Genomic DNA, 66,483 nt, shown 5'->3' with positions numbered 1-66,483 from the left:
GAAATCAGAGAAACTGGCTTCCTTGAAGATAGAAAGAAAAGTGATAGACCTCCTAAGCTAACAAAAGATGACAATAAATAATTAAAAACCCTATCTTTAAGAAATACAAAAAAAGCATCAACCGAGCTGGCAAAAGACATTAACACAGCAAATGGGAAAAATGTCAGCTCTTCTTTTATTCGACGACACCTACTTAAATGGGGATTAAGATGGTGTGTTGTAATTCGAAAACCATTGTTACGGTGTAGCAATAAATAAAAACGACTTAAATATGCAAAACAACACAAAGATTGGGCCCAGGAAATGTTTAATCGGGTTCTGTACACCGATGAGTCCAAATTCGAAATTTTTGGAACGAAAGGATGCCAATATGTTTGAAGGAGAATTAAAGAAGCCTATCAGCCCGAGTGTTTAAACCCTACTATTAAACACAGAGGAGGCTCTTTACAAGTTTGAGGCTGTTTATCTTCATTTGGAGTAGGTGATTTGATCAAAATAGGGGGGCGATTTACCGGGGTACGTTATGTGGATATCCTAAGGCACCATGCTGTATCATCCGGAATGAGACTAATAGGTCATAATTTTATTCTGCAGCAGGACAATGACCCAAAACCTTGTTCCCGAATGGCAAAAAATGATTTAAATGAAATGGCAGAGGAAGGAGTACTGGAATTGATGACCTGGCCTCCCAGAGTCCAGTTTTGAATATAATTGAGCGTATTTGGGATTACCTGGACGGAAAGAAGGTTGAACATGCTCCGCGAAATGTTGAAGAATGTTTTGAAGTACTTCAAAGAGAATGGCACAACATACCCCAGGATTTTATAACTAACTTGTATGAATCTATTCCCTGGCGAATATTGACTGGGATTGAGGCAGAAGGAGGACATAGTAAATATTAAGAGTTTTTTATGAAGTTTGACTTTAAAAAGTTTGTAATTGTTCCATATTTTTTGTGAAACTCGTGTGTTTTAATAAGTTTATAATTTAGAACTACAAACTTAAATATTAGAGAAGGATTCTCCGGGATTTTTTGAAAAAATGTAAGTGGTCTAAAACTTATTCACAGTACTGTATATATATATATATATATATATATATATATATATATATATATATATATATATATATATATATATATATATATATATATATATATATATATATATATATATATATATATATATATATACATATATATATAACAAAAAACAAGCTAATAGAATATTATGTAATGTGCGTAACTGTTAAAAAACAGATTACTAAAATTCTAGTGTTGTTATCGACTTCGACTAAAACGACTAAAAGTCGGCTAGTCGAAAGTCAAAATTAGTCGACTTTGAAAAACTGAATAGTTGATTTAATCGACTATGGGTTTCCTACTAATCGACTAAAAGTCGATTTTGCCGGGTAAATATCCTAACATCCTTATTTCTATTTTTTCACTTGATCTAATTTTATTAACCTTTAATTTTGTTATGATGCTGACCAATTAGTAAAGAGATATCTTTATTAGTAGTTTAGCTTAAAAAGATAAATTATTTATAAAGATAGATCCATGCGTTAGAATATTATTCATAACGGTTTTTTTAAGTCTGCCAAAATATCTGAACATTAAACCTAATTTGCTGTATCACATAAACTTAACTCTATGCTAACTGTATGCTGCACAACTTCATTAATACGTTTCCTTTTTCTCATTATAGTAACCAGTTGTTGCTTTTTAAAACAAAATGTTAAGTAATGTGTTATGGTACTCAGTTAGGGATACAAAAAAGATAAGAAGTTTAATAAATCTGTCACCCCAAAAAAGGTTTAGCCGACCCAAATTGTCTCCACCTCGCTACGCCACTGTTTTTTTTTTAAATTAAACTGTTTATTAGTTTTTTTTTTTTAATTGTTGTGAAAGATGATACAGAGAGAATTTAAAAAATTAACTTTTTTAAATTTCTCTTTGTTTAAATTCAAATGAAATTACAAGTAGTATTCTAGTCCGGTCAAAATAGTCAAAAAAATAGTGGTTGGTTTGCAATAATTCGCATAGAGCTGAAAATCGGTACATTCGTTGGGGACATTATTAAAAATAAAATATAAAAAGTCCCCACCGATTCCACATCTGCAAAAAAAGTTATCAAGGAAAAAGGTAAAAACTTTTTTCGTTTTGCTAGCGCCATTTACTACCTACAAAAAAAAAAGTTTTAGCGGCTTTTCTCTGATCTTGGATTAGAACAACAAAATATTGCTAAGTTATAGGGGGTTTAATTTTTTGTTTAGCCGTTCTAAAATAAATTACATTTAATTAAAATTAGGTTTTTATTATTGTGATATGTTTAAAAAAAATATTTACGACTATTAATTTAGCACGTTTTTTATTTATTAAATTTTTTTTAATGTAATTTTTTTGTAAAGCCATTTTTATGAACCCTGGTATGAAAAATAATTAACTAATATTCTTTTTTAAGATTTTTAAAACAAAATTTTTTTTTAGAACTATGCTTTAAACGCTAAAAGTGTTTCATTACGTTACGAGCTCGTAGAAACCGGGGGGTCAGCAGGGGCATTTGCCCTTCCCAATAATTTTTCAAATAAATAGCTTTAAAGTTAATTATTAGAAAAAAGTAAGCGATAACAAATTAAGAAATAAAAGAAAAAAAAAAGGATAGAAAAGACCTAATTTGTTATCCGTATTTTTGGCGTAAGTTCCTTTGGCAAAAAAAATTTGGACCAACTACTATTTGACCTACCCAAAGTATTGCCTCCCCCTCTCACTAATATAATTTTTGTTACTACGGGCCTGCGTTATACCAAATTAAGTTTGTCTTTAACGATATTTCGTCTGGCTTTTGCAGTTAAAACCTTTGGTTATTTCTCATAACGACTTGTACTACTTAATACTTTTTTACAACTGTCGCAATTATCTTTAACCCAACATCATGATGTCAAGAGGGGTGATTTTTGAATAAAACGACAACTGTCGCAATTATCTTTTATTTGTAGTAAACTTTTAACAACAGTTGTTGTTAAAAGTTTACTTTTAACAACAATGAATATAATTTATTTGCTTTGTATGAATATGATTTATTTGCTGCTGAAGGGTAGGTACCATAATAGTTTATTCGATGATTTGAATGATTTGATAGAATAAATATTTAGGTACAATGAAAATAGTGATGATTGTCAGTTTTTATTGGAAGAGTTTAAAGGTATTTGCAAAAATCCAGATTTATATAACAGAACAATTAGCGATTGAAATCAAGTATAATAATAAAATTATTATGACTGAAAAACCGGGCAGATTAACTTTCATTTGTTTTTTTGACAATCATTGTGAAATTCTTAACCAAGCTTAATATAAAAAAAAAAGCCAAAATAGAGAGAAAGAACAATTTCAAATCTTAAAAGCTGCATCAGCAATCATTCGAAAGGATATATAATTATTAGTCTTTGATAATACCAATTATTCCTCACCTAGCCGAATGTTTCAAGATGTTACCAGCGATATTCCTGAGTCATCGAATTTTTTTTTGGAGCAAGTAGTTTTTAGAAATAAACGATTATAAAATTAGTGTGTACAGGTTTCAGCCACAGTATTATATTTGCTGTTAGGTCTAGGTTTTTAAAGTCAAACTTACAATGAGGTCTCTCAGTATTTTTTCATAGACGGTTTGGTTCAAAATACCTTACACAAATCTTTTCCTCTTTTGGTTTATGCACCCTACAACGACACTGTCATGTATGAGGAATCATCAATTCTCCATCATCCACATTTTCTTACCAATCTTACCACCACAAACTGGCACATTTATTTAATATGTTGCAGATAACGCTGATATGAATGTAAAGACTTTAGACGGTAATAACATGCTTCACATAAAGGGTATCATTCAATCTGTTACCCCGAAAATTTCATTTACATAAGAAGATCAAATACCGCAAATAGATCTTGTTATGAATGATAAGATAGTTGCAGATCTTAATATTACCGTTAAAAATATCATAAACAACATAATTTTAGATAACGATATCGAAAGTGGTTAAGATAAAACAATATAAGAAGGATTTCTTTATCAGTTCAATGAAAAACTAAAAGAATTTGAAAAAAGAAGACCTACATGCAAAACTATAGATGCAATATTTTAATATGGTGTGGATTGCAAAGAAGTTTATAAGAGCTGAACGCATGGTAGATTGGTAAGCTTATTTGAATAGCATCTTCTTGCTCATTATAGAGCTCCAAAAAAAAGTTGTTTTTATAGACAAGTATAGGTATAAAAGTTTTGTAAAAAATACACAGAACAATAAAAGAGTGCAACTACCTTGTATTCTTCCAACATCTGCCTCTGCAGGTCAACACTTATATCGAGTACACTATCAAGTTCAAGTATGGATAGGCAATCAACTGGACCCAGCAGACTGGGGTTGGAAAGTAGTAGGTGGGAGTGGGTCAATTCAAGCTTTACTCTCTCTTGCTCCGGAAATTCTTCTCAACACCATCTTTTACAATTGCAAAAAGGGTTGTAGTGTAAAATGTAGCTACAAAGAATTCGGCTTATTGTGTTCACCAGAATGTATTAATTGTCGAAGCCAGTCTTGCTCCAATTTCAAATCAATTGCAACAAATGAAGATTTTGATGATATTATTGATCAGACAGTTGATATATCTTTTTCACATTTCCAGCAAGAAAAAGTAGAAGAAGATGAAGTAGAGGAAGAAGAAGAAGAAGAAGAAGAAGAAGAAGAAGAAGAAGAAGAAGAAGAAGAAGAAGAAGAAGAAGAAGAAGAAGAAGAAGAAGAAGAAGAAGAAGAAGAAGAAGAAGAAGAAGAAGAAGAAGAAGAAGAAGAAGAAGAAGAAGAAGAAGAAGAAGAAGAAGAAGAAGAAGAAGAAGAAGAAGAAGAAGAAGAAGAAGAAGAAGAAGAAGAAGAAGAAGAAGAAGAAGAAGAAGAAGAAGAAGAAGAAGAAGAAGAAGAAGAAGAAGAAGAAGAAGAAGAAGAAGAAGAAGAAGAAGAAGAAGAAGAAGAAGAAGAAGAAGAAGAAGAAGAAGAAAGAAAAAGCGAAGAAGATATGATATACTAATATATATATATATAATAGTATATAGTAATAATACTAATATGCAATATATAAGACTTGTACCAGAAAAAATCTGCGCGTACATTTTAAAGGATATTTATTTAACTATTGTATTTTGATATTGAATGTTATATATATTTTGAAAGTACATATCTTAATATTCTTTGTGAAATTTTGAAAGCTTATGAAGTTTTAGAAAGTTTACAAACTTTCACAAACTTCACAAACTTTAAAAAGTTTGTGAAGTTTTGTACCTGAGAACGCACGCATTTTGCGTTTTACACTCGACATCAGCTTTTGCACAGTATTTGGCTGGACGTTCTTGGTAGCTCTAATCCATTTATTTTTAAAGCCTTTAATGTTTTTGGCTTCTTTTACATTGAACCTTAGTTTTCTTTTAACAAGAGCCCAATATCTTTCAATTGGACGTAGTTCGGGACAATTTGGTGGATTGCAGTGTTTTTCAACTAAATCTACTTTATGTTCTCTAAGCCAGTTTAAAGTTATCCCACAGTAGTGGCATGATTCTGATGGGACAAAATAACAGGTTACCCGTGTGTGTTCTTAAAAACGGCAAAAGACGTTTCTTGAGGCATTCTTTTATGTATATTTTGGTGTTAATTGTTCCCGTAGTCACAAAACAAGAGCTTCTTTCACCACATTCACAACTTGCTTGCCAAACAAAGAATTTTTTAGCAAACTTTTGCATTCCAATACATTTATAATTGGAATTCAATTTCTTGCAGTTAATTGCTGAATATTATTGGTGTCCTGGAAGAGATCGAAAATGTGCAGCACAATAAGTTTCATCGTTAATAATCAAACAAGATTTTTATGCAAATAATTTTTTATAAAGCAGCTTTGAATAACAAATTACAACATTTTCTTGCTTTTCTTCACGACGAGGAATTTTCTTCTTTTTATAAGATTAATAGGCACAATTTCTCTTATATAGTGGAAGCACTTGTCTTAAATTTATTCGCTAAAGTTCGAACAGAAATCTCCGGTTTTCTGTCAAAGGCATCTTTCAGTTTTTACCAATATCTCGTCTAACAAAACATTTTTTATTTCCACTTCCTGATTTCCTTTTGATTGTACCAGTGTCCTTAAATCGTTTCACAACGCTCTGCACTGTTCTCAAAGCAATCTGCAACTCTTAAGAAATTGTTTTGTTTGATACACCAGGATTTTCAACAAGAAAATGCAAAATTTTTTCTCGCTTCTTATCTTGATTTGATGACATTTCAATTAAAACAAATTGTTTTGATAAAAGAGTTGTTTAAATTTTGAATAACACTAATACAATGACATTTTAAAATAATTAGTTATTTAAAATGATGCACGTTTTCCGTAAACACCACGTCAGAACACGCGCAGATTTTTTCTGGTACATGTCTTAAAACATAATATACAGTTATTTTGAATAAAACTTCTTCAACTTTAAGATATGCAATATCTCAGGAATCGTGGTTCTTATAAAAAGACAATTTTTGTAGATAATTTCATCTAAAACTTTTGCTTGATCAATTTTTTTTTTGATAAAATTTACCGTTTACCGGAAAGATATGCAAAACCATTTCATTCAACTTTTGACCTTGAATAACTTTTTTGCAGATGCAGGATCGGAAGAGACTTTTGATATTTTATTTGTAATAATGTCCCCAAGGTCTGTACTAATTTTCAGCTCTATGCGAATTAATGTAAACTGAAATGTCTATTTTGACCGGACTATTCTTATATTTAATTAAATTCAATACATTTTGTGATGATCGGTACACAATATTTCACCATGAACATTATAAACGATTGGTTTAACTCCCTTAAGACATTATTAAAGATTGGTATAGCTTTATTTGGACTATTAATAATAATGATTGGTACACAAATAAATCCCTTCGGAGAATATTTCTGCACGAAGGAATTCTCCTACGAACGCACTTAAAAGCCGTGCGATTAAACTTAAGAGAGACGAAACGACAGAGTACGATGAAGAGATTTGAAGCTATTACTTTGACTTAATTTTAATATAAATTTTATTTACATTTATTCTCTTTTTATGGTAGAATAATAATTTTCAAAAGTCTGGAATTATTTTGTAAAAAGCAATGACTCTACAATAACCACTTGTAAATATAAAGATGCATTAACAAACGAAATTTGCAACAAAGAGCTAAAGTACAATAAAAATACCAGCTCAATGGCAAATCATTTGTATAGTAACCATCGTATTAATATTAAAGAGTCTAAACTTCCAAGTACAACAACTGGTCATCTATCTATCAAAGCTGCATTTGCAAACTCTTACTCATATTGTTCAAGCTTGCAGAAATATAGAGATTTAGAAGAATCTATGTGTAACTTTATTCTTCTAACAGGCCAGCAGCTGTCGATTGTTGACAACAAGCATTTTATCAAAATGCTAGATTCGTTTGATAGCAAGTACAAATTGCCGATTAGAAAAAGGTTTTCGTATGAAATAGTGCTGCTAAAATTTGAATCATTTAAAATAAAGGTTATGCATCTATTAAATGAAGCTGAATTTTGCCATCTAACAACAGATGGGTGGACATCACAAGCCTCGCATTCATACATCGGCCCCACTATACATTTTGTTGATCAAAATTTTTGTTTGAATTCTAAATGAATGGAAAATAAACGATAAAACACTTTCAACAAATAGTGACAATGCTGTGAATAAAAATGTTTAAAAGATCTGAATAAATTGTACGTACCTTGTTTTTATCACATGTTAAATTTAATTGTTAAAGATGTTCTTGTAAAAGAGAATGAGCAATCAACTGAAGAAAATGATTGCGCTTTCATAATTTTAAAGAAATGTAGGAAACTGTTTGGCTTATTTAAACATAGTAATAAACTTTCTGCTCAGCTAGTTAGTTGTGTTGAATTAAATAATATGAAAATTGATAATCCGGAAGATAAATGTTCAATTAACAAATTAAAACAAGACGTACCTACTCGGTACGTCTTGTTTTACGTACCTACTGAAGTTCGACCTTTTTAATGCTGCAATCAGTTTTTAAACATAGCGACTCAATCAAAGACGTTTTAATCAAACCAGAGAACAAAGATAATAAAGAATTGTTGTTAAAAAGCTTGGAACTGGAAATCATTGGCGATCTAATTGATTTATTATAACCAATACATGATTTTACAAAAATTTTGAGCGGATCACAATATTTCACTTGTTTAATTATATTACCAGCCGTTTATAAATTAACTGATTATTTTGCTAACTTTAAAAGTGAATCAAATAATCGTATAATTATAAATCTTGCCATTAAACTTAAAGACATTTTTAATCGAAGATGTGAAGATTTTTTCAAAATCGAAAAGTTATACGCAGCTACATATTTAGATCCTCGATTTCGTACTTTTAAATTTATATCAAAACAGCAAAAAAGAAAAATACTGTTATGTGATGAAACAGTGTCGTCAAAAGATTTGTTATCAGTGGACGACAAAATCATCAATTATCTAAATATGAATATAAAAGAAAATTTATGTCCCTTTGCATTTTATAAAAATAATTTATAGCAATTTCTCGTTTTGTCAAAGGTAGCGAAGATGCTTTATTGCATAACTGCTTCATCAACGCCTTCAGAAGAGTTATTTTCAAGTGCTGCCGAAATCATCACAGAACGGCGAAATAGACTTAAACCAGGTTTAGCTGAAAAATGTATCTTGTTGAGCCAAGACATAAAAAATGTCAACGTTTGTTTTTTTTTTCTTCTTTACTTTGTAATTGTAATTTCCGTTTTATTTTGTTTGTTAATTCATCCAGTAGGTTAGAAGAATTAAAATCGAACAAAAAAATGCTCTTGCTCGAGCAACAATAAAGTATACAATTATATTAAAATTAGTTACCAAATATTTCGGCTAAATCGACTTTTAGTCGACTTAGTCAATTTTAAAAATGTATTAGTCGATTTTGGTCGACTTTAGAAAATACAAAAATTGATTAAGTCAACAGTCAAATAATTTCAAAGTCGTAACAACAATGAATTTTTAAAATTCATATAAGAGACCTCGTCTACGAAACATAGTTTTTACGCAAAATTTTTTGAAGTGAACGGACATGTTTTTGTAAACTAAATTGAAATGGCTAGTTTACTGCTTCTCAAAACAAAGACCTATTAGATATTGCGTTGGATAACTATGTTCAGTTAAAATTGTGGAACGATCAATTTTACGTAAACGAAGATTACAGCGAAAGAACTTTAGAATTGCGAAAACAGTTATTTAAAGAAGCAAAAGATTTGAGAGCCAAAGGTAAATATGCTAAAGTTGTATATGATAAACTTGTAACGCGCGACTTTTAAGAAATTCTTTTATCTTAGAGTTGTCGATTTTATCTTTATTATCATTTTTTCTTAATTTTTATTGTTTTTAAATACTAAAATGGATTCAAATAACTTTAAGAAATTTCGGTATTTTTCAATTCAATGATTTTATATTTAACAAATAGTCCGATCCGGATCAAAGTTATTTTAGTGAAACAGATTCTTTACAAAGCAACTGCAGCTATTTTTATAATTTTGAAATAAAAGAATTTCTCGAGCGTGATAAATTTAATACAATTCATATAAATACAAAAGGCTTAAAAAAAAATTTTAAAAATCTTTGCAAATAGTTTTGAGTAAAATTTAACTATTTTTAGTGTAATATGCCTAACTGAAACTTGGTGTAGTTCTGATGACTCAATTTTAGATAATAATTATAAAATACCGGACTATATTTTGATTTCATTAGGGCGGAAAACAATTAAACGCGGCGGTGGTTTAATTATTTATGTAAAAGAAAACCTACAGTATTATATTAGGCATGACATGAGTATTTCTGACGTCAATAAAGAGGTTTTAACAATTGAGATACTGATCAATAAAACTAAAAACATTGTTATTAGCTGTTGTTATCGCCCACCTACTGGTGATATTAAAACATTTAGTACATTTTTACATGATTTTGTTATAAATAAAAGCGACCACGAAATAAATTACTTTACATATTAGGTGATCTGAATTTAAATTGCTTTGAGTATCACGTCGAAAAAGACATTAATGGGTTTTATACCGGCCTATTTTAAAATGGAGCAGTTCCTCTAATAAAAAAATCAACTAGAAGTACTCAAACAACAACTTCCTTATTTGATAACATTATAACCAACAATATTTTTAATAATTCGCTTAAAATAAGCATTTTTAAAAGTAACATATCTGATCATTTCCCTATTTTCTTTTCAATAGATATTTTTACGAAAATTTTATATAACGAATTTTTCATGATAAAAACCTAGAATCTTTTAAATTGGGACATTATTAACTCTTCTGAAGACATTAATTTAATATTCAAATCTTTTTTTTAAATTTTTTATGAAGTTTATGACATCAATTTTCTGGAAGTAGAAATAAATTACAAACATAAACAAATTAAATCGCTATAGATCACTAAGGGTATTCTATAATCTTCTAAAATTAAACAAAAACTTTATATTAAATATTTAAAATCAAAAACAACTGAGAGCAATGCCATTTATAAAAATTACGTAAGACTATTTGAACGCCTAACGAAAAATTTGAAAACTTTAAACTACACTAATTGTCTTAAAATATATAAATTAAACTCAAAACGCACTTGGCAACTAATAAACGAAATTACTGGTAACACTAAAAAAATGTCTCAACTTTTGCCCTCAGTAAAGTAGATTATTTTTTTCTTGATCGAATATTAATTGCTTCCGAATATAATGATTATTTTGTATCTTTAGGACCAAACCTAGTCGAAAAAATTCCAAACCCTAAAAAATTAAAAAACGCAACATATAACCCTCTAAATTCGTATCTAAATTTTTTTGATTTGTCTTTTGAAGAGTTTAAAAGTGCTTTTAAATTGTTAAAGTCAAATAAAGCAGTTGGTCCAGATGATGTCAGTGGGAATGTTATTATAAACTGTTTTGACGATTTAAAAGACATGTTTTTCCGAATTTTTAAATGCTCTATTAATGAGGGAGTTTTTCCTGATGATTTAAAAATTGGAAAAACTATTCCTATATTTAAAGAAGGAGAAAAAACTAATATAAAACAGTATCGTCCAATTTCTATCCTCTCTGTTTTTTCTAAAATTTTAGAAAGAATTTTGTACAACAGAATATAAAATCACCTTTTATCAAATAAATTATTATATAACATGCAATATGGATTTTAAAAAATAATTCCACACAGCATGCTATTATTCGGCTTACAAGAAGTATATCAGACTCATTTAACAATTCAAAATATACTTTGGGAATATTTATTGGTTTAGCGAAAGCGTTTGATACCATTGATCATAAAATTCTTGCTGAAAAATTTAAAATATTATGGTATAACAGGCAATCGTTTAAAATGGTTGAAAGTTATTTAACTAATTGTAAACAATTTGTTTACGCCAGTGAAATATTTTCATCAAATTTGTTAAATATTACAAGTGGAGTTCCTCAAGGATCCATATTAGGACCTCTTCTTTTCCTTATTTATATTAATGATCTATACAAAGTCTCGGATTTAATAACAATTATGTTTGCTGATGACACTAGCTTATTTATGTTACACAAAAGCATATCGTTCTACTCTATTTCATTTCGTGAACATTGAGTTAATCAAAGTATCTGACTGGTTTAAGACTAACAAATTAAATCGTAACATTGTTAAAACAAAAAGGGATTCTTTTCCATCCTCTTAACAAAAAACATAATTTGCCAATTATCATGCTTCATCTTGTTATTGACAATATGCAAATTAAACAAGTTACATTAACCAACTTTCTAGGTGTTTGTATAGATGAAAATCTTACATGGAAAAATCACAATAAAAACTTATCAAGTAAAATTTCAAAACGTGTAGAAGTATTGTACAAAGCAAGAAATGTTTTAAATAAACTTACTTGAGTGCAATTATATCACTCATTTATTTATTGTCACATAAACTATGCAAACATTGCTTGGGGTAGTACAAATAAAAATAAACTTAAACCTCTTCATTGTCAACAAAAGTATATAGCACGTCTTATATATTTTAAACACCGTTAACTCATGCCAAGCCTTTATTATTTTGAAATGAAAGTTTTTAATATATATGAGCCTAATATTTTTAATAATCTTTGTTTTATGTTTAATTGTAAAACCAATTCATCCCCGATTTCTTTCCACAATTTGTATTCATTAAAAGATAAAAATAAATACATTTTACGCAATGATAATTTTATTAAGCAGCCCATATTTCAAACAAATCTTTTTAAATTTTGCATTGATCATCGCCGAACATTCTTACGAAATGAAACAATTTTAAAAAATTTTACTGAGGATTTTATTCATCAAAGTAACTATCTTTTAAACGAAAGCTTAAAGAACTCATTTTTACAATCGAAGCAAAACAAGAACATTGTAAAATGCTTGCACATGACGAAATAAAAAAGAGAAGAAGTAGAAGAAGAAAAAAAGAAGAAGAAAATGAGAGAAAAACGTAAAAAGCAATGTAAGTATGGTAGGGCATCCAATACCGGACCAAAAATGGAATACCGGTTTTTCGGTATTAGGTTAAGTGAAAACCGAAATACCGGTATTAATACCGGTATTATTACAATTACTAAAAAAAAAATTAAGTAAAACCCAAAGCAACAATTAAACGGTTCCAAAACTTCATTTTTTAAGTTAAAATAGTATATATGATTAATTAATTTGAAACAAAAAACATAAAAAAGTTATTTATTATTAAAATAGGCCCGCAAAAAACATAAATTATTTAAAGTTTTGTCATTTAAAGATGATCGAATTTTCGTACATAACATTCCCGATGAAGAGAAAGCCCGTCCAGCTTCTACGCTCGTTGGGGAAATAGTTAAAATATAATCGTAGACCAATGTCAAGTTCGTACCACGTGTACCGTCTTCCTCAAATATAAAAAGTTCTTTTCGTACCATTTTAGTCAAATCGTAATATTTCGTCCTGTTTTAGGTACTGTTTTCATTTTCATCTCATTATTTATAGCGATGTCTAGCTGCTCCTTTAATGTCAAGCTCAAAGGTTCGTCTTCGCACATTGTGGTATCTTCGTCATCATCTGTTTCTGTAGGGAATGCTGTAGTTTCAGTTTGTACGGATGAGAGCCGCTGGATAAGATACACAATTAAATTTTCCAAAGCAGTTTTAGTTAGCCGATCAAATACGATATCTGAACCAAAATTATTTTGGGCTTGATCTCTTTTATGAAGATATTGTATGAAATAAGATAAATTTGTGCGTCTTTCTTTTATTCTTTTAATTAAGGAGGTCTTCATATTGTTACTTAATGGTCCTACGCCTAAATTTTGCAGCATAAATGCCAAGGTAGTATCAGCTGATAGTAGATTATCGTCTCTCCGACCTAAAGCCTCTACAGCAAATTTCACTGGTAACAACATAGAAACTGATGATAATATTAATTCTAATTCAGATTCCGTAAAATTAATACTCGTGTTTAAGTCAATCAGGGCTTTTTGAATAGAATTTTTTAGTTTATAAAAATGCTCTAGCATAAAAAGTAAGCTGTTCCATCTGATCTTATTATCTAATATTAATGACAGGTTATTACCCTGTTCAGTTTTTACATAAACTTGAAGGGTTTCATTTTTTGTTGGTGATCGTCTGAACAGCTTTACAACTTTTCTAACTTTGCTTATCAATGGAGCCAAATTATTTGCAAGTTCATTTGAATTTGGTGAGCTCTGAAAAATCTTTAGTCCGTCTAAATGGTCTTCATTATAATCATCGGAAATCTCACCAGTACTATCTTCATCAGATTCAAAATAATCATCTGTCGATTCCACAACTGTTATTTTATGCAAGGCGTCAACCACAGCCAAATGGATTCCATGGGTTAGACAAAGTTGTTGGTCGATGGACATTAATCGGCCGACTTTCTTCATAACCGAAGTACCATCTGTGGTAATACATACAATATCGCAATCAATTTTTAAGTTGTGTTCTTTCAGTATGTTTTCAATTAACTTAACACAAATTTCTGCTGGGAAATGTACATTAACTCTTGCGAAACCCAAATTCCAAAATCTATTTCGAGAATGAACATTAATGTTCAAATAACGTCTATTTTTTACCAAAGTCCACTCGTCAAACGTAAGACTAAATCGATTTCCTTGACGTTGAAGTTCAGATAATTCTTCTATTATTGAATTTCGAATTTTAGTACTATATTTCATAACTATTTGGCGAATGGATTCAGATGACTTTGGCGCATCAAAACCTCGAGCTACCAGCGATTTTCTTAGCTCATTAAATGTTATAAAAACTCTGAATGGCAAGCCATCGGTGGCCGTCATTTTAGCTAAAACATTTGACAGTGTATCTTCGTCTTCGTTTTTCGTATAAAAAGTTGTAATTTTATTTCTGGGTCTAACGAGTTGCAAATCAGGCGTCGTCGAAACACCAGCAGTAGATGGTGAAGTTGAAACTTCAACTTGATAACGCTTCAATAAATTTATTTGGTGAGAAGTCCTTAAATGTGTATGGAGTCCACTAGTCGAGCCACTACAGCTCTTCATTTCTCTAGCACATTTTTTACATTTTGCTGCAGCTCCAGACTTTTTGCGCAAAAAGTAATTCCACGCAGAGTTTTTGTCTTGAAGTCCTTTTTTAAAATCTTCAAATACTTTTGGTTTATCAGCCATGGCAGCACGTTTTTGAATACTATAATTTGCAAAATATGAAAAATAATATTGAAATACAAAATAAATAAATATTAAAAATTTATAAAAATGAAGATAAAGATATGAACTTATATGAACTTAATATAATTATATGAATTACATATTGAATTATATGAACTTTTCATATAATTATATTTTATTTTGTTAAATGTGTTATACTTTAAACTGACTGCGAATCATAAACAAAATATAATATAAACTACACATATATATATACACATCATTTCGCAATAGCAATTCCAAGCAGTCTTAAAAAGCGTCATTACTTTCAAAATCGTTTTCTATTTTGACTATAAATATGACTATTTGAAAACTATAAGTCATTACTTTCAAAATCATTTTCTATTTTGAGAAGTCGTTATTTTAAGCACGTGCAAACCAGTGATTACGAAATATCAAATATCAGACAAGATTTAAAACATGAAAAAAAATATAACATCTCTATATTATATGAATAAAAAAACATAACTAAATCTGTAATAGAGATGTAGTTATGTCTTTATATTATATAGAGATGTTTTTAGGTTTTTTTATCTTGCCTATAAATACGTGTGTGTTAAATATTTATTCTTTTTAAATTTATTCTTTGTCTTTATTTGTTGTTGTTATATTTGCAAATATATATAAAACAAATAAAATGAAGCACAACACAACAAAGTTACAAAAAACAAAGTGAAAAATTTTTTTGTTATCCAATTTTATAACCAAAGTTTTTTTCTGTGATATTTTCATGCTTATAACTCTCTAAAAATGTCTGTGTCAAAACACGCACAAAGTCTAATGGAACAGTTTAAGTGCGATGAAAAAAATAATTGAAATACCGGTATATACCGGTATTGAGAACTCGATATCGGTAATAGAAAAATGGCCGGAAAACTGGGATTCCGGTTTTCAGTATACCGGTATCGGATGCCCTAAAGTATGGTAAAAGTACCTAAAAAAATCCTTCTAATATTATAAATATTTGTGAAAATTTTGTTTTCTATTTTTACAAATTTGTTCAAAATAAATTTTCATCTGTTGAATCTTACTCATGCAAAACTTATTTAGACTAACTTGCTCTTTGTGTGACTAATTTGACTTTTTCTGTTTCATTTTTTGATCTGTCTAACCATTACTATTATATTTTGTTTCACACTGCAATGGTCTCATATATGGCCTGGGTTTATACTTACATATTAATTCATCTATTCGTCGTAAAATCAGATTTGAATCATCTGACCATTCTTTCATGTGCTTCACTTGATAATCTTTCTCCGTGTTATTTATCATTCTCCTTCTTCTCAAAACTGCACACTTTTTGATGTTCATTGTGATCAAGTTGACTAAGCCATTTCTTACTACCCCTTTGCCAATACTAATAAAATTGCCTCCAACGTAATCTACTGGATTCAGGCAGGCGGGCAAGTTTTCAATTCTTCTCAGCGGTTTCATGCATTATTTCACAATTTTTACTTGTGCTACTATTTCTAATTGAAATCATTTCTTTCATCTTTTTTTAGAAGAAAAACTTTCTTGAGAACAAATATCTTTTTACTCAAGAAATGCAAAAAGATATTGTCTATGGCTTGGTCAAATTATTCTCAGTTTACTAAATCTTGTATTTTAACATTGGGATTAACAATGAGAAATATAACATTCTACCTGTAATGCATGGGTTGGGTCTTTTTATTGCTCTAATGGATCCGGCAGAACTATTTGCAAAGAACTTTTTTTTGATTTAACTTTTGACTAATGATCGCTTCTTCTTCTAATATTAGAGAAACAGATCAATCCATTGTTAGACATCCAAATTACTCCAGCTTCCATTGCTAAAGTTCAAATCCTTCTAAAGCTTGTGGTCCAGACAATATTTCTGTAATAGTCTTATAAAATTTTTCTTGTGTTTTTTCTTTAATACTCTCAAAACTATTTATCAGGTGTTTAACTGAATATTGTTTTTCTTCTTGCTGGAAAAACTATTTTATGCCTTCTTAGATCTTTCACAACTGACTTCTTATGGAAACTAGGGCTTCTCATTTCCCGTAAAAATTCGATTCCGGGAAATCCCGGGACTATATAGCAAGCAAGAATTTATCTAACTAGATTGGAAAAAAATGTGTAAATTAAAACAAATACACAAAAAATGCGTTTTTGATACTGGGTCAAATCATTATATTTCAACCAATTTAAAGAAAACTTTGTGTGCACCATCTCTGGTTTTCCTTATTTTTACATATTGTTATGTGCATCATGTAAATAGACTAAATTTGAAATTTCAGACTTCCAAGTACAACGGTTCAGAAATTATAGCCTTACAAACATGACACAGTGGCCCCCCTCGATTTACAAATGGTCAAAACAGACTACTTTAGAGCTGTGTAACTTTTTTCTCACTTTCAACAAGTGTCTCATTTTTTCTAGAACTATTTTCTGAATAGTTCTCTCTTTAAAAAATTGGTTTTTATTAATTTGTGTTAAATTAGAAAAAAATTATGACCTCCTCAACTTTGGAAAAAATCATAAAATTGCTAAAATATGCCAAAATGAAACTAACTGTAGCATTATTCTATTCATCCAGAAGTCTTTACAGATAAGTTTTCTGATTAGCTACTACTGTCTGCAATAAACTGACAAAACATATGCAGATTGTTGCAGTTTAAAACTTAAATATATCTAAAAGCAAAATGTCCACTCGCCTAAAAAGTCCAATTTTCAGCCATTTTGAGATGCTTGTAAATTTTTCTAACACTTTGTTTTGATCTAAGATTAACAGCATATAAGACCATTAGACCCAACTACCTGAAAATGCAAACATTATAAACTTTTCAAATCTACACCAAAAATGCCAGCATTTTTAAATTACCCTATTTTTCAATCATCAACGGTTGTATTTGTCACTAGAAACCAGTGCCCCTCTAATCTGCCACCTAGTCTATGTAAAGGATGCAACTAATTATAAGTCATTTCTTAATAAAAGGAAAGATATGGTTGGTTGTCCTCTCCTTGATCTGGTCTTTATAGTAGATAGGAGCACAAATAAAGGGGGTAGTAACTTTTTAGAGACCTTCATTTTGGTTCAAATAAAGGTCTCTAAATTAATTTAGATATTTAGGTACTTAATATCTAAATATCTAAAATAATTTCAAAATGAAACCATTATTTCTTTAAATTCTATTTTATTATAGGTAGTCAGTGGTGTTTATGTGGTCTGGACCACTCCCCCCCCCCCACTCACTAAGGTGAGGGGGAGGGGGTTTGGGGTGGCACCAATCAAAAGAGGAAGAAGGGCAACCAACTTACAAAGATATAAGCATATATTTTCTAGCATGAAATATACATAATTCATTTTCTAATGAATATACAGTTAAGGCCATTAGATCTTTATTGCATTTTTTCATGTTTTTACCATAAGATTCAAATTTTTATAGTAACTATCAAAAATGTGTCCGAGATTTTACAGCAAATATACAATGTAGTGGTCTTAAAAGGGAATTAATAAAATTTAATTAAATTACTTAAAGTTAGTTGAATTTGATTGATGCCACCCCCTCCCCCTCACCTTAGTGAGTGGGGGGGGGGTATTATTTTTAACAAGGAAAAGATAAAAAAGTTAAATAAAACAAAACAAGTATAAACTTCATTAACATTAATTTTTATAAATATTAGTTTTCAAAATAATTTAAAAACATATATAAATTGTCAATAACGCCATCACTTAACGATGACCAAACTTTCGTAATAAAAAGACTAGCCACCAAAAAAGTTTTTTCCGACTCAATTGATGTCGGTGGGATATCGTATCAAATACTTTTGATGAAAATGTCTAAAGGAAGTTTAATCTTTTAAATGAATCTGTAATACATTAAGTTATTAAAGTCGTTTGATGATAAGTTTATTTTGATGCAGTACTTTTGTGATGTTTGTTAGATAACTTGCGAAGTTCCTCAAGGATCTTTACAAAGGCATTGATTTTTTCTCACATACATAAGCAACCTCTTTGAAGCACCCGATTTAATGACTATTATATTTGCTAACGACATGAAATTTTTATTTTAATATTATAATGACATAACAACACTATTTTCTTGTACGGCAATTAATAAAAATTTCCGAAGAGTTAAAATTAATTCAAAACTTTTCCTAATATTGAAAAAACAAAATGGTCTCTTTTTCATCCGCACTCTAAAAAACATTTATTTCTAATTGAATTGCTTCTTCTTTTTATAGAGACATTTAAATTAAAAGAGTAAATGTTACATATTGGATGTTTCTATTGATTAAAATCCCACATGGAAAAAAGCATACTGAAAACTTGTCTAGCAAAAGTTCCAAAAGTATGAGAATACTATTCAAAAAGCAAGAACCATACAGGCTAGCATAATTTAATTGTTTCACCCATTCATTAATTGCTACATAAATTATGCAAATGTGGCTTGGAGTAGTGTTAATAAAAGTTTATTGGAGCCTCTCAACTTATTGTTTTTAATGTTTAACTTAATTGCTTTACTGTTTTATACTTAAATTGGTAGTACTTTTGCCGGAATAAAAAAAAAGGCATTTTATATCCCTATAGTTAAAATATAGCAATTTGTTTTTAAATCCAACAAAACAAAATAAAATCTTGGAGAGATGTAATAAGATCCTTGCCGAAAAAAACGTAACAAACCTTTAGCTAAAGAAAGCAAAAGATAAAGTTCAAAGCAGTAGAGATTGTCTAAAACTTTGATATTTGTACCTAGTATTAGGTATGTTACATGAAACTTATATGAGATTATAAGAAATATATTCTTGATGTATGGACTTTTAAAAAAAACTGTGGTTAAAAGTTAGTTTTTTGTGACTTAAGTTGTTATTAAATCTTTAGATTTATGTAAGATTGGGCTACAAGTGTATGTTTTCCTCTAGCCGCGCTTACGGTAAAACCAAGTCTTAAAAACTTCTATTAGGGCCCCAGATTTTGAGTAAAAGTAAGTGATGGAAAAAATTTCAACAATTAAATAAATATAAAGCTAAATTATAACGCATCTCACGTTGCGTTCACGTTGGGTTGGAAATTTCTGAAAAAATTCCGAAAACTTTCAAAAATTTTTTATAGCAATAAACTTTATGGTTATTATATAGTTTTATAAAATTCATTTCTTTGTTTCAAAAATATGTGTTTTATCATCTTAGTATTTAGGTATTCTTTAAATTTTTCAACGAAAAATTTAAATAATAAAGACCCACAAGCAAAAAATGCACATCTTTTAGTCAAATTTTTATTGTCAATTTAAGAATCGCTCATTCTTTTAAAAAAACAATAAAACGTCAAAGTTGTTATCTGTTACTTTTACTTACATTACTTTTGTAAAAGATCAAAAGCAGATGTTTTCCGCGTTAGCTTGTCTTTTGAGCTTGTGTATAATATATATCTAGATTTTATTTCTCTTAACTACGATGTAAAATATTCACAACAAATACAAAGAATAAAGAAACGGTTAAAAAAAAAAATTTAAGAAACGGTACTTTTTATGGGTTTACCCTCACCGCCCCCCCCCCCTTCGCCCTTTTATTAAATATATTGAAGTGAGACTTTTTTATTTTTTTTTATTTTTGATGTCTTAAGAAGTCCTTACGGTCTTATCATTGAACATCGTGGAAGCACATTTAAAAATAAGTTTACGCCCCCTTCCTTACCGATGTTGTAAAGCTTGCCCAAAGGTTCAAACGTTGAACTAAGGATCTCTAGTTTCTGAGGTAAGCGCACTAACCACTGCGCTACGGTTTAGATGCACTTATTTAAACATAACGATGGATTTATGATCTCATTTTGCAATACGCTTTTTTGAGCACCCTCAACCTCCCTAAAAGTACCTACGCTTTTAACCTATTTATCTAAAAATTTATGATATTTTTTTTTATTTAGAGTCTCCTTTCATATATTATCAACCCACTGCCCTCCTATCTCATATACGCCATCTGCAGAACCCCTTCTTCCCCTCCGAGCGTATGTACTTTATGGACGATGCCTAACGTCTTTAAATCAAGGAAAAATTGTAAAATACTGCAAATATTTATATCAAATCTTTTTATATATAATTTTACAGTTTTCAGTAATTTGTCGGTCAATTTAATAAATATTGACAAATACGGCAATGAACGTCAATATGCATAGCAAATAACAAGATGAAACAGTTTTAGAAAATTTTGAAGACAAATGATCATAGTTGCTAATTATAATTATAATAAAAGAACTTTAAAAAAAATACCAAAAAAAGTATTTTTCAAAGGGGCTTTCTAAAATTTGTATGATCTGCTTCATAATACTTTACCATAAAATTGTCCATAATAATTACCTAAAAAAGACATAAAGTTTTACCCATCAATTATAAAATAAATTAGCATTTTTTTGAAAATTTCCAAAATTCCGGAAGTTTTCCGAAAATCCTAATTCTAAAAAATGATAAACATTCCAATATTCATTATAATTTAAAAGCTTAAAAAATTTTAAGAACTTTCTCCAAATAATAATAGCAAATAATACCTTTCAATAAAATTAATACCTCAATACTTTAATAACTCAACGTAGTTAAGACAAATTAATAAAACTTAAATCGAAGTTTTTTTAGAAAAAAATCTTAGCTTTGAGAATCTGTAACTAAGGTCTTAAATAAAATGAAATAAATGTAAATTTGTTTTTGTAAAATACAACTTCTTCTGTAACATTCTACAATAACATATTTTTTATATAACATATTTCTCGGTGCCAACTTTACGAAAAAGAAAATGTTATGAAAAGTATTTAAAAATTTAAAAAGATGCTAACAATTATTGTTAACATCTTTTTAATTTTATTAAATTTCTAATCATATTTCAGTCAACCTAACAATATCAATTTCAGATCATATGACACCGTTTGTTTGCATTCCTAGTACACCTTTCAAAAGAACAAAACTTATAACAACTAAACGATCATTTAAGTGTTTCAATGCTAATAAATATGTTCAGGATATTTCTAAAATTGATTAGAAGTTTCATATTAAAAATTGTGATAATGCCAATGAATCTATGAACTTCTTTTTAAAAACACTAATACAATTCTTGATCGTTGTGCCCCGTACACAAAAATGACCAAAAACTAAATTATACTCAAATCTAAACCTTGGATCACTAATGGAGTTCTAAAGTCAATTACAATTAAAAATAATCTCGACAAAAAATATATAAAATCTAAAAACCCTAACACAAAAAGTGATAGGGTTTTTAAAAAAATTCTGTAAGGTTTAAAAAAATTTAAACTGTACAGGAATAAAAATAGCAACTTATCAAGAATTTCTAAAAAGTTGTAATATATCTCATTTTTTAACAAAGACCTCAACAATACAAAAAATACACAGAAAAGAGTAAAAGAAACTATTAAGATCAAACCCTTCTCACCAATTAAATCTTACACTGTCAAATCTAATGGTAACGCTATCTCAGACAGTATGGCTGTTGCTAACATTTTCAACAACTATAAAACAATACAATAACCACCCAAAAGTAAAATGATTTCTTCTAAAAGTATCTTCTCTGGCTATTTAAAAAATCATAATTCTTTCTTTCTTAATCCAGTGACTGAAAATGAGGTGTTTGAATTAATAAAAAAATAGTTTACAAAATGATAAAAGTTTTGGTCCAAATAGTATCCCCACACACCTTCTTAAACTTACTTTTCATATTATAAGCAAGCCTCTCTGTACCATATTGAATAATTCTTTTAATAAAGGCCTTTTTTCAGATGTTTTTAAGATAGTAAAAGTTGTTACTATACACAAAGGAGTTCTCTTATGGACCACACAAATTATTGACCGATTTCTCTAACATGAGCAAAATATTTGAAAAAACCATGCACAACAGACTTTTTAAACATATAGCTTTCTTGGCAAAACTCAATGTCTTTAGAAACACCAGTATGGATTTCGTAACAAATACTCCATAACTCATGCATTTATTAAAATAACTGAAACTATTAGAAAATCTCTTGAAAATAAACTTTTTGTATGTGGAGGAAATCTTGACTTAGAGAAAGCCTTTAACTCTGTTGTTCAATCCATTCTCCTAAGTAAATTGGAACTCTATTGTGTTTAAGGTGTTACTCTCCAATGGTTTTCTATTATATCTTCTTAATCGATTGCAATTTGTATCCAATTTGATGCCAAATCTTTGCCAATAAAATGCTCCACAGGTTTACCCCAAGGTTCCGCGTTAGGACCATTGGTTTTTCTTATTTTTATAAATGATCTTAATCTCTCTCTAAAATTTTCAACAGCATAGCATTTTGCTGACGACACCAACTTACTCATAAAAAATAAATCTTTAAAAAAAAATTAACAAACATACTAATCATGATTTATCCAATCTATATCAGATAAATCATGATTAGTTTGTTTGTTTGTTAGAGAGCAGTGATTACTACTCTCTAACAAACTAAGTCTTAATACCAACAAAACTGAGCTCATTATTTTAAGTCAATCTAAAATGTATAAAAACCTAAACTTTAGACTAAGTGGTCAAAAAAAGCTTTCCCGTAGTTTCATCAGAACATCTTGGAATCAAAATTGACTAAAATTTACCTTTTCTTCTCATCTTAAAAACTTAGCAGTGAAACTGTGTAGATCAAATGGGATGCTAGCCAAAATTCGTCAGTATGTCAGTTACAAAATTTTACTCAATATATACCATGCAACTTTTGAATCACATCCAGATATGCTTGTCAGGTTTGGAGACAAAGCAAGTCTCATGTTTTTTAAAGTTTATTTAACCTACAAAACAAAAGTAATATACTTTCAACAATATCATCCTAGTTCCGAATCCTTTACTTTCTATAAAAAAAAAACTAAAATTGTGTGAATTCGTTTATTTATTAAATTGTCTTTTTGTCTGGAATCATAAACAATTTAACCTCCCTCCGGCATCCTCCAAATTTTCACCACTAAAAGTTCTTGTTATTATCTTTGATCTTTTAGTAACTTTAAATTATCTATCCCAAATTGCTGTATGGTAAAATACAGTTTTAATTCTATACCAAACCAAATCGTAAATAATTTGCCTCTTTGTTTTCAATCACTCAACTGTAATTCACAAATTAAAACTTTTTGACTTTTTATTAGAAAAATACGGTATTTAAAATGCTAGGTTCATCACAGATTATTATTGCCTTTTTATTCAACAAAATTTATACTTTATATTCAAAACTTCTATTTTATAAAATAGTTCTTTCAATCGCCATTAAACAAAGAGCATTTAAACGACCGTTTAACATTGAGGAACGGTCATTCTTAACATTAAAGTCATTCTTAACTCTTGCACTTTTTTGCAAAAACTGATACTACTTATTTATACGGATTACTTGTAAACATCATTGTGCTGAAATATTATTATCATTTGCCGTGAACGTGGAAAAACTGGACAGTATCATCATGGAGGCTTTTTGCAAAACCTTTGAATTTTTAGGCTGAGAAAACTTATTCGATGACGCTGACACTTTAAATAGATTTTATGTTCTCACTGTAAACATGGCACTCAAAGTCAGTAGTTTGATTCTTGGCGACGGACAAGTAATTTCCCAAATTGTTAACTTTGTCTTATTATATTTGCTTACTTCTGCAAAGCGTAGATACTTGTTTTCATAGTGCATGAGAATCTGCATTTTCTCTTTGAAGAAATAAGTCATTTTTATACAGAAACAAATCTGGGGGAAATTTATGTGTGTGTCAGGTGGTGGGACACTTCCAAAGAATGTTATTTTCAACTTATAGTTGCTTTTTTCTAAGGTATATAGTCGGCTAGTCGGCGTTTGACGCGTTTCAATCAGCAGCTTTTAAATTTTGAAGACTTTTATTTTTTTAGAAAGCAGTTTTTATAAATTCACCTCTTCACCCACTATTTTATTCCTAAAATCCCCAGAAACTCGTTGCAGGTGTTGTTTTTGCTACCTAAGTTTTTAGCGCCAACTGGCATCAATTCCTGCCAACTCCAGATAAATGTATGTAATTTTAGCAGGACCAAATAATCATTACAGTACGCAACTCTTAGCGAAATAAAAAAATTTTGCATTATTTTTACCAGAGGGCTTCCCATAAAAAAACTTTTTTTTTAGAAATTAAAATCATTTTAAAACTATTTCATAACATTGCTTATATAACATTTATATATCATCTAAAATTAACATGTTGACCCAGGTAAAATTTTATATAAATTTAGCATGTTTTGCTTAAATCTTTTTAATCATGTTATCACTGTATTCGTTTCATATTAGGTTAAATATATACCTCTTAATTAGATGCTAAACATATAGTTTATAATACCGAGAGAAAAAACAACAATTATAAATAAGAAATATCTTGTTTCAAGAATTATCTTTAAAATAAAATCAAGCATGAATATTGCGAGCTAACTTTTTTTTACATGACTTGTTTCGTGGTGCTAGATCTCGATCATAAAACCTTATAAAATAAGATATTCTCATATAAACAAAGTGTCTGACTAAACTTTCTTCTAAATGAAAGACATGATTAACATGTTTATCATAAAGAAATGTAAAACTGCAATCGTTTTTTATTACTTTAATAATTTGCTGTATAATATTTTTTTTAGTTAATGAAAGATTCATTTGCGTTATAAAAACAATTTCCATTTTGTGAAGTAGGTTTTGTAAAAAAAATCAGTATTAAATAAGTTACTTTTGCAGGGTGTCACACTTGAAAGAACTTGAACTCATTTGAAAGACTTGAATTTTTTTTTCTTTACATTCTTGATATACTAGTTATTTAATAAATTTGATTTTTTTAATAACTAATTATCTATCATTATCCTTTGGAAATCTAAAAAAAGATAATATCTATTATTAAATAATATATTAAATTATTTGAAATAATATGGAAATAATTTAATTTCAACATTCTTTCTACGCTGCTAATAGGTGAGCAAAAGACTAGAAAAACCAACTTGGTTCTTGAAAAGCAAAATCCAATAATATTTTAATATTTAATATATTTAGTAGGCTATAACTTGTTTAATGAATTTATAAATTTGTTTATAATATGGTCCCACAAGACATCCCATAATCCAATGTACGGCCAATTTCACATAATTTTATTAAATTTTAAAACATCAAAAACCAAAATCCTCTTAAACAACAAATCTAGGTTAATATCAAGCAGAAACCCTGGAGTGTAAAAGCTTACGTATTTGTGTGGGGGTGTTTATATTGGCATAGAACAACAAACTAATAGAATGAATGGCAATTAGCATGCTTCTGGAGCAACTGAACATTGTAAAGAATGCCATGGAATATTCGACTGGCTGCACCCAAAAACGCTTATCTATAAATGGCAACTTTCATGAGAGGAAAATAAGGGAATCGCTTGAAATTAATTATACGTAAACATCTCAGGATGTTAAACAATTCCCGGTATTACTGAACAAGAATAACGTAAGTAAAAGTTGCTTCAAATAGTTGGAGACTACCATTTAAGACAATCATAAAAAAACAATCCAATTTTTTATTGACGTTGTCTTTGAAATGACATCTTTATGGTTTTTATTATTTTATTTTGTAACGGTTTTTAAATTAGCATTTTACGTCTGATTACGGTCTATACAAATTAGACCGAAATATCGTATAAAAGAAAAATTAGTTAGTACAATGCTGTTTTTGATGTTTTATTATTATAACTTTACGTACTGCAAGAAATGTCGCTAAAACACATAAATATATGGGTTTTTAGCTGAGTTGGCAGGCATTGACTGGCTTAAGCAACGAGCCCCGAGCTAACGAAAAGAACTCACGTTTTAAGAGCGTGACGTTTCCGTTTAAAATTTTTTTAGTAACGTAAGGCATTATGGGATTGATATTCGCGTAAATATTAGGCCGGGTAGATATTCGCGTAGCATTAGGCCGGGTGAATAAAAAAAAAGCAATTGCTTTTACTCTTTACGCTTTTGTTCTGTTGTTTTTGTTCTTTTGTTTTGTTCTTTACGCTTTTGTTCAATTGTTCTGCTTTACTTGAATAAAAATTTGAGGAAACAATCTTAAATTTTTATTCGCGTAAAGCCAAGCAACTTACTGTTCAGCTCTACGCAATTAAAAGTTGGAAGAAAACTTTTGATGTTTTATTCGCGTAAAGCTGACCAATTACTGAGTTAAGCATTTTTTTTTTTTTGTTCACCCAGCCTTATAAAATTTCTTAAAAACGCAAGTGGTTGTGGTATTGATATTCAGACAACAGAACTACTTGACGTCATCAAAACAGCTATTAAAAGATTTTTTTTCAAATTTTTTTATCAAACGTAACAAAAGTAAAACTAAAATAAAAAATGTGAAAAAATTTAAGACATAAATATATTACAAAAAGCCTGACATTTTAAAACTTCTGTCTGCCGGACAGAGGACAAAAGGACCGAAAAGTAGGACATGTACTTTTTTTGTTGGTCGTCTGAAAATAGATTTCTAAATAGATAAAAGCCTCCGCCTTCTTCGTAGGGAGTGAAGGTGATTTCAAAATTCGATAATATATGAAAACACCCTATTGTGTAAATTATGTTTTTTTTTTTTTTTTTCTCGCCAATCAGAAATTCATTCTTTAATTTTCTAGTCAAAGATGGACATTCATTGTTTAACCTATTTAAATTTAAATTTTGCGTAAAGTTGCTCATTTAATGCTGGCCTACAAGAGCAACCGACTAAAACAAATTCTCTAACGTAAACTTATTTTAAATTAGCTACAGGTTGATTGCACCACATCCTTTGGGGTTGTTTTAAATTATCTCTTATGATACCTGCGATATGTTTATTTATTTTGTGATCTTTTTTTAAGTGTTGTAACATCAATGTTGTATTAGTTTTGTATATTTGCACATTTCAAAAATTCTAAAAAGTTTTAAAATTTTATTTCATTAAAGTTTAAGAAAAGCGTTTAAGTTAAACGCTTTATGTTAATCATGCCATCTACAATATAGATATAGTATAAGAATTATCAGACATGAAAATTTAAACAGATTGAATCTGTGTATATATATATATAGAATATATATAGAATCTAAATATATATAGAATCTGAGATTCTATATATATTTTTATATCAGTTAATTTTCATTAAAATATTTTACTCTAAAGTATTGAATAATAAATCTATAAATGCCTAATAAATCTATAAAAAATTGTTTAACTCTTTTTATTATTAAATTAAGAAAATTAAATATTTCTATAATTATTAATAAAATGTTTAATATTTTTTGAAATGTTGTTTAGCATATTTAGCATGGCTCCCATTACTAAAATACATGCCCGTGAAATACTAGATAGTAGAGGGAATCCCACAGTTGAAGTTGACCTGACAACATCATTAGGTATATTTTCTATATATTCTATGTAATAGTATTGTATTTTCTATATTTTCTTTATATTCTATATATAAGTCTGTACACAACTGCTTATATGTGTGGCTGTGTTTATTTCTGTGAAGTTAGATTAGCACTATATTAATATTTTGACTGTATTAGTATTATTAAAATATTGACTGTAGTCCAGACAGCTGCCTAGACTTTAATATATTAGAGTACTGAAATGAGTATTTAATGTGTGATTTGTCTAGTTAAGGGTGTTTAGGAACAACAAGTTGATTTAGACTTTTAATAATCAGATGTAATGGAACAAAGTAAACTCTTTTTTTCTTCTTCACTTTAGCTTTTTAACTTGTGATATAAGCAAGCAAGATCTCTTCACAGGAATAATTAAAAATAACTTTTATGAAAACAATTTTGTTAGAAATAATAATTTAAAAGTTTACAAGTTGTTTTAGTTTCTTGATAATTGTATTAAATATGTCCTTCTGATAAATTTATATTAAATTCAAAACTTTCTTATGACTGATGAAGTATTTAGGTTGTCTTTAGATAAAAAGCAGTAAAAATAATAATCACCAGTTATAATATAACAAACATTAAAAAAATAATTCATAACTTAAAAATACACTTTAAAAAAGCTGATTCTAAGAAAAAGCTAAAATAATGTTATAAAATAATGTTTCACTTATTACTTGTGTCAATTTATATAAAATATTATTATTGAAATGCAATAATAAATTGAAAAATAATATAAAAATGAAAAATATTTATTAAAATGTAAATAAATAATGACAAAGAACTTTTTTTTATTTAGTTATATTAAATATAAATAGTTGAATTGCATTAATATAGCAGTAAAGGAACCCAATACTAATCATCCTGATAAATCTTTATGTGGTTAAAAGTTTTAAGAAACTCTAGTGAACAGGTTTTGTCTGATATTAATGTATATTGTGTCATAAGTTTAGCAATAGCAACCCAACACACATATTAAAGATTCTCTAGTAAATCTTGTGTCATAACACTAGAGATATTTGTAAAACTTGTTAAATTTCAAGAAACATTTCTTAGCATGCAAAAGTAAAATGCTAAAAAAAGTGCTAAAATGCTAAAAAAAATTTAGGTTAGTGTAAAAAGTCTTAATTTTCATGCCAATATACTTTAATTTTTTTCAAGATTATGGAGAGAGTTTTTTATGAACATATAAATAAAATGTTACATAAAAAATGATTCTTTAAGGCAAAAACAATGTGCTTTTGTCATAAACAAAAACTGTATTGGAAATATCCCTAAAATTTGAGACATAATCATGGAATTTTGTTTACCAAGGTCATTTATTTGCTATAGTTTTCACAGATTTGCAAAAGCCTTTGACAAAGTTCATCATAATTAACTTGTTTATGTAATAAAAATTTTGAAGTTTAAAGAGTGCTGCTCAACTGTATTGTTGCTTACTAAACAACAGAATATACAGTATGAAATTTTGAACAAAAAAAGTAAGTTGATTCCCCCTGACCCACACAGACACAAACACTATTCTTACCTGGTACAATAATGTACAATTTACCTGGTCTGAACAAGCATCTTGAGCTTTAAATTAAAAAGATTTTAAAAATATTGCAACTCCTTTAAAAATAGGATTGTAACTAAATGGAAAGCCCTTTTCACGAAACTTAGTTGATTTACTAAACTTAACCAAAAAAGTAGAATAATGTAATTTAATACAGACCTTGATTCCCTTATTTGAGATTAGTTTTTTTCTTTTTTGTTTAGCACAAAAGTTATTTGTGCAGCAATTAAGTATAGATATGTATTTAAATAATAAAAATCTTATCTTCAATAATAAAACTTGTGGAATTAGTATTAGTTTATCAACTGAACTTGTTTTTATGTAATTTACTTTTTAACATTTTAGTGGAGAAAATTGTTAAAAAAATACTATAAAACCTATTTTTTCAAATTTGTAACATTTTTTGGACCTTCTGTTTCTCTCCTATCAAGTGATTCAAAAAATGCTTAGCTTTCTTATTTTATTAAACTCTTTAGGTACTTTTCGTGCAGCTGTGCCTTCAGGTGCTAGTACTGGAATACATGAAGCACTAGAATTGCGTGATAAAGATCCAAAGCGATATCTAGGAAAAGGTGTCACTAAAGCAGTGGAAAATGTAAATGAGATAATTGCTCCATATTTAATTTCAAAGGTAAATTTTATTAAGTTATTTTTATTTATTTCCTTATTTTTTTTTGTTAATTTATCTCCACAAGGCCAAGAAGGCCGCTATGATCGAGGAGGCTACTTTATTTGTGGTTATAACCCTCTCTCAACTCTATAACTCTTAAACACAAATCTTGAAAAAACAAAGCCACTACACAGAGAAATAGTAAGTGACCGGGGCCCTGGCTAAAAATTAGACTTTTTTTCAGCCCCGGCTAAACTATGAGATTTAGCAGGAGTTGATAGCCAGGGCTAGAAAAAAATTTTTTAATACTTTATATATTATAATTTTATGCTTACATTTACTATTTATTAAATATTGACATATATTTATATATTTTCAAACTCTAATTTAATTCCAACAAGATTGCAAGCAACCACTATTAAGTTATGAGTTACTTTAAAATAGAGAATAAGTAAAAATACTAGGAAATGGTTAACTGAAGACTTGAAAAGTTGTAGGTTGTATATAAAAGAAAAACATGAAGGTGGCTAATAGTTATAAGGTTTTTTTTGATGTGCAAGGAAAAAAACTGGATTAATAAAAGCTTTTATAGCATGAAGGGACAGATACAGTAAAAGGATACAACTTGTTGAATAAGAAATAAGAAAGAATGAGTTTTGGTTTATCATAATAGAGATGATAGCTTGTTTGAGCATTGACCATGAATGTATTTGTAGAAGAAAGAAAGAAATACAACCTTATAACAATGGAAAAGTGGCTCAAGCTTGGCAGATAAAGCAGGTCTAATTTATTATTATTATTTTTTTTAAGTTAATTCACCTCCCCAAGCCTGAAAACGCCACTACGAGGAGGCTACTTAATTGTGGTTATAACCCTCTCTCAACTATATAACTCCAAAACATGAACCTTGACAACCAAGGCCACTGTGCAGAGAAACATGTTGAGCGTGGTACTACCAGAGACATTGTGGGGATCAAACTCAGTACCTCTCGCCTATGACGTGTGCGCTCTACCACTACACCGCTACGGCATTACATTTACAATGTGCTTTTAGACTTTGTCTGAGAGTAAGAGGGTTGTTATTCATCAATATAGGAATATCAACATTGTTTCAATTTTTTTTTTCAGTTAATAAGTTTTGTTGTCTAACAAAAATTGCAGATATCAAGTCCAGAATTTTTATCCATAAGCCACAGCAAACCTTAGGCTGTTACAGAATAGAGATCAGATTAAAAATCAGCTGCTTGTTCTAAGCAATCAAAAAGTGAAGGTTTTTTGTCAAGACAAGAGTATCAAGTTGAGTCGTCAACAAATAGAGCCACTTTAGATGTTAAATTTTCATGAAAATTGAAATTGTAGATAAGAAACAATACAGGAGCAAAGATTTAAGGGTACCTTAAGGTATCTTGCAGTATCCTTCATCATCAGACAGGACCTTTTTACGTTAGCTTTTTGGAATAATAAAAGGACATTTGTTCTTAAGAGAGATCTTCTTGTAAAAAATATGAAAAAAATTATTAATAAAGCAACTGCTCAAGTTGGTGAAAAATATGGAGTAGAATGAGGTTTGACTTAAAATTGAAGAGGAATAAAATCTTCCAAACTTTTAGTGCAGAAGGAATAAAAGCTTCTGAGGTGCAATTTATGCATACATATTATGGACATAAATATATATGTTTGCTATTTATTTAGGTGCTGGCATACAATATCCTTTCATATTTATATAAACTTTTGTATTTATATGATGTAGTATTTGCCGAAAGAGAAGATGATGATGATAATGATGATTATAAAGATCATGTTGATCATAATGTTTATAAATGCATATATATACAAAATATAACATAAATTTCGAATAAAAAAATTATACTTTAAGATGTATAAATGTTTATGCACCCTTGGTCACAAACCCAGCCCCGCCTATACTTTATCAAACCTGGCCCCAGTCAAATATCATCCCTGGTCATTCACTATGGAGAAACAAGTTGAGCGCTGTACTACCAGGGATCTGGTGGGGATTGAACTCAGAACTCCTTGCTTATTTGGCTAAAATGTTTAGTCTTATTACAGCATTAATTTTGTCTTCTTACAGTATTTTTTTAATATATCATTTATCCACTTGTTTTCGTATTATTGCATTATTTTTTCAATATTGTAGTGAGTCTTTAAAAGTAGTCTTTTCATTTTTTTTGAATCAAGACACTGTGATGCTATTTCATATTCTACAAAAAATTTATCAAAAATTTGTAATCTTTGTCTCCAAAAGAAGTTTTAAATATTGTCATACAGAGGATTATATTTACTTAGTAAAAGATATGAAAGTGCCGGCTTTCAAAGTAATTATATATATATATATATATATATATATATATATATATATATATATATATATATATATATATATATATATATATATATATATATATATATATATATATATATATATATATATATATATATATGTATATATATATATATATATATGTATATATATATATATATATATATATATATATATATATATATATATATATATATATATATATATATATATATATAGATAGATAGATAGATAGACAATAAATTGCCAACAAGGATGGTGATTTTTTGCCAACCTCAAGCACTTTTTGGTCAGCGGTTAGGTTGGCATTGCCAAATGCTGACCCTAATTCCGAGGGCTGAAAATGTAATTATTAATCCACCATTGTTCAGCCATTTCATATTTGTAATTCTTTTTTTTTTTTTTTTTCATAAACATTTTTATCCATTTTTATTCATTACACTATTAGCAAAGTACTCAATGTTATTAAAAACATTTTGAAAAAGATTATATTGATGATCTAAGAGAAATGTCAGCTGGTCACCTAGAATCAACTTTTATTAGACACAATATAAAAAAAATACAGAAATAATATAAATATATAGATTTTATAAATTATTTAAAAACTTTGGCATATAAATTTGCCAAATGGTCACACACGAGTAGTGTATGATTGAGGGGAAAATGAAGTACATTATTAGAATAGATAATTATTTTTCAAAAAAAAGCCTATTTTGACAGGTGTCAAGACAAAAATAAAGTTTAATAGAAGATTAAAAAATCTACTAATATAATGACAAAAATAAGACAGACATAGCACCAAAACAATAATTGTATAATTAAAAAAAATAGAAAATAAATAAATCTATGAACACTTAAAAGGAGCAAAAATTAACAACAAATGTATCACTAAGCAAAAAACTTACTAAATAAAATATTGACTACAAAATAAAAAGTATGCATACAACAATGTGAGGCCTAAGAATGAAAAAAAAAAGCATTAATGCTATTGTGTAAACATAAATTGTGTAGTGGTTAAGTAATAAACATCTCCTCAGAGTACCATCTATTATTTCAGCATTTGAATGAGAATCGGCACTAATAACTAGTATAAATATTCAGATAAACATCATCACCATTTATACTTAACCCCACACTTACTCCTATCCATACTGCAATAAAAAAAGACTCACAACAAACAGCCAAAACCTAACCAAACTCAAATTTGTTAAGCTTAAATATTTTTTTGATGAAATGATATTGAAGTGTAGATTCACTATAAAATATAAATGAAAATAGATACCTCATTCGAATTATGTTAACCAATCAAAAGTGTAGGAAAATAAACAACCCACATAACCTTAAGTCATTGCAAAAAATAAATAATATATAATAGTGGAAAAGCCATTGCAAACTATAAAAAATGTTACCCACAAAAATATTAAGATATAAACATGTAGTAAAGGATATAAAAACTCTTTAGATTTGAACATGAAGTAAAAGATATATATAAAAACTATATATATATATATATATATATATATATATATATATATATATATATATATATATATATATATATATATATATATATATATATATATATATATATATATATATATATATATATATATATATATATATATATAACTTATATAAATAATAAATGATATAAAAACTCTTTAGATTATGATAAAAAACAAAAAATTATGTGTGAAATTAAAAAAAAGTTGATTAAAGAGTGTGAAATAATATTGCTGAAAAATTCCTTGATAATCGTAATAATATGAAAACAAGCCTAAAAATGATATATTAAAAAAATCACTGTAAGAAGACTAACTAAATACTGTAAGAAGACTAAACAAATTTAAGCCTAATGGGTGGTTAATAAGTTTTTGTGTGATATCACAATGATATAAGGCGTAATATAAAAATGATGTAAATAGCGGAAAAAGTTTTCTTTACAGTCCGAATTAACATTATTTTGGGACCATAAACAACATGATGAAACATACATAAACAAATCAGATTGACAAAAACGCTTGTTTAAACAAAATCGTAATAGAGGAAAAATATATATTTATTTAAAACCTAAAATCAAAACTCAAACCTACACAATTGCCACATATATACAACATACATATCTATATATACAACAAGCATGCAAAACGATGTAACAGGCTGTATTTATATGTGTATAGTGTAATGTGTATAGTCTGTGCTGTTCATGTTGTTCAGTAAAGTCTTGTGTTGTTAGTGACAAGTGTAAAACATTTATCTCTGAACTTGTCTATTATATAGATATATAGATATTTTAAATTACATTGTTTATAAATATTATAAATTATAGCATAAAATGTTTAAAAAACCTATATATACTTTAAAGTATAAATATTGAATATTTACATATTAACTTTTATGTTCAATTTCTTTTAAATCTCATTTAAAAGTTAAAGTTAATTATGATTTAATTAATTACTTAATAGTTTAGTAAACATCACTTTTATGATGATCTTGACAAAAGAAAATAGTTTTATAATTTAAACAAAATTTTAAAAATTTTGCACACAAAATGGCTGTTAATGGTCAACGACCACCAAAAATGAATTTTTTCCTGGTCAAGGATGAATAGTTAAAAAAATCTGATTTAAAAATGATAATATTTTACAAACAACCAGGATGTATTTCAAAAATACTAAACATTCGTAACATCTCAAATATTTTAGACTGAAATTATTTTGAAAAAGCGTCATTTTTGTGAAAAATTTTTTTTATTGTTTATGATAAGCTACTTTTAATACATTATGTTGAAGCATATTATATATGATAACTATATTTATGTAAAATATATCTTCATATTTTACACATCTTTAGTTTCACTTGATAGTAAAATCAATGGTTGCCTATACTATATTTAAGTTCTTATTTTAATATTTTCTGATGTTAATTAAAATCTTCTTTGAACTGTTTTTTGTTTGTTTTTTCTGAATTTTTTCATTAAACTTTTTTTTATTTAATCTTTAAAAAAAAACCTTTAAATTTTGACACTATTTAATAAGTCATTGCATTGAATTAAACTATAGTTATCATAAGCACATTTTTTTTTATCAAGTTATCAAATAAAGATTAGCATATTATTGTGGGATTTTATAAAATCTTTACAAGTCTTCTAGTATGTAATAGATATAAATAATTTAAGATAATATAGTGAATTATGGCTGTACACTTGGACTTTTGGATGGTTGCCAGAAGAGCAAATTAAAATAACCAGTTCATTAATTAAGGTCACTCGCCAACTTTTTGAGTTGCCTGCCACTATTTTTTATAAAAAGTTTCGCATTTTAGTCATTTCTTGCATATTCTAGTCAATTTTCATTATAAGGCTAAGTGTAGACTAGTAATAATTTGCGTAAATAAAAGTAATATCATAACCTATTGATAATAATTACTTTTCTACCTTTGTATTAAGCACATGCTGATATATACGCCATTAGGTTTTTCACTTAAATTGAGTGCTTATTTTATCAAAAAAGTACTCTTTTTTACAACAAAGTTTTGAAAATATAAAAAACTAATTTACAAATATTGTAAACCCTTTGTTTTTAATGTGTTGTAATTATTAAGATTATTATTTGTTACAGGAGCTTAAAACTATTGCTATTTTAAAAATTATTTTATACATTTGTGAAAATAAATCTCTTAAACAAAAGCACTTCTTCCTTTTTATATTAAAAAAAAAAAGTTGTTAATTAGCTTTCACATATAATCTATAATAATCTATGATGAAAAGAATGTGTTTTGCGTAATAAATGACAGACAAAAAGAAAAAAAGTTCTTTAATAAAAATTGCAAAACTATTTTACATTCATTTGAAACTAAGTTTTACATTCAACATTTTACTATTTTACAATCCTCCAAAACTAAATTACTTTTTTTATATCATATTTAATTTTAAGTCTTAAAAATTTCTTTTGTTTTTATAAAATAGTTTGTTTCTTTAAAAAATTTTCAGTTAAATGCTTTTTCGACCTAATATTTTTTTTAATAAACATCACCTTAATGATTTTAAAAGGTAATTTATTCATTTCTAAAAAAAAGTTTTTTTTGCCTAGCTGAACATTTTCAGCATTTACATTTTATAAAAAAGTTTTCACTTAACTAAAAGCTTTTGACATTTATGAAAAATGCCTGTCAAAGTACATCTTTTTTTTAAATTTAGTTCTATTACTTTATCTCTAAATCCTTACATAAAATTTGGGAAAAAATAAAATAGTATTTTTGTTTAAATGATAAAACTTTTTAGTTTTTATGTAGAATTTTGTTAAATACGTTTAAACACTTGTACAATTTTCTTATGTTCTAATTTAATAATAGAAAATGCAGAAAACTTTGACACAATAGAGTCTTCTTCCCTCAGGGGCTCACTGCTCGTGTGTGGCCATTCGGCAAATTTTATATATGTCAGAATTATTATGGAAAAAATTAGTATGCCAGACATTAAAGCCATTATGCTAGACACAAAAGCCCTTGATATGTCAAGAATAATACTCCCTGCCTTTTTTTTGTTGTTGTTGCAAAAACGAACCAATCTACTATAGCAGCTATAAAGTCAGCAGTATTATTAGCAAAGTATTGCTTTATTAGCAAGGCCTTGCCAATAAAAGCAAGAGGACTAATTGGGCATTAGTTAAATGGATCAGCTTTCAAAATACAGTTTTATTATAATCTTAGTTAGTTTTCTTTTTTTATAAAATTTTTGAGTTTAAAAAAAAAAAAAAATTAGAACTACTGATAAAAGTTAATAGTCAGGGGTCCAGGGTGATGTGCAAGGAAAAAAACTCAATAAATAAAAAATTTTACAGCATGAAGAGACAGGTACAGTAAAAGGATGTGACTTTACTGAATGATAAGTCAAGCAACAATGAGTTTTGGTTGATTGAACTTTAGATTTTAATTTGTTTTAGCAGAACCATGATAGTATTTGTAGGAAAAAGAGATGCAACCTTGCAACGATGGTAGAGTGGCTCAAGTTTTGCAGATAAAACAGTCTCAACTACTTTAACATTGTGCTTTCCGACCTCGTCTTACAGTGAGAAGATTGTTGTTCGTTAATATAGGAATGTCAATAATGTTGTGGTACTTGTTTACAGTAAATAACTGAGTGTTTTGAATTTAAAACTACAAGCCACTGCAAATCCAAATTGTTACAGAAAAGTGATCAGCATAAAGGCTGCTTGTTCTAAACAATCAAAAAGTGAAGACTTTTTATCAAGCAAGAGTATTAAGTTAAGTTGTCAGCAAATAGAGCCGCTTTAGATGTAAGATGTCAGAAAGATCATTATTGTACATAAGAAACAATACAGGAGCATAGATATAACATTGCGGTTGTAACCATTCTCATTTTCAGTAACCCTTAGAGTTACCTTCTTCATTTCCAGTAACCTTTAAAGTAACTCTTCTTCATTTCCAGAAACCTTTAAAGTTACTGAAAACAAAGATGAGTGGAGGTTTTTGAGAATGACTTGAATACTGTGGCTAGAAAGAAATGATTTAATAATCTCAAAACCTTAATATAAAAAAAACTAGTAATAGAGAGAAGACTAATCGCAGTATAGTTAAGGAGGTGTGCTTTCTCGAGTTTTTAAAATTGGAACCACTTAATTAGCACTTATTAAAAGTTTAGGGAGAATTAAAGAGAGTTAAGTTTCTTGAACCAAAAGCCATGGACGAGTTTAATTAAGAATTGGCTTAAGCATCAGAAGTTGAAGTAATGTCTAACAAAATGTCTATGATGTCTAACAATAAGTTAATTTGTTTAACTGGAATGGAAGGAAGAATATGATCATCAGATTTAATAGTCAAATTGGAGGAAATGTTCTTTGCAAATAACTCTGCTTTATTTTGGGGAGAAGTAATAAGATCACACCCATGAGTTAGAGATGGAATATTAGACTTTCTTTAGTTAATGACGCTGTTGAAGATTTTCCAAATCTCTTGAATCATTTAAGATAAAATACAAAATTTAGTAAACTGAGAATAATGTTGTAGTTAGGATCAGACAAGCCCTTTTTACATTGACTCCTATAATAATAAAATAATAAATAAAAGGCATTTGTTCTCAAGAGAGATGTTCTTGTAAAAAGTATTTAAAAAAAATGGTTATAGTTTAATATAGCAACTGCAGGCTAACAGTAACAGTATCGAAAACAGTCAAACTGATTAATCTCGAAAAGCGACTTTCTGAAATTACATCGAAATTGAGAATAACATCAAAATTGTAAAAAAAGGAATAGTATCGAAAATCCGAAAAACAGAATAATCTCGAAATTGTGAAAAAAGGAATAATATCGAAAAGGAACTTTTTGGAATAATATCGAAAAAAAGAATACATTGAAGTTGTTAAAAATGGAAAAGTATCGAAAATCCGAAAAGCAGAATAATCTTGAAATAGCTCAAATGAGAATAATATCGAAAAGGAACTTACCGAATAATATCGAAATTGTGAAAAAAGGAATAGTATCGAAAATTTAAAAAACAGAATTATATCGAAATTGTGAAAAAAGGAACAATATCGAAAAGGGACTTTCCGGAACAATATCGATATTGTGACAAACGGAATAAAATCGAAAAGGGACTTCCGGAATACTATTGAAAATGTGAAAAAAGGAATAGATTCAAAAATTCCAAAAGCAAAATAAATAGAAAGGCCAGTTTTTTGCGGTTGTGAATTGAAGAGTAGTAATTATACTGTATAATTGTATAATTTATAAAATTAAAGTTCGATTAGTAGAACAAAAAATATTGAATGTTGTGTTGTTGGCTATTTATAAAACGATTTAAAACAAGATGTATTGATTTATTTACAGCTAATGTCAACAAACCATAAAAAGTTTAAAGGATAAAGTTATTTGTAAATATTCAAAACTATATGCCAACTAAGTCATCTGTTATATGTGCCCAAAAGTTTCAAAAAGAAAGTACTAAAGGATTTTTTACTTGAAATTTTATGATATAAAACTTCTTTATTGGTACAAAACTCCTTATTACAATTCAAGCAGATCAAGCTAAAAGACCCTGATTAATAAAACAATTAGAGCTAATTAAAAACCCTGATTAATAAAGCAAGAAGAGCATACTAAAAGATCTTTTTTAATAAAAGATTATAAGCAATACCCACTCTTCCTCCAATTGTCATGGAAAAATTACTATTACAAGTAGTCATCTGGTCATTCTGTTTCAGAATGTTTAACATTGTAAATACTAAAAAATTATTGAGCACAAAATTTTAAATACATTGCTGCTCGATATGTAGCTACCAAATGTTAAAAATTAATTATATTGTATTTTACAAGATGCTATTTAATAAAATTTTCATACTAGAAGTTATTGAGGTTATTATACAAGTTGCTGAGAGCCTATATGAAGTTTTTTTTACAAGAGTTGTCTGTTATCTTTACATAATGTTTTGTAATAGTCATAAAAATGCCCTACATCGGGGATAGTGCAAATCCGCGTAACGAGCATTGACTACTATATTTGGAGATTAATAATTTTAACAACAAATATCTATTGTTGACATTACAAAAAACATGAATAATACTCTTTATACTAAAATGAAACCAAAATCTGTTGAAATAAAAAAAAATTTAAATTTTAAACTTTTCCAGTAAAAAAAATGTACTGTAGATACTCGGTCTTATCCAATGCTAGTTACGCAGTTTTGCACTATCCCCGAAGATATGTACGTTTGAACACTTTCCTACTTAATTACAAAATCATGCAGAATCTTTTTGGTTTGGTTTTTGAAGAGCTTAAAAAAAAATAAAGTAGAAATCACAAAATACTAATATGTATGCATTATTTTAGTGTGTACTTTCATGCAATCATTTAAAGCATACATTATAACACCGTTAAAAATTATTTCGAAAAATTTTCCCTTGCTTTCTTTATCGAAAACACATTCTGGTAGTAATGACACAATATAATATGCATATCATTACTCCAAATTGGCCCAAAATGTTGCAAAATATCTGTTTAATATTTAATGAGATTTATTTACAGAAATATACAGAATACTCTGAGCTTTGAACTAAAAAAACTTATGTCTGAACTATTCAAAAAGGGTATATGATAGAAAATTGTTAAGAACATTCATTAAATAATAGGAACATTCCGTCGATAATAAAAACTGCCTCAGTTGTAAAAATTTATAGTAATTTATTGAGAAATGAAACCATTAAAACTGTGACTATCTTTTAAAATTACTTGCATGATTTTGCAATCATGCAAGTATTTTTAAAAGATTTAATAGATTGCTATCAGAAGATAAAAATAAACTCCAATAAAATAAATCCATAAAATAAACTTTAAAAAAGTTTATTTTATGGATTTGTTGATTTACTTTAAACTATAAACGATAAGCGATAAACTGTCCAGACTTCCCCCATTTGAGTATACTATGTTCAAAGATGATGTTACAGTTAAATAGGCAAGTATTTTAACAGCAGATTTATATAAAATCTTAAAACTTGCAAATAAAGTGTTGAATCCAGGAAAATTTAAATAAAATGATAAAAACCTAAATTTTAAACAGCTATATTGTGCATTGAGGATAAAAATCTAACACAAATCTGTGTGCTCCTTTGCAGTTGTGAAATAATACTTCTTATTTAAAGGTCTTTTGAGTTATGATTATAACTGTGTCGATAATTTAGGTCGGTATCAATAGATGAGTGGCATTAATTTTTGGTTGCTTAAAAGATGTTTTGTTGTGAGTTACCAAATTTTTATTTAAAAAATGACGATTTTAAATAAATTAACAATTTAATATATAAATTCAACAAATTTTTGACTCCAGTTATCCACTTTAAAAATTTACCTATAAGAAGTAGTAGAGAAGTCATCTTCCATATCACAGGTTAAAAGGAAAAAGTTCACAAATGGTTAGTAAATGTTAACAGATAAACAATATATTAACAATTTATGTTTGTAAATCTTTTTCAATTTTAGACTTTACTTTTAATGTTATTATCAATACTGATTTGTCATTCTGAACAACTGCTCAGTTTGTTTTGAATTTAGTTTGCGTAATAAAAACTTACTTTGTCCCGAGCATGTGATACATAGATGAGAGTTAAGGACTGAAAAGGAAATAGAAGGGGCAGTGACCACATACTCATTTCAAAAATAAAAGATAAACACCACGGGGGTTCAATCTCGAAGCCATTTGCCTAGAACTAAAGGCATTAGATAATCGAGCTTCAACAAGTGTTTCGGAATAATTGTGCTAATAACACAAAAATATTCAGTAATAATACTAGGAGAGACTATTTTATAAAAATAGAAAAGAATTTGATTAACATATTGCGCTCTAAGCATTGTACTTTCGCTGAAAAAAAAAAAAATAAAACATGTAAGGTTACAGATAATAGTGAGAGTCACTGTGTACTTTGTGTGCACAAGCGTGTTAGGGCAAATTTTTGCTTTTAATATTTTTTTTAGGTTAAAACTAAGAAGAAAAATTTTTCACATTTGGGGCCAGGAACCATGACATCAAACTTAGTAGAGTCAGCAAAAAAAAAATTAGGAAACTAAATAAAAACCTATATAATCAGAAAGAGCTCGTCAAGCGGAAAAAAAATATGCAAACCATATGCTGAAAATGTTTCCTTCCCAAGTATAACATTTTATAGATTATATAAAACACAGACCCAGATTTTACAGACCAGCGCAAAAAAGCTACAAAAATGGTTCTTTCATCCTAAATTGGCCATATGTTTATGATTCATTTTGTTTGAAGAGTTGTTGTTGATATGAGTTTTCTATTAAAAGCAATTAGATAATAAATATATGTATAAAAAAATTTGAAAAATATTTTAGTTTGATTATTCGTGATAAATGTTCATTGACAAATGTTTTACAAAACTTCTCTCAAAATGCAAAAACTTTTTTTGTTTAATTTTAGTTCTATGAAGTATGTTTGCATATTTTGACGTTTGTTCACCTATTTGTTTTTATGTCAGCCTATTTAATTTATCAAAGATAGTTAAAATCTCGCAACCTTGAATAAAATACAGTTTTCAGTAACTACTTTTAAATTACTCTCGGTATCAATATTAGAAGTAACAAAATTATCTATTCTGGTCCGAACTTCATTCATACGTAGGGGGTGTTGTTTTAATGAGCTTTTCAAATAAAGTTTATTTATAGACTGCTTCGAATCAGTCAGGAATCAGTCAAAGCACATGAATATTCATGTGCTTTCCAAATAAAAATTTTAATTTAATGCTGTATGTCCGCATGTATCAGCTTTTGTAAGAACTGTGTCATCTTCACTAATTTTTATATATTTGCTAATGGTTTTCAAAAAGTCAAATACAGCATGGTGTTTACTAGGTTTGAAATTGTAATTATTGCATAAGTCTTTATTTGCTCTCGCTATTGCATGCACTGTGTTTGTAAATCTATAGCAGTATATGTAACTAAAATCTATGCAACCATGGTGTAGTGGTCAAGCATTTTTTATAGTAGGCAAAAATACTCATGGCACTTTTTTTCTTATTTTTTTACCTACTCACCCTCGCCCTGGCTGGAAGCTGTTCAATTGGAGGAGTAACTTGATACAAACTTATGTTTTTATATGTTGATGTTTTCAAGTTTTATCAACTTGTCGTAAAAAACCTTAATAGAAAAAAAAAAACAATTTTTATAAATAGTTGATACATAACTTTGTCGATACATAATTATTGACTTGTCTATTACTTTTAGTAGGTTTCATAGTACAATAAAAAGCCGATAATTCAAATAACTAGCGACTAAAACTTATTTTGAATTTCTGTTGGACCCTTGTTTATTAATTATACTCCCGATTATTCAAACATTTCTCAACTTGAACTATTCTTTTGGTCCCCTGTAGGTTCAAGTTATCGGAAATTTCTTTTACAGTACTTTATGATATATTGTCAACATTATTGTCAAATTTTATCTTTGTTTAATACCAATGACGTTTGAAGATCAAAATTTCTAATTTTCCTTTTCTTGCAAATTTTTGAATGAAAAATTGACATGAAATATTTTATTAAAAAACTTTAAGGCGAAAGTATGAGTTAGTGAAAACTTGTTCAGATTGTCGAAATGTAAACCTAATTATATTTTTGTATATATGGCTTTTATATCACATATACATAGTTATTATATAACTTTTAAAATTCACTTCACTGGTAGTGTCATTAGCTCCAATGATGCTGTTAGAAGTTTTGTTAAGTTTTCTTAAATTAAATTTGTTTTAAGTTTAATTAAGTTTTAATAATTAAATTAAGTTTTATTAATTAAATTTGTCAAAAATAACCAAGTTCTGAAGCCAGAGTTACTAAAACCCGGGTACTCAAAAATTTTAACCAGAAAGACAGATGATAAACAACATTGTTTGTAACTGCATCACTTGGATTTCATATACCATTTAAACGGATAAAAAATGCATTTGTGTAAACTAACGAAATTACGTTATTGAATGTTTTTATCCCAGGCGGAGTAAAAGTAATTGGAAATAATTTAATACCGTTTTTAAATAATAAATTTATTCTAATAAATTTAAACAATTGTGTGTCATTCTAGTGTTCAAAATGTAATAAAGGGGAAACTTTTACTGAATCATTGAAAAGGTTCAATTATGGATGATATTGGTCCTCGGCAAGTGGGACAATGAGATGTGTTGCTTTTCTGGACTTGTTGAATGCATGGCTGACAAAATAAAAAATGTCTGCAAGGCATTACCAATGCATTTTGTTCATTGACGGTGCAAACAATGCACTTTGGTGACTCTGTTGAAGTGGAAGTTGGCAAAGGAAGACTCTCACCAAGCTCGCCCATTAAGTTTTCATCCAAAGCACTAAATTATTTAAATACTTCAAATACAATTTTCCATATTTCAATTGAAAAAGACAGATTATCAAATAAGGTTAAGTTAATTAGTTTGGTAAAAAGGTTAAAGAAGGTTGATAAATAAGAAGTGTTATACAAAAACTTGGATAATTATCTTACATAGCTTTGAAGTTTTGAAAAAGATATGATACTGTTGATAGGAATCTCTCAGTTGTCCAAACTCCGTCTCGAAGGTTTTTCTCAAAACAACACATTTTTTTAATTGCACTATAGTCGTGTTGGTCTCGGCGAACTGGCTGATTGAAGCAAGCTGTTGAAGCTCTTGAATTGTATGCACTATTACATGCTGATTAAGCAATTCCATAAACTTCTAAAATCCTCTATGCCGATTACCCATGTTTGTTTTTAGACGTCTATTGAGACCTTCTGCATTGTTATTGGTTTTGTGATTCAAGCCATAAACACAATGCAATCTCAATAATTCGAGATCCCGAAGCAACCAAGATCTTGTTTGCAGGAAGGAGACAAAGTGCCATAATTTTTCATGCCCACTTCTTTACTTGAATTTGGTGGCGGTATTCCCTCTGAAGACCAAGAATTGCTAATTGCTTGGTGATTGCATTTTCAAAATGAAACCTAAAGATAAGGATTTAAAGGAGATCATTAATTAATAACACTCTATGAGAAACATTGATAACTTGGAAACTGGGACAAAATAATAACAAATTAATAACTTATACCTGCAACCATTCACCAAGCTTTCACTCCAAGTTGTTCTTAGAGCATTCTGTACTCCTTGTTCAAAATCCGACATAATGGTGGCTGGAGAGAAATCTAAAACTTCTTTAATTTTGGAAAAAACGAGCTTATATAGAGCTTCGGATTTGGATGTCATTAAAGCACATACAGCTGGAACAGATGTGCCCCAAAGGTGAGGGTTATCAGGATCAAAATTCACCTGATCCTCATCTGGAATTGGATCTTCAAGCACTGCTGAATACTCAACAGAAAATATCAAGAGCTGATACCACTTGCTTTCCTCCATGCGTGGTGTCATGCTGGAAGCACAATAAATGTAACTATAACTTACAACTGTAAATAAAAGTGTTCTACCTAACGTTTTTAGTATACCAAATTTTTCGTCTTGGGGCTGTCAATTAATTACATCAACAAATAGAGGGGGTTCTGAACTTTTTTGACAATTGTTGACAAAGGTGAGGGGAGGAGGTCAAATAAAGTTGGTGTCAACTATTTTACTTTACTATATTTAATTTCATTACTCAAAAAAAGAGGGGTCTGGGTGGGGGGTGTCTCTGGAAATTTGACAAATTGTTTACAAGGGGGAGGGGGAAGGTAAAAATTGCTAAAAGTTTGTTGACGTAAATAATGGACAGCCCCCTAGATAATTTTTTCTTTGAAAAAGTAAAATGCTTCCATATAAATACCTGAATGTTCCATCAACAAAACACACTTTGGGTGATTTTGCCTTGTTAATGACTAACATATGCCCAAACAGCAATGCTATGTTGTCCTGTTCTGCAACTGATCCCAAGAAAATGTCTCCATAGCGATGACATTTTTTGTCATTCAGAACTTCAGCAGCTTCTTTTGGTGATTTTGGGTTCGAGGACTCATTTAGCCTTCTCCTTTTCTGAAGATTTGGGATAATTTGAGGAAAACTAACAGATTCAGAAACAACTGCAGGAAACTCACTCACAGTGTTTTGAAAAATTGAGCACAGGTCTTCAGATGTTGCTTCTGCTTTTTTCTTCATGGTAATTTTAGCAAGCAGCACTTCAAAATCTGTTTCTCTTGAGCTGCAACTGTGAACAGTTGTAACCTGAAGTTTATCTTTATGAATAAAAGCTCTGCCTTTGCAGTTCATTCTTGTGAAAAAACGGCACTTAAGATGCAGTTTATCTATATAAAATTTATCTTTAGTGTATCCAAAATCACCAGACCAAAAAACTTTTGAATTTTTTCTTTCTCCTTCAGTTTCACTATAATTTTTTGAAAAGTTCTTTAACGACATTTTGGAATATTAAGTTTCTTAAAATTTTCTTAAATTTCAAGTTTAAAATTGAATTGAATTTCATTGCACGTGCAAATTAAACTGTTTATTGTGCGTGCAAATTAAACTGTTCATTTAAACTGCTGTTCTCTGTTGTAGATAACTAACTTCGTGTAAAGTTAATGCGATATTTAGTTGAAAAGTTAGGAAATATTCATCGAACTCTTAAATAAGTTTCTTATTGAAAAGTGACTTTGTATTAAAAGTTTCTTAAGATTTTTAACTAGTAATAGTTTTTCATACAAAAAAAAAAGAAAAAAAAGTGTGATCAGAAAATCACATTTTCGATTTTAATCATCTTATTCCGTTTTTATTGTTTTCGATATTGTTCCGCATTTGTGAATTGCGATACAAAAACGTTTCGATATTAATCTGAAGATCACTTTTTCGATGTTAGTCATTAAAATGGGTTTCGGTCAGTTATTTTTCGATATTAATCATTTTTTCGATCAGTTAATTTTCGATACTATTCCGCTTTCCCCAACTGCACAAGAAGGTTAAAAATCTGGAGTTGTAAGCTTAAAACTGACAAGAAGAAATAAGAGCTTAAATACCTGTGTGGATCCAGGTGGTTATGCAAGAGGCATATTTATACATACATAATATGAATATATATAGATATAAACCTGTGTTTGCTATTTATTTTGATGCTAGCATACATTTTTTTAACATATTTACATAAACAGTCTCAAAACCGAGCCTAGTCAAATTTCAATGTTTTTGTGTATTGTAAAATTCGGGGGTAGTAAATTACAGAAGTCTTTTTAAATTAAAATGTTCTATGTACAAAATTGTTCTTCAGAACTCTTTTGTAAGAGTTTTGTAGAAAATTTTTCAAAACTCTGGAAATAGCTCTGATCCATTTAACTAATGCCCAATTAGTCTTCTAGCTATTATTAGCAAGGTCTTGCTAATAATACTGCTGACTTTATAGCTGCTATAGCAGATTGGTTCGTTTTTGCAACAACAACAACAACAAAGGCAGGGGGCAGGGAGTATTATTCTTGACGTATCAAAGGCTTTTGTGTCTAGCATAATGGCTTTAATGTCTGGCATACCAATTTTTCCATAAGTTCTCTTTATATAGTGAATACAATAAAGTTTTTAAAGTTGTTTAATCATTTCTTTTTAATCACAGTATTTCCCAATTATTTTTCAATTTTAATAACTTCTGGGATACTGCCATATTCTAACTTATGTCCAGTATTGTTTTGCATTTGTCTCAATGATCTGTTTGATAATCTTACCTCAAAATGCTAACATTTAACACAAAAATCTCAGTTTACTTTTAATGGTTATTGTAATGTTGTATATTGATAAATGGACTCTTACTGAGTCTTTTACATGATCATTCACTACTGACCTTTCAAGGATATAGTTACTGACCTTTCAAGGATATAGTTGTACTATGTTTAACTTTTAAGCTTGAGCCATTGCATTTTTGCTGTAAAGTTGTATCTCTTTCATTTTTCTTCTACGAATACTATCATGACCACTGCTCAAGTGAACTTTCATCATTTGTTCCATCAACCATAACTCTGGTGTGACTGTTAGTGTTTTTTTATGTGTAAAAAACTTATGTCAAGTTTTTTTTTTCCTTAAATATTTTTAAATTTTCACTTGTTTTTACGCTTTCTTCACTCCTACAATTAACAGTTTTTATTTTATTTTTTTTTAACTTTTTAATTTTTATTTTTTTTGTGAAAATATCCTAACCTGCGGGTTAGGATATTTTGCACAAAAATCTAGTCACACCTAATATTATATTGTTACTCTGCATTCAGTCATGGCTGGGTCACAATGTTTCAGTTTTGAAGGGGCAAAAAAATTAGATTAAGTATTTATTGCTTATGATAAAGCTTACAGCTTAGTTTTTTTATTGTCAAAAAAAAGTGTAAATGATCTTTTGGATATGTATGTAGAGATTTTACAGTTTTATCACACTCTCCTACTACATTAAATTAAATTTGGTAACTTTCATCTGCTACACCATTTTCAATTTATAAATTTTTTTAAATCTGGTCAAGTATACAAATAAGACAATTATACTTATATTGTGTCAAGTATACAAATAAGACAATTTAAAAAAATATTTACTGGTCATGCTTAATTGATGAAATAAATTAGGTAATAGTAATATTCCATCATTTGAAAAATAAATCTAATAATTGGTAACAGTAACATAACAGTAAGACATTTCCTAATAAATATATAGAGAATTTGTTGCTGTTATGTTTACAGTTTTCAATTATTATTATTGCTAATTGATATATTGTTTTATATTGTGAATGGAGTTCAATAAAAGCATTTTAATGGACTAAATCCTTGTTAATTTAATATAGACTATCTTTTAGTTTAGTAGGTTTTTTTTTTAGTTTTACAATTTAGTTACTTAGTCATTAAATTACCTTGTTAGAGGTAATTTCTAAGAACTAAATTGCCAGTTTTTTTTTTTTTTACATTTGTATCAAACATTTTGCTGAGCTAATGTGTTAATGTACACTGCAATTGATTTTTGAACTTAGAAGCACTATTTTTTATAATATATTTAAAATCAAAATTTTGTTTTATTACAAAAACATACACTCTTATTATAACTATTTACGTCATTTTCAGAATATTGACTGCACAAATCAAAAAGAAGTCGATCAATTGATGATTGAATTAGATGGGACTCCTAATAAGTCTAAGCTTGGTGCAAATGCTATTCTTGGTGTTTCCTTAGCAGTCTGTAAAGCAGGTGCTGCACAGAAAGGACTTCCTTTGTATAAACACCTTGCAGATCTTGCTGGAAATAAAGATCTGATATTACCAGTTCCAGTAAGTGTTATATTTTTATATAGATTGTTAATTTAAAAAATTCAAAAACACAAGAAACACAAAAAACAGTTTTTTAGAAATCTGATCTGCTTTTATTTATATTCTTTCTTCTTTCTTTCTTTTTTTTTTTTTTTTTTTTTACATTTCTATTTTAACAATTATAAGTTTAATATTTTTTAAATTAAGATTTGAATTTTTATTACTTGTGTGTCCACATTAGAAATTAATATTATTCCATTTATAGTATTAATTATAATTGTAATAATAATTATAATATTAATTTCCAGTAAACATTTCATTGAATTTAATGATTATGTATTAATGAATATGAATATTTACATAAAGAATAAAAGCTTATGCCAAAAATTTCAAAACTCTGTCTGGTTTTGAAATTGGCAATAATTAAATATTAAATTGACTATTGCATTTTGTTTAATGATTAGATTCTGAAAGTGAATATTATATTTTCATAATAAAAAAGCTAATGTTAAGTTTCTGCTATTTTTCAAAATAATGCGGAAAAATCTAATTTATTGAATGAATTGAATGAGTTCATTTAATGCATTTAATAGAATAGTTACATACTGGTGACTGGATATTGAATAAACAGTTATAGCAGTTTACTAGTCATAAAGTTGGTTAGCAACGAGTACTTACAACATAATATATAACTAATCTGATCTGGTCTTTTTATGAATTTTACTTTTCAAAAATCTTTGCTAATGGAATAGCAATAAGGTTTTAAATATTTAAATGAATTTAAAATGTTTTAAATATTTAAATTATTTCAAAAATACAATTAATAATTTATAAGAATATAATTAATATGCTAAAAATTCTAACAAGAGAGCAACAAATATATGTGTATTCAACAGCAAAAACATTTTACATACAACAGTTGCATTTTATGTATTACATTATGCATATTAGAATTTAGATTTGAAAATTTTTGTTAAGTACTATTTAAATAAGTTTAATTTACTTCTTGTTAACTTTTTAATAATAGAAAGTAAATGTCGTTTATAAAACTGTAAACACGAATTTCATCTTCAATTTAAGAAATAAAGTTGATTATTTGCATGTTTTTATTTGATTTTTAAAAGAAAAGAAGGTTTGTATCGAATGCTGACAAAAGAAATATATTATTTTATGTTTATGTATATTAAATAAAATTTTTGCTTCTGTTCAAGCATAATATAATTATTCATAATTTCTAAATATGGTATTTTATCCTAACTAACTTCTTTTTATTGTTTTTTTATTTTTTTAAATTTTGCTACAATTTCAATGGACGCAACAGTTTCAATAGATTTTTCATTCTAAACTTGGTTCAGCAACTGAAGGATTTTTTTTCTTCATCCAGAATTCATTTTCCAACTGATCGAATCCAGTATTTAAAATTTTATATTTCAACATAATGATTCTTTTAAATACTTAAGATTGTTAAACATCACCTGTTGTTTTTTATAGCTTAATATTTTATTCAAATCTGCTGCAGTCAAATCGTAATAATAAATAAAAATATAAACTATATTTAAATTTTTTCATATGTAGAAGAAATATTCCGGTTTCCTTAAAATCAATTTTGATAGCTGTTTGATAATTGAGTGTCTTGTTTGTCAATCCCTTTTCTATATGAATTTCTTTTGTTCTTGCTGGATCGGCAGGTCCAAAAAGTGCAACACCTTGCAAAATGTGAGTTGTATAAGGTGTGCAATGTTACAATAAACATTACACAGTATTTGCACTCCCTGATTTAATGGGATTCTTAAGTGCCAAGACAATATTACATTCATTTTGTAAATAAACATTAGAAAATAAGTTTTGAGTTAAAATTAAAATTACCAAAATCAAATTATTTATTGAAATATTAACAAGACATATTTGTTGTTTTGTCATTATTCTTCTGGCTGAGAGTTTAATATTAACTTTGTGAATCTGCATAGTTTTTTTCTGTAGTTAAAATATCTGGTTTGATTAATAAATGTATGAGTCTTTTAAACAGTTAACATGATTATATTGGGTTTTCCCTTTTTTATAAAAAAATAAATTTGTGCTACATTAGGCATTTCAGTTTAACTTTTGTCAATAAAATTTAAGACTTTTGAAGACTTTTGTCAATAAAATTTAAGACTTTTGAAGACTTTTGTCAATAAAATTTAAGACTTTTGAAGACTTTTTTCAATAAAATTTAAGACTTTTGAAGACTTTTGTCAATAAAATTTAAGACTTTTGAAGACTTTTGTCAATAAAATTTAAGACTTTTGAAGACTTTTGTCAATAAAATTTAAGACTTTTGAAGACTTTTGTCAATAAAATTTAAGACTTTTGAAGACTTTTTTCAATAAAATTTAAGACTTTTGAAGACTTTTGTCAATAAAATTTAAGACTTTTGAAGACTTTTGTCAATAAAATTTAAGACTTTTGAAGACTTTTGTCAATAAAATTTAAGACTTTTGAAGACTTTTGTCAATAAAATTTAAGACTTTTGAAGACTTTTGTCAATAAAATTTAAGACTTTTGAAGACTTTTGTCAATAAAATTTAAGACTTTTGAAGACTTTTGTCAATAAAATTTAAGACTTTTGAAGACTTTTTTCAATAAAATTTAAGACTTTTGAAGACTTTTTTCAATAAAATTTAAGACTTTTGAAGACTTTTGTCAATAAAATTTAAGACTTTTGAAGACTTTTGTCAATAAAATTTAAGACTTTTGAAGACTTTTGTCAATAAAATTTAAGACTTTTGAAGACTTTTGTCAATAAAATTTAAGACTTTTGAAGACTTTTGTCAATAAAATTTAAGACTTTTGAAGACTTTTGTCAATAAAATTTAAGACTTTTGAAGACTTTTGTCAATAAAATTTAAGACTTTTGAAGACTTTTGTCAATAAAATTTAAGACTTTTGAAGACTTTTGTCAATAAAATTTAAGACTTTTGAAGACTTTTGTCAATAAAATTTAAGACTTTTGAAGACTTTTGTCAATAAAATTTAAGACTTTTGAAGACTTTTGTCAATAAAATTTAAGACTTTTGAAGACTTTTGTCAATAAAATTTAAGACTTTTGAAGACTTTTTTCAATAAAATTTAAGACTTTTGAAGACTTTTGTCAATAAAATTTAAGACTTTTGAAGACTTTTGTCAATAAAATTTAAGACTTTTGAAGACTTTTGTCAATAAAATTTAAGACTTTTGAAGACTTTTGTCAATAAAATTTAAGACTTTTGAAGACTTTTGTCAATAAAATTTAAGACTTTTGAAGACTTTTGTCAATAAAATTTAAGACTTTTGAAGACTTTTGTCAATAAAATTTAAGACTTTTGAAGACTTTTGTCAATAAAATTTAAGACTTTTGAAGACTTTTGTCAATAAAATTTAAGACTTTTGAAGACTTTTGTCAATAAAATTTAAGACTTTTGAAGACTTTTGTCAATAAAATTTAAGACTTTTGAAGACTTTTGTCAATAAAATTTAAGACTTTTGAAGACTTTTGTCAATAAAATTTAAGACTTTTGAAGACTTTTTTCAATAAAATTTAAGACTTTTGAAGACTTTTGTCAATAAAATTTAAGACTTTTGAAGACTTTTGTCAATAAAATTTAAGACTTTTGAAGACTTTTGTCAATAAAATTTAAGACTTTTGAAGACTTTTGTCAATAAAATTTAAGACTTTTGAAGACTTTTGTCAATAAAATTTAAGACTTTTGAAGACTTTTGTCAATAAAATTTAAGACTTTTGAAGACTTTTGTCAATAAAATTTAAGACTTTTGAAGACTTTTGTCAATAAAATTTAAGACTTTTGAAGACTTTTTTCAATAAAATTTAAGACTTTTGAAGACTTTTGTCAATAAAATTTAAGACTTTTGAAGACTTTTGTCAATAAAATTTAAGACTTTTGAAGACTTTTGTCAATAAAATTTAAGACTTTTGAAGACTTTTGTCAATAAAATTTAAGACTTTTGAAGACTTTTGTCAATAAAATTTAAGACTTTTGAAGACTTTTGTCAATAAAATTTAAGACTTTTGAAGACTTTTGTCAATAAAATTTAAGACTTTTGAAGACTTTTTTCAATAAAATTTAAGACTTTTGAAGACTTTTGTCAATAAAATTTAAGACTTTTGAAGACTTTTGTCAATAAAATTTAAGACTTTTGAAGACTTTTGTCAATAAAATTTGCAATTAAACAAAAAATACCACTTTTCTAATTTGTTTTATTTTTAAGTACATTAAAGTATTTTGTTTTCATTTACAGTGAAATCAAATTTATTTGCATTATTTTTTTATTTTTGGTTTCAGGATTTCATTAGCAGAAGTTTTTAACAAATTAAAACATTAAATATAAGATATTAACATATCTTATATTTTTAGCACAAATATTGTTTTTGTTTTTAACTTTTAAAGCATTGCTTATTGATGTTGTGACATTTATTCAGTTGTTATATGTTTTATAAAAGGTTATATATAAATGCAGTCTTCCACTTAAAAATTAACTGCACAACAGAAAACCCAAATATAGCAACATTTATTACTTGAATTCAAGTTGTTTGAAAGATTTTTTTTGTATTGACATCATTAACTAACTACAAAAGCACATTAATCAGACTAGCTTTTTTTTTAATAAAAATCAAAGAGCTGGGACTTTGAAGTAAAAAAAAACCTTTGAAGTAAAAAAAAAATGGCATTAAAAACTATAAAGTACTTTGCTAATATCTCTATAAATAATTTGTTTTGGGAAGTTTTATTAGAAACTTATTTTTTAAGGACTATTTAAGATATGAACACAACTTGTCTAAGCACTTAGGGATCCCTTTTAAATTTATTTATATCAATTTCATGTGCACCAAAAACATGAGTCACCGTGATTGCATTTATTTGCTATTTTTAATCTTGTAGACATTTTTAAACCTTTTTTGGAAAAACTTTTTTTGGCATCAAATTCAATGAGTGTCACTTCTCATCTTATTTTACCAAGCATAGTTGTTTGTCCTTATGCTGGACATTTAATTGCTCTCAAAAAAAATATGTAAATGATCAAAAATTACCTAAATGTTTTAAACATTTAGATGTAAAAACATTTAAATTAAATTTATACAGTATAGCGGGCTGCGTCAAGAGTTTTAATGCTCGATAACTCTTGATGCAGCTTGTTAAACTGGAGTGAAAAACTTATATTTAGATGTCTCTGCGTAAATTTCTGTGTACATGAAGGAGTTCGGTCTTTGAATGTTATTTCTGATTTTGGCTGAAGTTAAAAAACTTCAAAGCTTCAACAAGCTTGGTTAACTTTTTTAAGCTTATTTGAGCTCACTCAGCATTAAAACTTGGTTTTTCAGGATATTTCCAAATCAATTTTTAGCATCTAAATTTATGGTTTTTGAAATTCTATATGGTTTTTCAAGTTTGCGTGTACTCAAAAACTTATTTTTCATATCTGTAATGGCTTTGTGAAGTTTTTTACTATATTCAATATATTTAGACACTTTAATAAAAAGTCATCTCTTTAAAGAACTCATCAATACCTTTCCAAAATGTGTTAACTGATTATAATTGGAAATATGAAATAGTTCCTCACAAACATTTTATTTCAAATATTTCTAAACATTTTATTTCAAAAATTTCTAAACATTTTATTTCAAATTCTTAAGAAGAAAAAAAAAATACATTTTTTTAAGAATTGTTTTTTATGATTTTTAAGGCCTTCAACGTTATCAATGGGGGATCTCATGCTGGCAACAAACTTGCAATGCAGGAGTTTATGATTTTGCCTACAGGTGTTTCAACTTTTAAAGAAGCATTACAAGCTGGTGCCGAAGTTTATCATACTTTGAAAGCTGTAATCAATAAAAAATATGGACAAGACGGTATAATTTTATTTTGCATAAAGTTATTTGAAAGAGTTTTGTTTGTTACATTAGAATTATGATCAATTTTTTTTTATAGCAACAAATGTTGGAGATGAGGGAGGATTCGCACCAAATATTCAAGACAACATGGAAGGATTAGAACTTTTAAAGGTAGCAATTGAAAAGGCTGGGTATACTGGAAAAGTTGAAATTGGCATGGATGTTGCGGCATCTGGTATTTATTTTTATCAGTTGCATTTACTTTTAGGTCGATTAATATTTATCCTAATTTTATGTTTAATGTTTGTTTTTTTATATTGTTATTAATGTTTTTTGTTTTTTAATGTTTTTTTTTTTGTCTGTAGCATAGCTTAATAAATGTGTTATTATTTGAAAAATTATGTTCTAGAGTTTTACAATGATGCCAAGTATGATCTTGATTTCAAGTCAAGTACCAAAGACCCAACTAAAGTTCTCAGCGGAGAAGAGCTTGGTGAACTTTACAAAAAGTTCATTGCAGAATATCCTATTGTTTCAATTGAAGATGTTTTTGATCAGGATGACTGGGAATCGTGGAGCAGATTAACAGGTTTTATTATTTCTCTGTATTTAAGTTTATTTCAAAATATTTGAAACTAATTGTTTAAGAAAAAATGTTTTTATAAGCCTACAAAATTTTTGTTGCTATTGTTGTTTTTTTTTACTTGAAAAAATTTAGGCTCTGTTGGCATTCAAATTGTTGGAGATGATTTAACTGTCACAAATCCACTTCGAATACAAATGGCAGTGGAAAAGAAAGCATGCAATGCTTTGCTGCTAAAAGTAAATCAGATTGGAAGTGTAACAGAATCAATTGAAGCGTAAGCTTTTGAAAATATTTAACTTTTTTTAGCATTATTATTTATGAAAACTATGATGATTTGTTTTTAGATGTAAGTTAGCACAAAAAAATGGATGGGGAGTGATGGTCAGCCATCGCAGTGGTGAAACTGAAGACACTTTCATTGCAGACTTAGTTGTTGGTTTATGTGCAGGACAGGTTTTTATTTATTTTTTTTATTGTTTTTCTTTTATAATTATCAAATTTATTTTGCTTGTTAAGATAACGTTTAAGTTGATGTTAAATTAACAACAAATTGTTTAAGAAATGACTAATAAGTTAAGTAAAAATAAATATTAAAATTTAATACTTATTTTAAACTCTAAAAAAATCATTGTTCAAATTACACGGTTGTTTATAACTATGTTATATAAGTATGGTCAGGTCATTTTAATCCTACTATGCAATTTTTTATTTGATCAGTTGCACAGCTTAATTGATAAAAACTTAAATTATATATAATTATATTTAGTTGTATTTTCTTTACTAGGATAAAAATGGGGTTTAAGTAAATATAAAAAAGTTATTTTTTGTTTGTTTCAAATATAGCATTTAATTTTATTTTGAGAAGTTAACAAGTTTTTTTTTTTAAAATTTTGATTTAGGTTTATTAAATAAGAGATTTTTAAAAATGTTTGTAACTAAAAATAAATCAATTAAAAAGAATTATCACACCCTGTAAATATTGGACGTTAATACTTTTGGAGAGCACCGAAAAACCCTTTTGGGGTCTTGTTATATACACATAGGTGACTTACCTGGCAAATTTTCAAAATCTTTTACCGACTTCCAGGGGAGAAAAAGCAATTTGAAGTTTTTAGTAAAAATATCCAAAAAAGAACCAAAAATGTCAAAAATCATTTTTGTTTATTGGCATTAGTTTTCTTCAAAAGTGAAATGTTCTTGTACAATGATACCAAAATATTACAAAACACAATTAATTAGAATAGTTTTACTTTTATCTTACAGTAATTTCATCGAAATATTTTTTTACCCATATTATTATGAATAAAATGACTAGCGCAAATAATGTGATATATTTTTAATTCCTGCTTTGTAAAAATTTAGTTTAAAATATTTTGAAATTTCCTAAAATGGGGATAACCTCACATTTAAAAATAATCCCCTCTACCACCCTTACACAAAGAAACAATACCTGAAAATTAGGGTTGGTAACTTATTTATGGTGGAACTAAATTTAGTTACTGCTAATTTTTTTGTACTTTGTTTAGTGTCTGGAAAAATTTAGTTCCTGTTTAGTTTCTTTTTGTAATTGTGTTATTTTAATTGCTCTTAATCAGTATTTGAGTGTAAAAGCAAGAAATTCAACCTCTTAAAAATAAATTTCACCATTTTCTACAAAATATATTTTAATGTGGAAATTATTGGCTAAAAGTGCTAAAAGTAAATGTATTTGTCAATTGAATAAAATTATAAGAAATGTCTAGCTGAACTTTAAAAAATATTTAGTAATTTAGTTCCCGAAAAATTCTTTTTAGGTTCCAAAGAATATAAAAAGTAGAAAGTAAACAACTCTGAGGAAAATATAAATATCAAGTTTTTTGTTTGCAGTGGTGAAAAACGTTTTTGTTACAAATCAAAATGCCAAACGAAGCCAGAACTCCTGAATGTTGCATAAAAAACTGTTTGTGCATGAGAAAATGTGACAGAGAATTAACTGACTTTATGATTGCACAAGTGCTGAAACTTGTAAAAAGTGATTTGAAATTTGAGGATGAAAGAGTTTCAAGAGGAATTTTCAACACTTGCCGTATTCTTCTGCAAAAAAGAGACAATGGTGATTTGAACAGTCCACTACCACCACTTTACAATTTTGACTCCATTGTTATAAAGCTTCTTACAAGAACAGCAAATAGGTGTGAATGCCTCATTTGCCAAATCAGTAGGCTCAATTTAAATCAACAGTATCCAATCTTCGTTCAATCCTTATCTAAGTAACAAATTAAGGAACAAACTATTGCAACACCAGGGACATCAAGTGCAAATCAACAACCTCCATCTGCAGAAAAAGGTGCACACAATGTTTGTCAGTCATAGCTCGAGGTCACAGACATTTTTGCACCCCTGGAACAAGACAGAAATTAACAGTCATTGGTGCAAGATGACATTAAAGGGGCAGAGCAAATTGTAGTATCTGTCATTGCCAACATGGAAACTTCTCCTCATGGAACAGTTAGACTCAGTCAAGGAACTGGTGGAAAATTGTTTTCAGTTACACCAGCTAACATTTGAATAAAGAAGTTCATCTTTTAGACACATCATTTTGACCCCTTACATATTAAATTTGCTGCTGTATACTATAATATATTATACATATGCACTAAAACTTCTTGAAATGGCAATATGCAAAATGGCAATATTAATAGCATACATTTCAAATTGGTCTACTGGAAACTGTTATGTACACATTTAGATTTGAGGCATTTTTTTTCTTTACATATCAAAAATATGCAGTGATTTGTATTATGTTTCCTCTGGTTTTTAGTATTTTTTGTCCGCTATGCAAGGTAAACATATTAAAAAATAATACCGTTCAAATTAATTTTGCGTTGCTGTTTTTTATTTATACCACATTACTTGTATAAAATAACATAGTTTTGATTTAGAGCAATAAAAATTGTGGCCAAAATAGGTGTATAATAATTCTATTTTGTAACTTCTTTGAATTTTGTTTAACCAATAGAGAACCATCCTATGCAATGGTCTGAATTTTATATCAATAAGCTAGAAAAAATAGATTTTGTTGTGAAATTATTTTGAAAGAGATAAACTTGTTTGTTCTTTTTTTAATCAGGGCCTTCCGTTGCTCACAAAGTAAACAGCACACCTCTTACAAAACAAAGTTTAGTGAATGTTCAACTAAACACTGGACTTTCCAATACAGGAATGAGACTTCTAGCATTAACGCTAACAAATCCACTGGGATTCGACTAGTTGAGCCATATTTTGAGCAAAAATTTGCTGCTGCTGGACAAACTCTTGCAGATTTCTTCACCTTGTCAGAGTCAAATTTTATCATGGAAAATGGAAAAGAAGAAAAACTATCAATGGTTCACTGCAAAAACCTGCAAGACCTAACAAATCATGTTTTGCATTCAAGAGATTACTCCCCTCAGCATTTAGTCAAGCTGGGAATAGATGGTGGTGGTTCATTTCTGAAAATTAGTCTTGGCATTATAAGCACAGAAGAAGTTGATGAGTCAAAAAGTCCTCAACAAAAAAGTTCACGCCTACTCACAAATTCAATTGCTCGTGATACAGGTGTGAAGCGTCAATTCATTGTTGCAATTGTGGAAGATGTGCCTGAAATGTGTGACTGTCAAGGTGATGATGGACCAAATCCATGTTGAAGGCGTCTCTTTTGTCATCTCTTATGATCTCAAAATTGCTAACATCTTATGTGGAATTCAGTCTCATTCAAGTAAACGCCCTTGCTGTTGGTGTAACATCGATTCAGACAACCTCTCAGAATGTGGAGTTTCCAGAAGTTTTGGTTTAATACAAGAGAGCTGCAGAGCATTTGTGTCTGCTGGCTCCAAATTCAAAATGGCTAAAGATTTTGACAACACAATTCATCCTCCTTTGATCAACATGGAGGACTCGAGACTTATTTTGGACATCATTCCACCAATGGAACTACATTTGCTACTAGGAATTGTCGATCATCTTTTCAAAAATCTTTCAGAACTTTGGCCAGGAGCAAAACAATGGCCTACTTTGTTGCACATTTAACTTCAGCCATACCACGGGGGACAATTTACTGGAAATGAATGTCACAAACTTTTGCAAAATGTTGACATTCTTCAAAGATTAGCTGAAAAGACTTGTGCTTATAAAGCTCAGAATTTCATGGAAACATTTCGCAATTTTAGAGATGTTGTTTCTTCCTGCTTTGGAAAGTCACTTGAGGGTGACTTCAAAGAAAAAATTGCAATGTTCAAAGATTCTTTTCTCTCTCTGCCAGTTACAGTGACTCCAAAGGCACATGCAGTTTTTTATCACATTTCCGAGTTCATTGATCGACATGGGTCTGCGCTTGGATTGTTCAGTGAACAAGCAACTGAAGCAATGCATTCATAGTTTAAGGTTCACTGGCAAAGATTCAAGCAAAGCCCTTCACATCCAAACATGCTTAAAAGTTAGAAGAAATATTTTCAGAAAAATGTTTAAAAGAATTTTCAGAGAATTTTGTTTCCAAGTGTTAAAAACATTGAATTCTTAACTCTGATTGAAGCAATATTTGAAAATTTCACTTTTGAAGAAAATTAATGTCAATAAACAAAAATGATTTTTGACATTTTTGGTTCTTTTTTGGATATTTTTACTAAAAACTTCAAATTGCATTTCTCCCTTGAACGTCGGTAAAAGATTTTGAAAATTTGCCAGGTAAGTCACCTAGGTGTATAAAACAAGACCCCAAAAGGGTTTTTTCGGTGCTCTCCAAAAAGCATTAACGTCCAATATTTACAGGGTGTGTTATATGTGAATTAACTACAACCAAATAAAAATTTTTGAAACCAATTTTTTTTTTAAATCCAGTTTTGTTTTATTGTGTATAGAATACATTCAAGATGTTTCCACAGAACACTTTATAAAAAAAACTGTTTTTGAAGCACCCCAAATGAATTTTGATTTGAGGATACAAATGCAACACAAGAAGAATTAAATTTTTTTAAGCACAAGGTAGTTACTCTCAGAGTATAACTTTTTTTTAAAAAATTTAAAAAACATATTTCAATATATGTAAAAAGGTGTCTTTTAAAAAAATGAAGATCTTATTGCCTTCTTTCATATACCAAAATAGAGATGTGAATTTGAATGTGCAGAAACTTGATTTTTAATCAGTAAAAACTTTCAACAATTTGATAGTAAGTCTTTTAGTAAGTGGGACTTTTAAGTTGGATTTACTGAAATCACACTGGTGAAGTGCATGCCAGTGTCATTCATAGTATTGGAGCTTATTGTCATTCATAGTATTGGAGCTTAAGATTGTTATATAGGTGTATAAGAATATTGGATTCAGAAAATAGCATAACCCTTGTGTCAGTCGCACACATTTCGTAAGTTTGTTTGGACACTTTTTGTAAACCTGCTGTAATTAAAATTAATAATTCTTTTAATTTAAACCACGACAAGTTTACAATTCATAACTTGGTAGTTATTTTTTTAATTAGTTTATGCTTTTAAAGCAAAATTTTTTTCAAACCCGATTATATATTTCATATATTTAGAATAAGATGTTCTAGCAAATGATGTATATACTTTTTAACTGTTTATCTATAGTGTTTTTAATGGACAATTTACTCTATTCAAAAATCTGCTTTGTATTCTGTCTACATCATTTGTTACTTTGTCAAAAAAAAACTACTGGAGCTATTATTATTATATGGCTTGATGTTACTTTATATAATTAGTATATCAAAAGAAAAGAAATGCGTTAAACTGCGTTATGTTATTAATGTTGTTTTGTGAATCATTTGTTTTATGGCTAGTTTAAACATGGCTTTAATATTTGGTATTTTATTGATTGTAGTTAAGATTAATGTTTTGTGTATTTAATAAAAAAAAATTAAATATCTTTAAATGATATTTAGATAAAAACAGGGGCACCTTGTCGATCTGAAAGATTAGCTAAATACAATCAACTTCTCAGGTATATTTCGTTTATTATGTATTAAGATTAAAAATATTTTCTTATTGTTTTTTTTATTTCCACAATTATTGGCGTTTTATATTACTATATGATGCCTTTTTATTTTACAGAATCGAAGAAGAATTGGGTTCTTCCGCTGTATATGCTGGCAAGAAATTTCGTCATCCTCTTGCTTGAGATGCTTAAATTCTTTTCTTTTTTGACGTCACATGTTTTTTTGTTTTTTTTATGTTCTCAATCAAATCTTTAATATAATTTTTTTAAGTTAATATAAAGTTTTCTTTTTATAAATGAATGTTATTAAACTGATTGTAGCTGTTTTCTGAATTATAAAAACAATTTTAAGTTAAGCAAAATTCCATATATATCTGTAGACAGGGTTTAATTAGACTGAAACCACCTTATGAAATCAGATCGCCCTAGAGGTCAAGATTAGATCTAAACTGTTTAAAGCGGGTTAGGGTCTTTTTGAAAGACACTTATGTACATGAGCTTTACAGAGTTTTATGTAATTGATATCCCACTAAGCCAAAACTCATTAGACCCCATGTCTTGTAAGATTTGGTTATCATGGCTGAAGTTGTTGTTATGGAGTTAAGTGGAATAGTTAAGAGTTAAATAACTTCAAAAAACTTTATATTATTAAAATATATAAATAATTGGAAAAAACTTTAATGGCATCAAATGAAGTACTTTGGATATTTAATTTCTTTCAGAGGAAAAAAAATTTTTTCATGTTATTTAAGTAGAAGATAATAAGCTTGGGCGTCTCGAAACTATTTTTGTTACGAGACATTACGATACGAGATCTCGAAATGATACTGAGTTTCGAGAATTTGTTTCGAGAGGTTGCGAACAGTAACGAGACTCTCAATTGAGAATTGGCCACAAAATTTCCCTTCTCGAAACATGACAATATTACGAGAAAAACGAGATTTAAAATATTTTTTCTATGTTTTTCGAAATGTTGCGAGACAAGTTTTGTAATTTTTCAAATGTATTGAAAATTATTGGAACAAAAAGTTTTTGGTTCAACTTTGTACCTAAATTTTGATTTAAATAACAAAACACTATTTCAATGGCCACCTAAGCAGCCATTGGCAGTCTTCATCGTGAAACATTTGACTCTTTGCAGCTTGGGACGAGATACTTGAATGTACGCAGACTTTGGCAGAGATACTTGAATGTAGGCCGAATTCTCGTCACGTGATTCATCAAGCTCGGCTCCCGGAATCGAACGCGCGACCTTTAGATAACCGACTCGTGTCTCAGACCGCTCGACCATTGAAATATTGTACAAAAGAATTTTAAAAAAATACATTATTTAAATTATTGAATGGCGGTATAAAAAAAATAAATTTTTTCAACCTGTTAATTTAAAATTGGTAATTAATAATTAAATGATAATTTCAAATTATCGTTTAATATTGAAATTTGTCAAAAAAAATTCACTTGTAAATTGGTAATTTATAGGAGTAATGCTTTAACTGTACCACAAATAACTTTTCTAAAGATAAAGACTCTACAATCGGTTATCCTCTAGACCTCTACTCTAGCCTAAACCAAATTTAAGATTACCTACACCTATATCCAATAAAGATAAATAAAATATTAATCATGGATTCATAATGATTTTGTTTATTTTATGCACCAAAATGTTAATTTTATAATTTATATTCAATTAAAAATAGAAACTAGAACTGACAAGTCAAGTGACAAGAACTTTAGACAGCAACACCAGAGCCAGCGGTTCCAGGGCTTGTATGACTCAATGTTGCCACCTGAACTGAAAACTCGTTCTGATGGAGCGGATGATGCTGGAATGCAGAGCCACTTCCAGGCAGCCTGAGCAAGCAATGGAAATGTTGCCTGGTTCTCTTTTCAAAATTTCAGGACATCGGGTCCCCTTCAGCAGGCATCTCTGTGTACATTTCCCATTCAGTTACTATGGAGCACTGTGTTGGAGGTTCAGCAGGTCCGGCAATGGCTGTTTCTTCAACTTTCATTAACTCAAAGTAAGGATCATTTTTGGGGTCAACAAATCCTTGAGCTGCACATCGGTATGTATGTCTTGGATTGATTCAAGCTACTGTTGGTGAGCTTCAGAGTGGATAATCAGTGAATCATACGCTTGATTAAATTTACCAAGTTTCTTCAGTGGTTTTCCCTTGTATAAGGGGTTAAGGAGATTTGCCACTGCATAGAAAATGTTATCCGCACCACAACTTGAAAAATATTTCTCCAAGTTCTTTTATAACTTTCGGTGAAACATTTCGGCTGTTGGAGAAAGAGTTTTGTCAATTTTTTCTTTTGTACGGTAACTAATGCCATAAAGGTGTAGAATCACTCTGTGGATGTAAACTTGTTTATCAGCTGAAAGGCTTTCAGAGTTTTCATAGATTCTTTCGAGAATTGGAAAGATTTCGTCATACAGGTTGAACTCCTCCTCCTTTGGGACTGACTTAGCAGTCTTCCTTCCAACGTTATTTCCTGGATTGTCACAAATCGAACTCAAAATTGGCCTCATTCTCATGATGCTTTCCAGCATCATTTAAACAGAATTCCAACGAGTCTGGACAGGTGCAATGATTTTGACAACCTTAAGTGATGCTTTTTCTTGAGTACTGATATCACTGTCCTCCAACATTGATTTGTACAGAAAAAAGGATCAAACTATTGTATATACTACATAATATCTAATGCATCCTAAAAAAAATTTAAAAAAATTAAGATTTTCATTAAAATTAACAAAATTAACTGTGATAGTCTGATCGATCATTGCTTGTGTATTTGACAGATGGTCAGATACAAATACAAATAGTCAAATACATCAAAGTTTAATACATTATTCAATCTAAAGATAATAGTTTTACCACTTTTTCAATTCTTTGCTCGATCAAGTTTGATCTATGACTTTTTGAACTCAAGGCTGTAGCTTTGGTTAAAGCAGATTTTAAATTCAAAGTTTCATACAACTTGATTTCATCAATGGTGCGCTCCACAACAAGATTCAGAAGATGGTCAGCACACAAAAGAGAGTCGTCTACAAACTTGCATTTTGGAATGGCAGCCTTCGTGTTTGCAGCAGAGTCATGGACACACGACTGAACTGAACTCATCATTTTCAGGAATTTCCGAAACATACTAAAGAAATACATTACATTTTAAGTTTTCTCGTTATATCTCGTTATGTATCGTAATGTATCGTTTTATAAAACAATATGATTTGCATAGGATACATAAATATTTCATTTTATAATTATGATACATTACAAGATATTACGAGGTTTATCAAAAAGATCTTAAGAAACATTTTACTAATTTTTTAGGTATTATATCTTATGTGTCAAGTCTTCCAGAAATGCTTTCAGCTAAATGTCTTTCGGTAAATGGACCAGTTCCAATCACAAACATTCTGAGCTGAAAATCGTCACGAATGTAGTGCAAGGTGAAAGCTTGGTAGGAATCATTGTTGCGGCTCCTCCACAAGTCTGATGAGATGGCAAAACCAAGACGCTTTTGCAATTCAGACCTCAACACACCATCAACAACATTTTTGACATTGGTATGAAGCGAAGGGATGCTAAGAATAAAGGAAATTGTCACAATTGTGTTATAAATGATAATGGCGAAATTTACAGTAAAATAGTTAATCAAAATATGGTATGGGACGGGAATTAGGTAAGTAAATTTATAACTAGTATTAATTAATTATACTAATAAGGCTTGCTAGGGACGAAGTAAATACCCAAGGAAATCTTTGAATCCATCAGTTTCTACCAGATTGAAGGGAAGGTTGCATCTGGCCAAGAACTTGGCAATTTCTGTCTCCTTGTAGCTGCTCTTTGTCCTGCGGCTTATACTTCATGTATGCATCAATATTTTTGGCTTTCTCGGGTGTTGATGGTCGTACCAACTTCCTCTTTTTAATGCCTCTATCCAAGACTTTAGATGTATGTCTTCCTTGCTCTTGCTCGTATCGCTCATCTTCGTCGTATAGCTAAAAATAAAAAAAAAGTAATAATAAGTACCTTTTTTTGTAAAAACTAAAAAGGTTTTCGATTCATAAGTAAACAAAAGAAAAATGATTCAAAAATTCTAAATCATCAATGAAATAATTAATATTCAATAAAAATAGTTTAATAAAGATTAATTAAAATGATTTAAAACACCAATTCACCTGTTCTAGATTCTGATAGGTAACATTTCCTTGGCGCTTTTTCTCTGTCTTTTCTTTTTCCAAAGCCAGCCAGATCACTGAGTGAGAACTAATCATGTTACACCTCATACCACTGGTGTTTCTATCTTTAAGCTTGGAAACATGGCCGTTGTTGTCAATGTTGCACTTCCCAAAAACTTTCTTAATGCCATTCTCGATGAATACGAGATTCTCAATCTACATTATAATTCAAACTTGTAAGTGTAAATATAACTGTTTATTTCACTGACATCATTCACTTTTAACTTTGTCATCTTATTAAAAAACTAAAAAAAAACTTTTAAGTAATGAACTAAAGTAAAAAGACACAACAAAATAAACAATAAAATATATAGTAATAAAGTGTTTTCTTACCAGACTCTTTCTAAAAAAGATGATAATATTGTTGAATGACAAAAAATTGTTATATATTTAATAT

At 28.4% G+C, this 66,483-nt stretch overlaps 2 protein-coding genes across 6 annotated transcripts; one reads left to right on the top strand and one right to left on the bottom strand.

Annotated features, from left to right (window-relative positions):
- Positions 1-27,121: 27,121 nt before the first annotated feature.
- On the top strand, positions 27,122-62,155 carry LOC100215404 (alpha-enolase). Of its 5 annotated transcripts, none has more exons than XM_065819310.1 (11): positions 27,122-27,237; positions 28,082-28,179; positions 30,223-30,377; positions 49,244-49,447; positions 55,145-55,310; positions 55,390-55,527; positions 55,702-55,881; positions 56,011-56,152; positions 56,223-56,331; positions 61,788-61,846; positions 61,957-62,155. In XM_065819310.1, the coding sequence occupies exons 2-11, from the start codon at positions 28,092-28,094 to the stop codon at positions 62,021-62,023; spliced, it is 1,308 nt and encodes a 435-aa protein (XP_065675382.1). In that variant the 5' UTR covers positions 27,122-27,237; positions 28,082-28,091; the 3' UTR covers positions 62,024-62,155. The 5 variants fall into 5 exon arrangements, with proteins under 5 accessions (XP_065675382.1, XP_065675385.1, XP_065675383.1 ...); XM_065819313.1 differs by lacking the exon at positions 27,122-27,237 and adding an exon at positions 27,270-27,363; XM_065819311.1 differs by lacking the exon at positions 27,122-27,237 and adding an exon at positions 27,489-27,532.
- On the bottom strand, positions 45,084-45,615 carry LOC136091553 (uncharacterized). The gene is made up of 2 exons (XM_065819230.1): positions 45,297-45,615; positions 45,084-45,192 (listed from the first exon to the last, which is right to left on the bottom strand). The coding sequence occupies exons 1-2, from the start codon at positions 45,611-45,613 to the stop codon at positions 45,099-45,101; spliced, it is 411 nt and encodes a 136-aa protein (XP_065675302.1). The 5' UTR covers positions 45,614-45,615; the 3' UTR covers positions 45,084-45,098.
- Positions 62,156-66,483: the final 4,328 nt, after the last annotated feature.

Source organism: Hydra vulgaris, chromosome 15 (genome assembly GCF_038396675.1).
Source record: "Hydra vulgaris chromosome 15, alternate assembly HydraT2T_AEP".
Taxonomy (NCBI): Eukaryota; Metazoa; Cnidaria; class Hydrozoa; order Anthoathecata; family Hydridae; genus Hydra; species Hydra vulgaris.
This window is presented reverse-complemented; position numbering and strand designations above follow the sequence as displayed.

What these genes read in the sequence shown, in the direction of transcription:
- LOC100215404 (XM_065819309.1), top strand. Translation starts at nt 28,071, where the DNA reads ATGTTGTTTAGCATATTTAGCATGGCTCCCATTACTAAAATACATGCC. An exon ending in ATCGTGGAGCAGATTAACAG is followed by an intron (nt 55,882 to 56,010) that starts GTTTTATTATTT and finishes GAAAAAATTTAG; the next exon opens with GCTCTGTTGGCATTCAAATT. An exon ending in AAATACAATCAACTTCTCAG is followed by an intron (nt 61,847 to 61,956) that starts GTATATTTCGTT and finishes TTTATTTTACAG; the next exon opens with AATCGAAGAAGAATTGGGTT.
- LOC136091553 (XM_065819230.1), bottom strand. Translation starts at nt 45,613, where the DNA reads ATGACACCACGCATGGAGGAAAGCAAGTGGTATCAGCTCTTGATATTT. An exon ending in AGCTTGGTGAATGGTTGCAG is followed by an intron (nt 45,193 to 45,296) that starts GTATAAGTTATT and finishes CCTTATCTTTAG; the next exon opens with GTTTCATTTTGAAAATGCAA.